We start from the raw sequence: 72,089 nt of genomic DNA on the forward strand, positions 1-72,089 counted from the left end.
ACAAACTAAAAACAAACAAAGAAGCAAAAAGCAAACATATTCACAATATTCACATATATACAATAACCAATAACATAACACCATTGCAACTCCCCGGCAACGGCGCCATTTTGACGAATGGATTTTTGACGGTTTAGAATTTCACAAATGAATTCTCGTCGAAGTATAGTTTCTAAACCAAGCAATAATCCTTTCATACAAAAAGTTGTTTGTCACTAAAACAAACCCCTAAATTTATAAACCGAAGTATTGAACCTCAGGTCGTTCTCCCTAGGAATTACAATAAAGTGTCTTGTTATTGGTTTGAGTTGTTTTGGGGTTTTGATATGAAGCATGAAAGATAAATGGCAAGAAAGTAAACTAACAACTATAAAAGGCTCTTGGCAAGGTATGAAAATTAGAAGTTCTATCCTAGTTATCCTTCTCAATTGTGATGAGAATTGTTCATTGCTACCACTTAGTTAACCCTTACTAAAGAAAGGAAAGTCAAGTGGATGAATTGACTTGAGCCACAAGTCCTAGCCAACTCACAAGGAAAGGCTAGCTTTAGTGCACTCCAAACCAATTAGCAATCTCTCCAATTATCAATCAACAAAGGAATTAGATAACTCAAGTGTCACTAATTACTCTACCTAGGCCAAGAGGAACAAAATCTACTTATATCTGGAAGAGGCATTTCAACAAACACATAAAGTGCAATAAAAGTAAACAACATGAATTGCAAGAATTAAAGAGAGATCTAACTACAAAGGCAAGAGATCAACAATAGAAAAGCAAAGAAGAACAATTATTATGAATTACCTCTTATTGAATTGAAATAATGTAGAGGGAACAATACTAGATCTACAACAAAATGTAAGAACAACATAAAGGAAATTACAACAAAAGAGTAGAAGAAGATGAATCTAACTACAAGGAATTGAGATGTAGAAGTAGAAGAAGATGAATTAAAATCTAGATCTAAGAACTAAACCTAATCATAATCCTAATTCTAGAGAGAAGTGAGAGCTTCTCTCTCTAGAAACTACTTCTAAACTAATCCTAATGAGTGTGTAATGAATTAATGAGTTGGCATCCCCTTTGCTCTTCAATCCTTGGCTTTAAATAGCCTCTTTGGCGCCAAAGTTGGTTAGGATTGGGCCCCACAACCCTTCAGAATTCGTTGGCCATGTTTTCATCAAAAATCATAAACCAACACCGACGCGTACGCGCACAGCACGCGTACGCGTCCATGGGGTAATTCGCGGGTGCGCGCAAGCGCCAGGTGCGCGTGCGCGTCCATGGGCGATTTCAACTTCTTTGACTTTTCATGATTTCTCCACTTTGCATGCTTTCCTTTTCACTCCTTTGATCCATTCCTAGCCTTTTCAATCTGAAATCACTAGCAAACATATCAAGGCATCTAGTGGAATCCAAGGGAGATTAAAACCATCAAATTAAGGATCTAAAAGCATGTTTGCACATCTAAGCACAAATTAGGAGACAATCACAAAACCATGCTATTTCAATGGATAAATGAGGGTAAAAGGTTATAAAATCCCCTAAAATCAAGCACAAGATAAACCCTCAAAAATGGGGTTTGTCAATATTCACCCAATCTAAGGTAGAACGGAGGTGGTTGTCAGGCACACGTTCATAGGTGAGAATGATGATGAGTGTCACGGATCATCACATTCATCAAGTTGAAGAACAAGTGATATCTTAGAACAAGAACAAGCGGAATTGAATAGAAGAACAATAGTAATTGCATTAATACTCGAGGTACAGCAGAGCTCCACACCTTAATCTATGGTGTGTAGAAACTCCACCGTTGAAAATACATAAGAACAAGGTCTAGGCATGGCCGAATGGCCAGCCTCCCAATGATCTAAGAACTAGATGTCCAAAGATCAAAATACAATAGTAAAAGGTCCTATATATAGAGAACTAGTAGCCTAGGGTTTACAAAGATGAGTAAATGACATAAAAATCCACTTCCGGGCCCACTTGGTGTGTGCTTGGGCTGAGCATTGAAGCATTTTCGTGTAGAGACTCTTCTTGGAGTTAAACGCCAGCTTTTATGCCAGTTTGGGCGTTTAACTCCCATCCTTGTGCCAGTTCCGGCGTTTAACGCTGGGAATTCTGAGGGTGACTTTGAACGCCGGTTTGGGCCATCAAATCTTGGGCAAAGTATGGACTATCATATATTGCTGGAAAGCCCAGGATGTCTACTTTCCAACGCCGTTGAGAGCGCGCCAATTGGGCTTCTGTAGCTCCAGAAAATCCACTTCGAGTGCAGGGAGGTCAGAATCCAACAGCATCTGCAGTCCTTTTTAGTCTCTGAATCAGATTTTTGCTCAGGTCCCTCAATTTCAGCCAGAAAATACCTGAAATCACAGAAAAACACACAAACTCATAGTAAAGTCCAGAAAAGTGAATTTTAACTAAAAACTAATGAAAATATACTAAAAACTAACTAGATCATACTAAAAACATACTAAAAGCAATGCCAAAAAGCGTACAAATTATCCGCTCATCACAACACCAAACTTAAATTGTTGCTTGTCCTCAAACAACTGAAAATCAAATAAGATAAAAAGAAGAGAATATACTATAGACTCCAAATTATCAATGAAACTTAGCTCCAATTAGATGAGCGGGACTAGTAGCTTTTTGCCTCCGAACAGTTTTGGCATCTCACTTTATCCTTTGAAATTCAGAATGATTGGCTTCTTTAGGAACTCAGAATCCAGATAGTGTCATTGATTCTCCTAGTTAAGTATGATGATTCTTGAACACAGCTACTTATTGAGTCTTGGCCGTGGCCCAAAGCACTCTGTCTTCCAGTATTACCACCGGATACATACATGCCACAGACACATAACTGGGTGAACCTTTTCAGATTGTGACTCAGCTTTGCTAGAGTCCCCAATTAGAGGTGTCCAGGGTTCTTAAGCACACTCTTTTTGCCTTGGATCACAACTTTATTTCTTTCTTTTTCTTTCTTTTTCTTTTTCTTTTTCTTTTTCTTTCTCTTTTTTTCGAATTTTTTTTTTTTGTATTCACTGCTTTTTCTTGCTTCAAGAATCATTTTAATGATTTTTCAGATCCTCAGTAACATGTCTCCTTTTTCCTCATTCTTTCAAGAGCCAACATTCATGAACCACAAATTCAAAAGACATATGCACTGTTTAAGCATACATTCAGAAAACAAAAGTATTGCCACCACATCAAAATAATTAAGCTAGTTTTAAAGATGAATTCGAAATCCTATACTTCTTGTTCTTTTGTGATAAAAACAGTTTTCGTTTAAGAAAGGTGATGGATTCATAGGACATTCATAACTTTAAGGCATAGACACTAAGACACTAATGATCATAAGACACAAACATGGACAAACATAAGCATTAATTTTCGAAAAACAGAAGAATAAAGAACAAGGAGATTAAAGAACGGGTCCACCTTAGTGATGGCGGCTTGTTCTTCCTCTTGAAGGTCTTATGGAGTGCTTGAGCTCCTCAATGTCTCTTCCTTGCCTTTGTTGCTCCTCTCTCATGATTCTTTGATCTTTTCTAATTTTATGGAGGAGGATGGAATGTTCTTGGTGCTCCACCCTTAGTTGTCCCATGTTGGAACTCAATTCTCCTAGGGAGGTGTTGATTTGCTCCCAATAGTTTTGTGGAGGAAAGTGCATCCCTTGAGGCATCTCAGGGATTTCATGATGAGAGGGGTCTCTTGTTTGCTCCATCATTTTCTTAGTGATGGGCTTGAGGTCATTCCTTCTTAGTTGACTTGGCTTCCCTTTCTCTTCCATTGAGCGCCCTCTTCACAGATGTCTATGAGGACTTGGTCCAACCTTTGATCAAAGTTGACCCTTTTTGAGTTTGAAAGGGATCTTGGGGATCACCTTCTTCAAGGCCACAACTTCATAGAAGTGGTCTTGATGCACCCTTGAGATGAATCTCTCCATCTCCCATGACTCGGAGGTGGAAGCTTTTGCCTTCCCTTTCCTCTTTCTAGAGGTTTCTCCGGCCTTGGATGCCATAAATGGTTATGGAAAAACAAAAAGCAATGCTTTTACCACACCAAACTTAAAGGTTTGCTCGTCCTCGAGCAAAAGAAGAAAGAAGAGAGTAGAAGAAGAAGAAATAGAGGAGATGGAGATGGCTTTGTGTTTCGGCCAAAGGGGAAGAAGTAGTGTTTAGGTTGTGTGAAAAAGAAGGAGTGAAGATGGGTTTATATAGGGGTGGGGGAGGGTAAGTTTGGGAGGGAAAGTGGTTTGAATTTGAAGGGTGAGGTAGGTGGGGTTTTATGAAGGATGGATGTGAGTGGTGAAGAGAAAGATGGGATTTGATAGGTGAAGGGTTTTTGGGGAAGAGGTGTTGAGGTGATTGGTGAATGGGTGAAGAAGAGAGAGAGTGGTGGGGTAGGTGGGGATCCTGTGGGGTCCACAGATCCTGAGGTGTCAAGGAAAAGTCATCCCTGCACCAAGTGGCAAGCAAAAATGCGTTTTTAGCCAATTCTGGCGTTAAACGCCGGGCTGGTGCCCATTTCTGGCGTTTAACGCCAAGAGCTTGCCCTTTTCTGGCGTTTAACGCCAGTCTGGTGCCCCTTTCTGGCGTTAAACGCCCAGAATGGTGCCAGACTGGGCGTTAAACGCCCAACAGCTAGCCTTACTGGCGTTTAAACGCCAGCACGCTCTCCTCCAGGGTGTGCTGTTTTTCTTTCTATTTTTCATTCTGTTTTTGCTTTTTGTCATTGATTTTTTGACTTCTCATGATCATCAACCTACAGAAAACATAAAATAACAAAAGAGAATAGATAAAATATAACATTGGGTTGCTTCCCAACAAGCGCTTCTTTAATGTCAGTAGCTTGACAAAGGGCTCTCATGGAGCCTCACAGATGCTCAGAGCAATGTTGGAACCTCCCAACACCAAACTTAGAGTTTGAATGTGGGGGTTCAACACCAAACTTAGAGTTTGGTTGTGGCCTCCCAACACCAAACTTAGAGTTTGACTGTGGGGGCTCTGTTTGGCTCTGTTTTGAGAGGAGCTCTTCATGCTTCCTCTCCATGATGACAGAGGGATATCCTTGAGCCTTAAATACAAAGGATTCTTCATTCACTTAAATGATCAATTCTCCTCTATCAACATCAATCACAGCCCTTGCTGTGGCTAGGAAGGGTCTACCAAGGATGATGGATTCATCCATGCACTTCCCAGTCTCTAGGACTATGAAATCAGCAGGGATGTAATGGTCTTCAACTTTTACTAGAACATCCTCTACAAGTCCATAGGCTTGTTTTCTTGAATTGTCTGCCATCTCTAGTGAGATTTTTGCAGCTTGCACCTCAAAGATCCCTAACTTCTCCATTACAGAGAGAGGCATGAGGTTTACACTTGACCCTAAGTCACACAAGGCCTTCTTGAAGGTCATGGTGCCTATGGTACAAGGTATTAAAAACTTCCCAGGATCCTGTCTCTTTTGAGGCAGTTTCTGCCTAGACAAGTCATCCAGTTCCTTGGTGAGCAAAGGGGGTTCATCTTCCCAAGTCTCATTTCCAAATAACTTATCATTTAGCTTCATGATTGCTCCAAGGTATTTAGCAACTTGGTCTTCAGTGACATACTCATCCTCTTCAGAGGAAGAATACTCATCAGAGCTCATGAATGGCAGAAGTAAATCCAATGGAACCTCTATGGTCTCATTTTGAGCCTCAGATTCCCATGGTTCCTCATTGGGGAACTCATTGGAGGCCAGTGGACGTCCATTGAGGTCTTCCTCAGTGGCGTTCACTGCCTCTTCCTCCTCTCCAAATTCGGCCATGTTGATGGCTTTGCACTCTCCTTTTGGATTTTCTTCTGTATTGCTTGGAAGAGTACTAGGAGGGAGTTCAGTAATTTTCTTGCTCAGCTGACCCACTTGTACCTCCAAATTTCTAATGGATGACCTTGTTTCAGTCATGAAACTTTGAGTGGTTTTGATTAGATCAGAGACCATGGTTGCTAAGTCAGAGGTATTCTGCTTAGAACTCTCTGTCTGTTGCTGAGAAGATGATGGAAAAGGCTTGCTATTGCTAAACCTGTTTCTTCCACCATTATTGTTGTTGAAACCTTGTTGAGGTCTCTGTTGATCCTTCCATGAGAGATTTGGATGATTTCTCCATGAAGGATTATAGGTGTTTCCATAGGGTTCTCCCATGTAATTCACCTCTTCTATTGAAGGGTTCTCAAGATCATAAGCTTCTTCTTCAGATGAAGCTTCCTTAGTACTGCTTGGTGCATTTTGCATTCCAGACAGACTTTGAGAAATCATATTGACTTGTTGAGTCAACATTTTATTCTGAGCCAGTATGGCATTCAGAGTGTCAATCTCAAGAACTCCTTTCTTCTGATTGGTCCCATTGTTCACAGGATTCCTTTCAGAAGTGTACATGAATTGGTTATTTGCAACCATTTCAATCAGCTCTTGAGCTTCTGTAGGCGTCTTCTTCAGATGAAGAGATCCTCCAGCAGAGCTATCCAAAGACATCTTGGATAGTTCAGAGAAACCATCATAGAAAATTCCAATGATGCTCCATTCAGAAAGCATATCAGTGGGACACTTTCTGATTAATTGTTTGTATCTTTCCCAAGCTTCATAGAGGGATTCTCCTTCCTTCTGTCTGAAGGTTTGGACTTCCACTCTAAGCTTACTCAATTTTTGAGGTGGAAAGAACTTTGCCAAGAAGGCATTGACTAGCTTTTCCCAAGAGTTCAGGCTTTCTTTAGGTTGAGAGTCCAACCATATTCTAGCTCTGTCTCTTACAGCAAAAGGGAATAGCATAAGTCTGTAGACCTCAGGGTTAACCCCATTAGTCTTGACAGTGTCACAGATTTGCAAGAACTCAGCTAAAAACTGATGAGGATCTTCCAATGGAAGTCTATGGAACTTGCAATTCTGTTGCATTAGAGAAACTAATTGAGGCTTAAGCTCAAAGTTGTTTGCTCCAATGGCAGGGATAGAGATGCTTCTCCCATAGAAGTCGGGAGTAGGTGCAGTAAAGTCACCCAGCACCTTCCTTGCATTGTTGGCATTGTTGTTGTTTTCGGCTGCCATGGGTTCTTCTTCTTTGAAGATTTCTGTTAGGTCCTCTACAGAGAGTTGTGCCTTGGCTTCTCTTAGCTTTCGCTTCAAGGTCCTTTCAGGTTCAGGATCAGCCTCAACAAGAATGCTTTTGTCCTTGCTCCTGCTCATAAGAAAGAGAAGAGAACAAGAAAATGTGGAATCCTCTATGTCACAGTATAGAGATTCCTTGAGGTGTCAGAGGAAAAGAAAAATAGAAGGCAGAAGTAGAATATTCGAACTTATCAAAGAAGAAGGAGTTTGAATTGTGTATTAAGGAATAGTGTTAGTCCATAAATAGAAGGATGTGAAAAGAGGGGAAGTAATTTTCGAAAATTAAGTAAACGATTTTGAAAACATTTTGAAAAACATTAATTGATTTTCGAAAATAAAAGTTGGAAAGAAATAAAGTGATTTTTGAAAAAGATTTTGAAATTAGAAATCAAAAAGATTTGATTGAAAACTATTTTGAAGAAGATGTGATTAAAAAGATATGATTGGTTTTAAAAAGATGTGATTGAGAAGATATGATTTGAAAAACATTTTAAAAAGATTTGATTTTGAAAATTAATGACTTGGCTATCAAGAAAAGATATGATTCAAACATTAAACCTTTCTCAACAGAAAAGGCAACATACTTGAAATGTTGAATCAAATCATTAATTGATAGCAAGTATTTTTGAAAAATAGAAAGAAATTGATTTTCAAAACATATGATTGAAAAGATATGATTTGAAAAAGATTTGATTTTGAAAAAGTTTGAAAACTTGAAAAAAATTTGCATTGAAAACAAAATCTTCCCTCTTGTGCTATCCTGGCGTTAAACGCCCAGAATGGTGCACATTCTGGCGTTTAACGCCCAAAACTCTACCCTTTTGGGCGTTAAACGCCCAACCAGGCACCCTGGCTGGCGTTTAAACGCCAGTCTGTCCTTCTTCACTGGGCATTTTAACGCCCAGCTTTTTCTGTATAATTCCTCTGCTATATGTTCTGAATCTTCAATTCTCTGTATTATTGACTTGAAAAGACACAATTTAAAAATATTTTTGGATTTTTAATAGTGAGGAATAATCAAAATGCAACTAAAATCAAATAATAATGCATGCAAGACACCAAACTTAGCAATTTGTATACTACTGACACTAATGAGAATGCATATGAGACACATAAACACTCAAGTCAAGAGGAATTAAAGATCAGAGTAATGAAATCATCAAGAACATCTTGAAGATCACCTAGACACATGAATGAATGCAAGAAAAACAGAAACATGCAATTGACACCAAACTTAAAATGAGACTCTAGACTCAAACAAGAAATTTTTTTTTTTGGATTTTATGATTTTGTAAAATTTTTTTGTGCTTTTTCGAAAATTAAGTGGAAAAGAAAATAAAGGTATCAAAATTCTTAATGAGAATTCCAGGAATCATGCAATGTTAGTCTAAGACTCCGGTCCAGGAATTAGACATGGCTTCATAGCCAGCCAAGCTTTCAAAGAAAGCTCCGGTCCAAAACACTAGACATGGCCAATGGCCAGCCAAGCCTTAGCAGATCACTGCTCCAATAGCAAGATTGATAGAAATCAACAAGCTCTTGTGATGATAAGTTGAAACCTCGGTCCAATGAAATTAGACATGGCTTCACAGCCAGCCAGATTTCAACAGATCATCATGAAACTCTAGAATTCATTCTTAAGAACTCTGAAGAAAAAAAATACCTAATCTAAGCAACAAGATGAACCGTCAGTTGTCCATACTCGAACAATCCCCGACAACGGCGCCAAAAACTTGGTGGACGAAATTGTGATCACTACAACTTCGCACAACTAACCAGCAAGTGTACTGGGTCGTCCAAGTAATAAACCTTACGCGAGTAAGGGTCGATCCCACAGAGATTGTTGGTATGAAGCAAGCTATGGTCACCTTGTAAATCTTAGTCAGGCAAACTCAAATGGATAAGAATGATAATATATGAATAAAACATAAAGATAAAGATAGAGATACTTATGTAATTCATTGGTGGGAATTTCAGATAAGCGCATGAAGATGCTGTGTCCCTTCCGTCTCTCTGCTTTCCTACTGTCTTCATCCAATCCTTCTTACTCCTTTCCATGGCAAGCTTATGCAAGGATTTCACCGTTGTCAGTGGCTACCTCCCATCCTCTCAGTGGAAATGTTCAACGCACCCTGTCACGGCACGGCTATCCATCTGTCGGTTCTCAATCAGGCCAGAATAGAATCCAGTGATTCTTTTGCGTCTGTCACTAACGCCCCGCCCTCAGGAGTTTGAAGCTCGTCACAGTCATTCAATCATTGAATCCTACTCAGAATACCACAGACAAGGTTAGACCTTCCAGATTCTCTTGAATGCCGCCATCAGTTCTAGCCTATACCACGAAGACTCTGATCTCACGGAATGGCTGGCTCGGTTGTCAGGCGAGCGCTCGGTTGTCAGGCGATCAACCATGCATCGTGTATCAGGAATCCAAGAGATATTCACCCAATCTAAGGTAGAACGGAGGTGGTTGTCAGGCACACGTTCATAGGTGAGAATGATGATGAGTGTCACGGATCATCACATTCATCAAGTTGAAGAACAAGTGATATCTTAGAACAAGAACAAGCGGAATTGAATAGAAGAACAATAGTAATTGCATTAATACTCGAGGTACAGCAGAGCTCCACACCTTAATCTATGGTGTGTAGAAACTCCACCGTTGAAAATACATAAGAACAAGGTCTAGGCATGGCCGAATGGCCAGCCTCCCAATGATCTAAGAACTAGATGTCCAAAGATCAAAATACAATAGTAAAAGGTCCTATATATAGAGAACTAGTAGCCTAGGGTTTACAAAGATGAGTAAATAACATAAAAATCCACTTCCGGGCCCACTTGGTGTGTGCTTGGGCTGAGCATTGAAGCATTTTCGTGTAGAGACTCTTCTTGGAGTTAAACGCCAGCTTTTATGCCAGTTTGGGCGTTTAACTCCCATCCTTGTGCCAGTTCCGGCGTTTAACGCTGGGAATTCTGAGGGTGACTTTGAACGCCGGTTTGGGCCATCAAATCTTGGGCAAAGTATGGACTATCATATATTGCTGGAAAGCCCAGGATGTCTACTTTCCAACTCCGTTGAGAGCGCGCCAATTGGGCTTTTGTAGCTCCAGAAAATCCACTTCGAGTGCAGGGAGGTCAGAATCCAACAGCATCTGCAGTCCTTTTTAGTCTCTGAATCAGATTTTTGCTCAGGTCCCTCAATTTCAGCCAGAAAATACCTGAAATCACAGAAAAACACACAAACTCATAGTAAAGTCCAGAAAAGTGAATTTTAACTAAAAACTAATGAAAATATACTAAAAACTAACTAGATCATACTAAAAACATACTAAAAGCAATGCCAAAAAGCGTACAAATTATCCGCTCATCAGAGTCTTCCAAAAACTTCATAATATCAATATCATCACATATTGCATGAACAACGTGAAGAGATGTATTCAATTCATATCCAACGGGTCTAGGATCCACTATGAAGACAATTTTCTTGTTCATCAACTGAGAAATCATGTTATCTGGAACAGTGTAATCATCCTTTGACTAAGGAAAAAAAAGAGAAGGTACATTAGCAAAATTCACATACCTGAACCGTAAATCCTAAACTGAAAAGAAAGACAATTAAATTAGAATAAAACCAAAATGATTACTTGGGAGGAATTTCTTTCTTCTATCAAAAAGTCTGAACAACTCTTTTTAAGTATTTGTGCCACCTCATCATCCTCAAGTATGAAAATATTGCTGCCATTTGAATGGGAAACAATAATTTTAATGCGATACCTAAAATAATGTAAACAAAAGAAAGATATACACTGAGAAACATGTGCAGAAGATGCAATAAAGCAAAAAGAAAACTGGTACCAACAACTCAGAGAGATAAAATAGATACCTTCTTATGGCATTAACACACTCAACTCTACACGGATAATAATAAAACACATTCCCAATATAGCAAACGGGTGCATTATACAAACAGCAGTAGTACCACCATTTCTGATGTTTCAGCACATCAATAATCTCACCGATCAAAAAACAAATTTGATCCTGTAGAGAAACAGTAATTGGTATATTATGATACATGTTTTATCATACTACACATGTTGAAACACAGTTCAGATGGTTGAAAACACAAACATAAATACTAACATTTTTTTATGCAGAAGAATATATTTTAGCACAAAGAATGTCAGCAAGCATCTCTTTAATGCTATGGAATTGTATTGGAACACCAGAGATGACTTGGTTGTCATAACTTCTAAGCTATCCATACTGAGAGAAGTCTTCAAATATTGGGCTAAAGGCCAAATCAGAACCAACATCTTTAAATTTTGGAAGGAAAACATGAATTATAAAATGCAACCAACTTTGTAAAGTATGAGGCAAAATCATGTTGGCATGTAAACAATACCATTCAAAACAACAACCAAAGAATTAGAAACTGCGGATCAACAAACTCTATCTAAAAATGATTCCGCAAAATTCATTCATATCCAACATAAAGAAAGATAACTACCCTTGATGCACTGATCAGCCTGAAGTTTGTTGAAAAAACATGCATCACTAATCACATTGATGACTTTAAAGGTACCACAATAACCCTGAGTCCTAATCCTCTTTGCTTGAACTTTGAAAACAATTTCTTTTCCAAGGAGTTTATGAAAAAACTATGGACAGTATTGGTGCTCAATTCTCTGTCATAGATATTAAAAAGTGATCACTAATTAGCGGACGAAATTAAAGTATAAAAAAATAGTTATTCATAGAGTATACAGCAATAAAATTTAAGTGGATAAACCATACATCCGTTTTATCTTCTAACAACAAAAATACATCAGAACAGGTTCTCCCTAATAGCTTAGTGGTTGCACTGTCTAACAACACAAACATTCCACAAGAAGTCCCATCTTCAACAAGTATCTTAATCTTGTAACTATAACAAAGAAAGTAAATATGAGAATCAGCTATTTGTGAGTCTAAGAAGAGGCTGATACATAAAGGCTACTTATATTATTGAATCAGAACACACGAAAGAAAAATTGCAAATCATAACCTGGATTTACCTTATCATAAAATGCTGGACCTCTCTGCTGCACAGCTGACAATGGAACACATTATCATCACCTACAATAGGATGACCGCAAACACTGGAAAAAATCCACCATTCTGGATCTTCAACAATCTCCTTAATTTTTCCAACCACAAAGAATTGTCCATCCTATTAAAAAAAGATTAATGAATTGAATGGGTAAGGCATGTCTACAATATTCAAAAATCAAATAACATGAGTACTTCTTACATAGCACAAAAAGATGTTAAAAAATTAATAGTCCGCACCTCATTATTTTCCTTAAGATTATCAATAGTTTGTATTAGTTTCCAATCAAAAGATTCATCATCAATTACACATACTAAATCCCCAACCTCATTACTATGGAGTCTACTGAAATGATGCCTTGCAATACCATATCTATGTAAAAAAATAATATTAGGATAAAAGAATTTCAGGAAGACAGTTATAGAGGAGGAGAGAAGAGAGAGAAAGAGAGAGAGAGAGAGAGAGAGAGAGAGAGAGAGAGAGAGAGAGTGTGTGTGTGTGTGTGTGTGAGACAGGGAGAGAGTGAGTTATAGAGAGGGAGGGGCAAATTTCGAGTTTAGAGAGGCAAAAGTTAAGGAGAATTGAATAAAACTAACTGATTGAGAAAATTCACAGTTTCCTGCATATCTGGGTTGATGTAAACTCGAGAAACATTGATCACATTTTGGAGACTGACTTTGTCTACAAATCACAGAAAATAATAAGAAGAAATTAATTCATAAAGAAACTATCCCTTCATATAAAAAAATTATTTAAATAAATCAAATTGAGATATGTGCAACATGGACAACTCTTCACCTCCATTGACTTTGATCTTGAAAGATTACAAAATTACAACAGGTGATCTCTGATACCTTTTCAAAGTATTCATGTCTATAAGAGCAGGACAATCGCCAACAAAATTGCAGGAGATTTTCTTCCTGTGTAATGATTATAAGAAAGGATAGACAACAATAGAATAATTCAAGAGCAATAAAAAAAATAGGCATAAGGTAATTCAAAAAAAGGATCAGAAAGAGAAAGATAATGGATACCCATCAGCAAAAACTTCAAGGATCATAACTTTTAATATCTTTCCATTACACTCAACATCCTTTTTCTTTTTCAATCCGCAAAGGACCCCAACAAAATCTATTTAGTAAAATTATAGAAGATAAGATTAAACCCTCAGATACAATACCACGAGACATTTCATTGAATTCTTATTAATTTCAATTTAAAACACCTTTATAATGGTTCATATTTGAAAAAGTGAAACTTACCTATTAAGTACTCATAATCACTGCACTTTTGAAGAATCTGGTCCATAGAAGTTAGACTTAAACCAGGGTTAGGTATCACTGTACTTGCAGTTGCAACAAAAGAGGTACTACACTTGAAAAGGATGCGAAACCGATATCTTGTAACCCTGACCAATCCACCATTAGGTATCACTTTGAAGTCGAAAATAATGAATACATCTCCTTCTTTTAACTGATGAATAAAAGTTGTGATCAAATCATCCCCAACAGTTACTTGGATCTTGTGGTGCTGAAAAAAAAAAAGAGAAAAAAACCATCTCAGCCTTTATAAATATTATATTATACCATGACACATTACATGCTAAAACTCATTAGATACACAATTTTAAAATACAAAATTTAGTTAACTAAAAAGTGATTTTTTCACAGAACACACACACACACACACACACACTCACACACACACACACACACATACACACATATTCACCTGCTTATCCATCAAGACCATATGTAAGAGTTTCTCCATATTTTCATTAACAATCCTAACATCTTCCCAAATGGTCAAGATCTTAGCCTTAATACGCCAAGCTTCCTTCCATGGAGAGATTTTCTTAAGAGGATCAATAGTAAGACTCATGTTATCATTAATTAAATAGTAAAGATAAAAGAATGTAGATGAAAAAAACAAAAAAGAAAATCTCGGCAAGAGAAAAGTGTGTGGGATTTGAGTGTTATCTCAATGGAAGGGAATGCAAAGGAAAAAAGGCAAGCAAGGAACAACTTATAGATTTTGAGAAATCTCCACAATACTCCATCACCTCATCACTACTTATAGCAGAGAAATGAGCAAGTTTGTAAGGCAAAGCTTGTAGAATACGTTTCTCTTGAACTCGCTGGATACATTGATTGATTGATTGACATATGACATTCAATGTGTCCATAGGTAATTAAATTACATATACTCATACCTCTATATAATAGTTATGTCATATCAACCTATCTATAAATCTATATACATCTATCTATCTATCTATAAAGAAGCCATATCTACTGATTGATCCTATCTTTGACTATATATTAATACTGTTCCCGATAAGTATGACTGGTGAAATAGAACACATGTCAACTTATTGGCAATCAGAAACATAGATTGCATTATTGAAATTGAAAATTGATAAAGATGAATAGATAGCCAGCGTTCAACAGTTTGATGTTCACCTCTTTGATTAAAAAGAAATCAAAGAAACACCATTCAATAAGAGGAAGTTAGATCTGGAATTAACAATAGTCAACCATAGTTAACTCAAAAACTGACAATTAGCAATCCATCTCTATTAATAACATCAAAATATGAATGAAATTAATCAAATCTTAAGCCCAATCATTAAATCAAGAAGACAACAATAAAAAACCAAGAAAATTAACTCAGATAAAGAACAGCAAAAATATTTTATCCAAACGAATCAATTAAACCTAGAAAATGATACCAAAGTAGAATTGAATTGGAGGATGTACAAATTTAACTAACAGATCCAAAGTACAACCATGAACAATTAACGAAACAAAAGCAACATGCATTGTTAATAATTATCATGAAGAAAAAAAATCAGGAACGCAGGAATTAATTTGAATAAATTAGTAACCATGACTAAAGTGAAGTCGTATTTACAGCAAAAAATTAATAAAAGTTAACCTGGAAAAATAACAACTAACGTTAAGACTGAAATTGAAGAAGCAATGAAGAGGGGGCTGGATGATAACCTAATTGACACCAGATAAGAACATCGAGAATCTGAATCCCAATCGGGACCTGTTCTTTCGGCGACAGAGAGATCGAGGGAGGGAGTTATGCCAAAGAGGGAGTGATGCAAAGGGGGAACAACCCATCATGGCCAAGAACAGCATAATATGGATAAACGAAGATGGACAGAGAGTAACCCATACACTACAGAAGGGGAGAGAAAAGAGAATGCTAGGGATGAGGTCTCCGTAGAGAAGGAGAAAGTTATGAGGAAGATAAGTTCTGATGTTTAAAGCAAGTGAGCAGTGAATAAGGTAATTAAACCAAAATAAACCAATACTAAATATTCCAACATTATTATAGTGGATAAGATTAATTCAATATTATTGTAATTAAAATGAAATAAAACTGCAACAATGAAGGTTAACTTTATATTTAGATTTCAATTTCAAATGTTATGAATTTTTAAATTAAGACAAGATATATATATTTTTTTATAACAACTAAATTTAATCCTAGGTTGAATACATTTAAAATTGGCAATGAAAACCATTTTATTAACCATGATCTATATCTTTTTGGGAGATTATCTTTTTTTTCTGGGTACTAATTAATAATTAATTAATTATTGCACCGGTTCATTTGAAATTGATAAAATAAACACATTTTTTCTTTTCATGTAACTAAAAAGAAATTCCATTAAATACATAAATATCATAATTATATCCACATTAGAATTCAAAAGATACTAACATTGTATTACAAATCAAACAACATTTTAAATTACTATCTGAACACATTAATCTAAAAAGCATGCAGATCTTCCACAGGCTCATGATCACTTCCACATTGGCTGAAAGCATCTTCAACTTCAGGTATAGAATCAACCAAAATATGAATCTGAACAAAATTAAAATCCTCTCAGTTATTCATATTTTTAGATACTAATAATTGAACAAATCATAAAAACTATGCACAAGACCTTATGCCCATTCATCTCAGCAGCAGCCTCAAATACATTAATAACAGAGGCATCATCCCAAATTTGTTGAACAATATACACAAATCGATTCATCTCATAACCCACAGGCCTCGCATCAACCATGAATACAACTTTTTTGTACAAAAGACTTGAAATGAGTTTCAATGGAACAACTTTGCAATAAGATCCCTAAAAAATATAAAATAGTTAACAAATAGCATAATAATAATTTATCTTTTCAATGTCAAAATATACAAACTAACTATATCTATATGTATATACTAATTAAAACCGCAATTGGATGATAACCTGATTCAACTCTGGGTGATTATCCAAAATGCTCGAGCATCTTGTCTTTATTATTTGCACGACCTCACGATCTTTAAAAATAAATATATTGTTGCCATTTGTATGAGACACTACAATCTTTAAGCAGAATCTTGAAAACCATGAGAAAACAAGGAAAATTTTAGTAAAGAGTGAAATAATAATTAGTTACCAAAACAAAATAAAAATAAAGAACAAAACACATTGGCACATCATCAATGCATTGAAGCTGACATAGATCACATGATAAACTATTTTTATTAGCTGACACAAGAGAACCACATAAACAAGTTGAGAACCACCACTTATGATTCTTTAAAACAGATGATATAGTTCCCAGAATAAAAATGAAATCACCCTGCCAGCAAAGAAAAAGTTATTACAGCATTTCAAATTTCAAATAATTTACAAAACTATCATTTACTAATTTCTCAGCGTATGATACAACAAGATTAACAAAAACGAATGATATAAGAGATTTTATTGCAAATGAGGAAAAAAAATATATGTTCTCAGCATCGGAATAGCAGCGATTGGGTGAAATAAGATCAGTAATAATATCTTCAATAGTTTCTGATTGAATAGAATTATCACACACTACTTGAGTCTTGTAATCTTTCCTAGTTGCATACTGCAAGTAGGTGTCATAGATTGGTGGAAAAATGGGACCATGAAGCCTTGCCTGGGATAATTACGTTAGAATAAGAATCGAATGCACTGAGTGAGAAAAAAAATTGCATGAACATGTTGTAACATAGGGTGAGATATCATACATTGATATAATCATCGGTTGGAGCTGGTTCTGGATTATTACTAAAGACATTTACAATTTTAAAGCACGGAGTAATCTGGATCAACTGCAGAAAGAATTTCGACCTTGAAAACTTTCTCCTCTCCAATAACATTATCAAACATTTGTGGAGAATATGACCGACAGACCTTGGGAGTTTAATATAAAAGAATCAATAAACTTGAACACAAAAAATAGTAAAGATTAAAATGAGGTTTGCTATGAAAGAGTTCATACTGCAAACACACTAGGATCAACAGAAAATTCTTCTTCTATGCTGAGAAATGCTTTAGAACAGATTTTTTCAAATAGTTTTGTTGCGGCATTATCAAGCAGAACAAACAACACAGCACACCCACCATGGCGAATCTATACCCGAATCCCATATCTAACACAATCAACAACCAAGAATGATAATTAAAACCAAGAAATCTGCCTAACAACACATAGAGTGGCGCATAACAAAGAACTAACAAACAATCCAAAAGATTGATAATTAATCTATTCCATAATAGAGTTACATATGAACCTTACTTGACCATAACATGTTCAACACATGAACCACAAGTATCACAAAGGTAGAGATCCTCATGCTCAACAACAGCATGACCACATACACATGAGTAGTACCACCAATCTGGTTCATCCATAACTTCCTTAATTGTCCTAATAACAAGGTAATGAGTATCTTGTAAAATTTGAAAACAATGATATAATATAGAATAATGATTAACAAACCAGATTATGAAACCCAACACACATGTTTGAGAAATTCATGTTTAAGTATTAAATGGAGAGTTTGCTAATCTAAAATAGTACCCCGTTATCTGCATGAAGATCTTGAATATTACTGATCTGTTTGGGATTGAAATAATCACCATCAACTTTAGAAACTAAGTATCCAAGGTCATTGGTCACAAGTCTTGAGAATCCATAACTGGCTACACTAAATCTACATACAAGATACAATAACTAATCTTCATAACACAAAACATATACATGAATACCAACAAAATAAGCATGGCAGGTTGTAGCTTTACAATATTTTTATCACAACTAACCTGCTTAGGAACTCAAGAGACTCAGGAATGTCGAGATTAATAAATAACTTAGAGACATTTATCACATTCTGTAGGATTACCCCACCTGCATGCAAGAATCATATTCTATTAGCCTCGAACCATATTTAAATTAAAGGTTAAAAAACAGGAAAGTAAATATTAGATTAAAAATTCACTGAATATGCCTGGAACTAACCTTCAATTGCTTTGATTTTAAAAGACTCGAGGACAATCAGCGGAGATCTTGGATATTTTTGTAAGTTATCATATTCCAACAGATCACAAGCATTTTCAAACACATTGCATTGTACCTTTTTGTTGAACAAATAAGTTTCAAAAGATTAAAAGGATCTAACTATATATTTACTGTTATAAACATAAAAGCTGGAACAAAAAAATAGAATTAATAGAAGATAAGTACTGATATAGGAGAAAGTCAGAGAAACCCCGTTCAGATTAGTCTATGGGTCTGATGCTATGATCTCTCTGGAGATCCCTCAATCCTCGCTAAGAACACACGCAATCAATCACAATGAAACTCGAAGACTCGAGCTAGATTCAATTGAAGAGATCCGAAATATAACCACTCTTCATCATCGAGTAATGCAGCAAAACATAGCTCAGCGATACAATCAAAAGGTCAATCCTCACTCATTTCAACCAAGCAAGCCAAACGACCTTCATCTCATGGAAAATGGTTAAGTATGATTTTGGTCTCTAAGGTATAGACCAAAAAATTTTTTCGTCCCCGACCTTATTCTGTATATAAAATCATCCTTTTTACTTAAAAATTAAAATTTTGGACCAAATTACCCATAAAAAATTATAAAAGAAAAAATATTAAGAGAAAGAGAGTGTTTCTGCTCTTACGAAGGGAGAGGGGAGAAGAAGAAGGGAGAAGGGAAGAAAAAGAAGAAGCTGTCCATGATCTACCTCTGTCTCTACTTCCACCACCACCTTTGTATGATTTTGATCCCTAAGGTAAGGACGATTTTAAAATTAAGTTAAACCTTAGGGACGATTTTGTATGCAAAAAAAGGTTGAGGACGAAAAATTTTTTTGGCCTATACCTTAGAAACCAAAATCGTACTTAACCCCATGGAAAACTTGCAGCCAAATGGGAAGGCCCATTCCAAGTTGGTGAAGTCTTAGGAAATGGAGCATATAAGCTCCGATCTTTAGATGGTACACTTTTATCTAACACTTGAAATATTTCATCTTTAAAGTACTATTACAATTAAAAGACAAGGACAGACTTATACTCTTTTTTCTACTCACAAAATTTTTTTCAAAGAGAGTTTTACTTGGAGAGTTTTTAATGAGGCAAGCCTACCTACACCTTTGTAACAAAGGTCATATAACAATTCATTATGGCTAGAGAAAGTCCGATCTATATCAACTACTTTTTTTCTTTTGATCTCTATCAAACCGAACTATGACTATCTACAGTCAGCTAACTCATTCAACCACATACTGAATAATCACAAAAATTTATCCACTAGTGATAACTCTTTAATTCAAATCACAATATATAAAAATGAGAGCTCAAACTCAAACATCATCAATTGTCAAACAAATCAAGCGAGATATTCTCGCTTAATACAAGTGCACTTATATCAAACTTATGAAAAATAGGGATCAAACGTTTGGTATATATAATACAATACCAACTCACGGCAATCTAAATGGTCATTGCCAAGGAATCAAATCCACTGATCAAAAGTTCATAACTTATCAAATAGTTATCAAATATTATCCCAACAAGATAAGTTTAAAAAACTATATATGTAATCCAAAAAAAGCCAAAACAAATTGGCAAATGACAAGTCTAAATTTTATCAAAATATTGATTATCAAAAGTACTTAATTTATACTACAAACATCAATCAGCCAAGTTGTCATCCTCATCCTCATCTTCGACAGCATCATCGTCATCCACTAACAATCTCTCTCAAATGACTTTGCCCGGATCTATCGCTGAGAAGTTACTATCGGGGGCTAATAGCTTCGCTTGCATAATAGCACACTCAAATCCTTTAGCAAAGGCATCTAAAATTTCGATTTACATACTGTTATCCAAATTTTCAGCTTTACAGTAACCTCAATCATTTGAGTATTCATATTAGAGAAATCATTCTCCCTCTTCTTCAGCAATTCTGCTTCTTTCTCATAACTGCTCTTAACAGATTTGAGCTCTTCTTCTTTCTCCGACAACTTCTTTTTAACCTCGGCTATAATATCATTCTTCTTATCCAAATCACTTTTTAATCCGGCCAACTCATCAGTTTTCTCCAACAACTTTTTATGCTTCACCTCCCGATTTTGACCAATGTTTGCCAGTTGAAATTTGAGCGCCTAAATAAAGAAAACTCTCTCAGCTAACTAATTTTACAATCTAATTACACACACACACATACACGTGCGCGCCCCCCCCCCCCCCCCCCCCCCGCGCGCGCACACACACACACACAAAACACATAATAAACTCGTACCTATAAGTATTGATCAATTGTAACATCTCCAAGCTCATTCACTAAGTTCACATCGGATGATGACTGCAACATCTCATCCGCAACAATCATAAAAGGAATATTTTTGTTCTATACCGAGGAACCATTACCATTCTCAGTAAAATCGTATATTTTTTCTTGATTATTTACAAAAGTGGCCAGCTCTTCCAATGGAATCTCTTTTGATTTTTTCACTAAGTCATCAAACACATCAACATCAATAAGGTCGGATTCTCTCTTTTTAAAGATGATCTTCTTCCTCCCCCGAGTCGATTAATTGACCTCCCCTTCACCGTCCCCTTTGCCAGGATTTGAAGACAATCCCTCCTTTTCTAAATTTTGTGTCTCAAGACGAGCTCTCAGGCTCGCAACCAAGGTGTTTTCCTGCTATAAAAAGAAAAACACACATTAAGATATAAATACGAGCTATTTCTAATCATATAAAGATTTTCTATCAAACCTTATCAAGATAGTTCACCACTGATATTTTGTCTTCTTCCCACGAGAGCAAATCGAAAAGAGAAATTAACTTTTCTCTACCAATAGCACCCAACAGATAGTCTATTATACACTCATTTCTCGAATTTATTTTCTCCGAACCCAAAATATGTTGTGGTTGTGAACACCCCCAGAGAGAAAACTTTTCACCAAGATATTCATCAAGATTAAACGAAAAATATTTTTTAAAATCTTTTAACGACAATTTATAAAGTTTGAAAATCGCAAACTCAAGAGAGCTATTCAAATTTACCCAAACCTCCTTCCAACCCCTTTAGCCTGAAACATAAAAAAGAACAACTCTAACGAAATTTTCACTTTCAAAAACTCCATTAATATTTCAAAATACCTAAAAAACACCCAACCATTTGGGTATAATTGGGACGGCGAACAATTCAACTGCTTCAAAACACTACACTCAAAATCTATAAAAGAAAGCTTCACCTGAAGCTCTTCTAGAACACAACTATACATATAGAAATACTCAAAATAGTTCTCTCTATGAAAGACACCCTTAGCCCTTGTGCATGGCAACAGTTCTATCCGAATCTCAGACCTTGCTATCTTTGAGGTATCTATTTCATCAACACTATCTTTATCTCTGAAGAGAGACCCATCCTCACTCACCCAATTATACGACCCATTATCATCAACCTTATGCAACTCTTTTCCCTTTTTCTCCACCATTGTTTACCATAACACAGAAAAAAAAAGAAGACAGAGGGATCAAAACTAGAAATAAAAGAGAAAAAAACTAACCTCTTTTACTCATATTTTACTCTTCACAAACGTTTTTAATAAAACTGCACTTGCTTTAATGAAAACCTTCAAGATTTCAAATAAGTAGGTTAACATTCAATAAAAATGGTTCAGTTCCAATCAATCACAATCGTTGTTTCTCTCAGAAACCAACGACAATAAACCTCATTGGAAATTGGAATGCTACCCACTCTTCATTTAATGAAAAGAATTTTTTTCTTTTTTTTTCAAAAAACATTAAAACTTCTACATTTAGTTGTTTTAGATTTCATATTTATTTTGAGAAAAATGTTGAATTGAGGACTCCATACCCTTATCAAAACGCCGAGTAATAACTCAATAAAAGTTTAACCTGTTTTTATCAAAATACCACCAGGCCAAACTTAGGGGCTGTGATAAATCGATTATATGTTATAAATTGGTTATACATTATAATTCGGCTATAAATGTTATAGATCGGTTGTCAATAACAGTCATCATAGCAAAGATCAAAATGTTTAAATATGCTATTACTCTCCATTTAAAACAAAATTACTCGAAGATATAACTATTATTCTTCACTTCAAATATTAAAAAAAAAGAAGATTGTTCAAATTATTATAATTTGTAAAATCTATTATTTACTTACTGATTTAAACGTCAGAGTACTTTTTTCAAGTACTCACTCCCATATTCTTTCATTATCGACGTATAACCCATTTCAACGAAAAATTTACAGATACTTATTAATGGACAAATTTTGCAATAGCCAACTTCTATAAAAACACATGATAACCATTCTAAAATACTACCTCTCTCATAATTATTTAAAATATCGTGAACCAAATTATTTAAAAAGTGACATCAAGAAATATATATATATATATATATATATATATATATATATATATATATATATCAGATTATTCACAAAATATATGTACCCAATTACATCCCTCGATTTCAGAATATATATTATTATTTTATAAACAAAATTAAAAAAATTCATTTTAAGTCGGCACCTATTATCCAAATCCGATTAGATTGAGTATTACTGGGCAATATCATTTTGGGTATAGCCCTAAAAATTCTATATGATAAAAATTTATATTTTTTTTTACAAACCCAATCCAGCGATCAATTTACACTTTGGTGCCACTAAGTTAAAGAATCATTGATCAACGATAAATTTTAATTAAATAATAAATATATAAAATATAATTTAACAAAAAATTTATATAATATATATAATTATTAGTATTTAAATTAAGACTATTTTTGGGTTGGTGATAATCCTAGAGGCTAGAAGTATATACAAAATTAAACTCCAAAATAGTTTCTGAGATTGGCGTCGTACATTAAAATTATTTCTAAAATTTTAATTACACTAATTACGTTTTTGAGATTGACAAAAATGTACCACGTTAGTTCTTATCTAATGTATCAAATTAGTCCCTCACTTTGCATTAAGTGATTCATTTTAGTCCCTGAAATTGAATATTGTACACCAAACTAGTCTCTTCACTAATTTTTTCTCCTTTTTTTCTATAAATTCAAAATTCTCAATATCTTTGAATCTATTAATTTCAATTCTATTTTTCACATGTTATTTAAATACAAGTGCTTTTATAAAATATTTTTTCTCTTGCGGGTATCCCTAACTACCATCTTAGAGTTGACGTGAAGATATTTCAAGCACCCCTATTATCATTTTCGACCTCTTTCGTCTAGACTGAAGAGGTCAAAAATGGTAGTGAGAGTGCTTGAAGTGCCTTTAGTCTAGCCCATTTATACACAACGAAAATATTTATTTCATAAGAACAGAAAAAAAAATGTGTAATTTAATTCTTGATTTCTTATTAAAAATATATTTTTTATGAAAAATGTGTCTAATCAATCGTATAATTCTTTTTTTTATAATAACATACTTATATATTACAAAATTTACCAATGTTAAATTATTATATAAAAAATTATATAATTAAAACTAAAATCTTAAAATTTTTTATAAAAGCACTTGTATTTAAACGATATGTGAAAAAATAGAATTGAAATTAGTGCATCCAAGATATTGAAAATTTTAAATTTTAAAAAAAATAAGAAAAAGCTGGTGAAGTGACTAGTTTGGTGCACGACATTCAATTTCAAAAACTAAAATTAGACACTTAATGCAAAATGAGGGAATAATTTGGTGCATCTACAATGATGACATAATAGATAACACGTAGACGAATATTATTGCGACATGTAGCACAAACAAACACGTGGTCAAATAGCATTGTGACACGTGGTACAACCATCAACATCAGCATGCCACGTATCACTAGTCAACACATCATCATACTATTACATGTGACCAAATCATGGAGTGACACGTGTCACTAACAACCTACGTCATCAAGCCATATCATCACATCATTAATGAAAAATGGGTCAGGGACTAACATGGCTCATTTTTGTCAATTTCAGTGATGTAATTTGTGCAATTTAAATCTCAAGGACAATTTTACTGCATAACGCCAATCTCAGGAACTATTTTAGAGTTTAACTTGGTATATACAACCCGGCCCGACTTGAATATGCAATTCAGGCCTGAAGTTTTTTTTTTTGAATTTAGGCACACCTTTAAAGTTTGAAGTATTCAAATCAGTTCAAAAAAAAGTCATACGAAAAGACAACTCAATCGGGTCCAGCCATCTGGACTAGAGCTCATCCGGCAGAGTGAGAATGCCTAGATTACAAAAACAAAAAATAATAAATCTAAAAAAAAAGACCCAATTCAGCGAGTATAATTATGGTCTAAAAATAATGAATATTATCGGATTATGATCTAAAAATAGACCCAATTCATAGTAAAAGTTAAGTCTGAATTAAGATAAAATGATTTTATTCGGCCCATATGCACTTCTACTAGAGGTTTATGGATTGTATTTCTCATGTTCTAGGTCTTGAAGTCTTTGAATTAATTCTAATGAAACCGTTTTTGCATATCAAATCTATAAAAACACTAAATGTACATTTTCATTGTTCATGTGAATCATGTTTGTTTTGAAAATTAAAGTAATTTTAATAATTATTTAAAAAAATAATAATTTGTCAATCCACGTCGTCTATTACGAAAATATTTAATATTTTCAAACATAATTGGATTACTCTAAAAAAATAAAATATCTAATTTTCAAATTGTGGTCCGAAAATGATAAAGTTTTATTGGATTTAAAACCGAATTATGATCTAAAAAATAGACTAAACTAATAGTTAAAGTCGAATCTGAATTAAGACAAATTGATTTTATTCGACCCATTTACATCCCTACTAGAGATTTATGGGTTGCATTTCTCATGTTCTAGATTTTGAAGTCTTTGAATTAATTCTAATAGAACCGTTTTTGCGGGTCAAATCCATAAAAATACTAGATGCAAATTTTTAATCATTCATATGAATCATGTCAATTTTAGAAATTAAAGTAATTTTAATAATTATTTAAATTATAAATTTTCAATCCACGGCGTCTATTACAAAAATATTTAATATTTTAGAAAATAATTGGATTAATTTATAAGTAAACAAAAGATCTAATTTTCAATTAGTATAATTGTGGTCCGAAAATAATAAAATTTTATCGGATTAAGATCTATAAAATAGACTTAATTTATAGTTAAAGTTGAGTCTGAATTAAGACAAATTGATTTCATTCGACCCATATACACTCATATTAGAGGCTTATGGGTTGTACTTCTCATGTTCTAGGTCTTGAAGTCTTTAAATTAATTATAATGAAACTGTCGGATCAAATCATAAAGCAGTAAAGGTACATTTTTATCATTCATGTGAATTATGTCTGTTTTAAAATTTAAAGTAATTTTAATAATTATTTAAATAATAAATCTCCAATCTACCCATCTATTATGAAAACATTTAATATTTTCAAAAAAAATCGGATTACTCTGTAAGAAAATAAAAGACCAATTTTCAGCTAGTATAATTATGGTTCAAAAATAATGAAGTTTTATCAGATTTAGCACCAAATTAAGATTAAAAAATAGACCTAGTTCATAGTTAAAGTTGAGTTTGAATTAAGACAAATTGATTTTATTCGACCCATATATACCTCTACTAGAGGTTTATGGACTGCACTTTTCGTATTTTAGGTCTTGAAGTCTTTGAATCAATTGTAATGAATTGGTTTTGCGGGTCAAGCCCATAAAACACTAGATGTACATTCTAATCATTCATGTGAATCATGTTTGTTTTAAAAATTAAAATAACTTTAATAATTAATTAAATAATAAATATCCAATCCACCCATTTATTACGGAAAACATTTAATATTTTAAAAATAAACACTAAATACGATAATTAATATTAAGATTGGGTGAATATTTCTCTTATATTTTTACATGAAAATAGTATTGTGATTCATTAGATGATTTAATATGTTTGATCAAATATAAATCGGGTTATAATCTAAAAAATTGACCCAAATCATAGTTAAAGTTAAGTCTAAATCAAGATAAAATAATTTTATTCGGTGCAAAAACACCTCTACTAGAGGTTTATGGATTGTACTTCTCGTGTTCTGGGTTTTAAAGTTTTTGAATTAATTTTAATAAAATCATTTTTGCAGGTCAAATTTATAAAAACACTAAATGCACATTTTCATCGTCCATGTGAATCATGTTTATTTTGGAAATTAAAGTAATTTTAATGATGATTTAATTAATAAATCGCCAATCTATATTGTCTATTACGAAAACATTTAATATTTTCAAAAATAATTGGATTACTCTAAAAAATATATCTAATTTTCAGCTAGTATAATTATGGTCCAAAAATAATAAAATTTTATTGAATTTAAGACCGGATTATGATTTAAAAATAGATCTAACTCATAGTTAAAATTGAGTTTGAATTAAGACAAATTGATTTCATTCGACCCATTTATATTCCTATTAGAGGCTTATGGATTGCATTTCTGGTGTTCTAGGTTTTGAAGTCATTGAATTAATTCTTATAGAACCATTTTTGTAAGTCAAATTCATAAAATACTAGATGCACATTTTTTATCATTCGCGTGAATCATGTCAATTTTAAAAATTAAAGTAATTTTTATAATTATTTAAATAATAGATCTCCAATCCATGCCTCTATTACGGAAATATTTAATATTTTCAAACATAATTGAATTAATTTATTAGTAAACAAAAGATCCAATTTTCAGCTAGTATAATTGTGGTTCGAAAATAATAAAGTTTTATTGGATTTAAGACTGGGTTATGATCTAAAAAATAGACCTAACTCATAGTTAAAGTTGAGTATGAATTAAGACAAATTAATTTCATTCGACCTATTTACATCCTTACTAGAAGCTTATGAGTTGCATTTCTCGTGTTCTAGGTCTTGAAGTCTTTGAATTAATTTTAATAAAACCGTTTTTGCAGGTTAAATTTATAAAATACTAGATGCATATTTTTTGTCATTCATGTGAATCATGTCAATTTTTTAAAAATTAAAATAATTTTAATAATTATCTAAATAATAAATCTCCAATCCACGCCGTCTATTACGGAAACCTTTAATATTTTCAAAAATAATTGGATTAACTTCTTAGTAAACAAAAGATCTAATTTTCACCTAGTATATTCGTGGTTTGAAAATAATGAAGTTTTATCAGATTTAAAATCGGATTAAGATCTAAAAAATAGACTTAGTTTATAGTTAAAGTTGAGTCTAAATTAAAATAAATTGATTTCATTCGACCTATATACACCTCTGTTAGAGGCTTATGGATTGTACTTCTCATGTTCTAGGTTTTGAAATCTTTGAATTAATTATAATGAAACTGTCGAGTCAAATTCATAAAACACTATATGCACATTTTCATTATTCATGTGAATCATATATGTTTTGAAAATTAAAGTTATTTTAATAATTATTTAAATAATAAATTTTTAATCCACCCGTCTGTTATGGAAATATTTAATATTTTCGAAAATAATTAGATTACTCTACAAGAAAACAAAAGACTAATTTTCAGGTAATATAATTGTGGTTCAAAAATATTGAAATTTTATCGGATTTAGAATCGAATTAGGATTAAAAAATAAACCTAGTTCATAGTTAAAGTTGAGTTTGAATTATAACTAATTGATTTTATTCGACCCATATATATTCCTAATAGAGATTTATAGACTGCACTTCTCATGTTCTAGGTATTAAAGTCTTTGAATTAATTGTAATGAACAATTTTACGGGTCAAACCCATAAAACACTAGATGTACATTCTCATCATTCATGTGAATTATGTTTGTTTTGAAAATTAAAATAACTTTAATAATTAATTAAATAATAAATATCGAATTCACGCATTTGTTACGAAAAATATTTGATATTTTTAAAAAGAAACATTAAATACGATAATTAATACTAAGATTAGTTGAATATTTCTCTGATGATATTTTTACATGTAAATGGCATTGTGATTCATTAGATAGTTTAATATGTTTGATCAAATATAAATCGAATTATGATCTATAAAATTTGACCCAAGTCATAGTTAAAGTTAGACCTGAATCAAAATAAAATGATTTTATTCGGCACATATACACCTCTACTAAAAGTTTATAGATTGTACTTCTTATGTTCTAGATCTTGAAGTTTATTAATTAATTCTAATGAAATTGTTTTTTGGGTCAAATATATAAAAACATTAAATGCACATTTTCATTATCCATGTGAATCATGTTTATTTTAGAAATTAAAGTAATTTTAATAATGATTTAAATAATAAATCGCCAATTCACGTTGTTTATTACGGAAACATTTAATATTTTCGAAAATAATTGGATTACTCTAAAAAAATAAAATATCTAATTTTCAGTTAGTATAGCTATGATCCAAAAATGATAAAATTTTATTAGATTCAAAATCGGGTTATAATCTAAAAAATAGACCTAATTCATAGTTAAAGTTGAGTCTGAATTAAGATAAATTAATTTTATTCGACCCGTTTACATCCCTACTAGAAGCTTATGGATTGCATTTCTCGTGTTTTAGATCTTGAAGTCTATGAATTAATTCTAATAGAACCGTTTTTGCGGGTCAAATTCATAAAATACTAGATGCACTTTTTATCATTTATGTGAATCATGTCAATTTTAAAAATTAAAGTAATTTTAATAATTATTTAAGTAATAAATCTTCAATCCACGCCGTTTATTACGAAAATATTTAATATTTTAGAAAATAATCAGATTAGTTTATTAGTAAACAAAAGATCCAATTTTTAGCTAGTATAATTGTAGTCCAAAAACAATGAAGTTTTATCGAATTTAAAATCGAGTTAAGATCTAAAAAATAAAATTAATTCATAGTTAAAGTTAAGTATGAATTAAGACAAATTGATTTTATTTGGTCTATATACACCCTTGTTAGCGGCTTATGGGTTGTACTTCTCATGTTCTAGGTCTTAAAATCTTTGAATTAATTATAATAGAATTGAAAGATCGAATCCATAAAACACTAAATACACATTTTCATTATTCATATGAATCATGTCTGTTTTGAAAATTAAAGTAATTTTAATAATTATTTAAATAATAAATCTCCAATCCACCCGTCTATTAAACATAAAGACCAATTTTCAGCTAGTATAATTGTGATCCAAAAATAATGATGTTTTATTAAATTTAGAACTGAATTAGGATTAAAAAATAGACCTAATTCATAGTTAAAGTTGAGTTTGAATTAAGAAAAATTGATTTTATTCGGCTCATATATGCTTCTACTAAAGGTTTATGGATTACACTTCTCGCGTTCTAGGTCTTGAAGTGTTTGAATTAATTCTAAAGAACTTATTTTGCGGGTCAAATCCATAAAACACTAGGTATACATTCTCATCATTCATGTAAATCATGTGTTGTTTTAAAAATTTAAATAATTTTAATATTTTTTTAAATAATAAATATTCATTCCATCCGTTTATTACGGAAAATATTTAATATTTTAAAAAATAAACATTGAATACGATAATTAATATTAAGATTAGGTGGATACTCTCCTAATGATATTTTTACATAAAAATAATATTGTGATTCAATAGATGATTTGATATGTTTGATCAAATATAAATCGGGTTATGATCTAAAAAATAGACTCCATTCATAGTTAAAGTTAAGTTTGAATTAAGATAAAATAATTTTATTTGGCCCATATACACCTCTACTAGAGGTTCATAGATTGTACTTCTCATGTTCTAGGTCTTGGAGTATTTGAATTAATTCTATCGAAACCGTTTTTTAAAAACACTAAATGCACATTTTTATCATTCATGTGAATCATGTTTGTTTTGGAAATTAAAGTAATTTTAATAATGGATTAAATAATAAATCATCAATCCACGTTGTCTAGTACGAAAACATTTAATATTTTCAAAAATAATTGGATTACTCTAAAAAAACAAAATATCTAATTTTCAACTAGCACAATTGTAGTTCGAAAATGATACAATTTTATTAGATTTAAAACTGAGTTATGATCTTAAAAATAGACCTAACTCATAGTTAAAGTTGAGCCTGAATTAAGATAAATTGATTTCATTCGACCCATTTACATTTCTACTAGAGGTTTATGCGTTATATTTCTCGTGTTATAGGTCTTTAAGGTTTTGAATTAATTCTAGTAAAACTGTGTTTTTACGGGTCAAATTCATAAAATACTAGATACACATTGTTCATCATGCATGTGAATCATATCAAATAATTGGATTAATTTATAGGTAAACAAAAGATCCAATTTTCAGTTAGTATAATTGTGGTTCGAAAATGATGACGTTTTATCGGATTTAGGACTCGATTAAAATCTAAAAAATAGACTTAGTTTATAGTTAAAATTGAATTTAAATTAATACAAATTAATTTTATTTGACCCATATACACCTATATTAGAGACTTATGGGTTGTACTTCTCATGTTCTAGGTCTTGAAGTCTTCAAATTAATTATAATGGAAACTTTCGAGTTAAATCCATGAAACACTAGATGCACATTTTCATCATTCATGTGAATTATGTCTGATTTAAAAATGAAAGTAATTTAATAATTATTTAAATAATAAATTTTCAATCCACCCGTTTATTATGTAAACATTTAATACTTTCGAAAATAATTGGATTACTCTACAAGAAAACAAAAGACCATTTTTCAGCTAGTATAATTATTTGTCCGAAAATAATGAAGTTTTATTGGATTTATGACCGAATTAGGATTAAAAAATAGACCTAATTCATAATTAGAGTTGGGTTTGAATAATGACAATTTGATTTATATATTCTTACTAGAAATTTATGGATTACACTTCTCGTGTTCTATATCTTAAAATCTTTGAATTAATTCTAAAAAACTGGTTTTACGGATCAAACCCATAAAATACTAGATATACATTCTCATCATTCATGTAAATCATGTTTGTTTTAAAAATTAAAGTCATTTTAATAATTATTTTTTAAATAATAAATCTTCGATTCAACCGTTTTTTACGGAAAACATTTAATATTTTCAAAAATAAACATTAAATACGATAATTAATATTAAGATTAGGTAGATACTATTCTGATGATATTTTTATATAAAAATGACATTTTAATTTATTAGATAATTTGATATATTTGATCAAATATATTTAACTAATTATCTAAAAATTTATAATATTATTTTTATGTGAAAATATTATTATATGAGTATTTTCTTTTTGATTATACATCAAATTGAATTAATTCTTTTATGCCATTTGTTGTTGTATTTATTAATTGCTCAATATATTGTATTGGTACAATCTATTGAAAAATTATATATTCGAAATACACATAAAATGTTCGCGTTTCAAAAACAATATTGCCAACGCATTTCCAATGTTTAGTTTTAGTTTAATTTTATTTTATATTCTATAAAATGTCATATAAATATTTATAAGATTATATATCATAAAAATTAATTTAAAATTTTCAGCATTTTAATGCTTGATTTCATTTTAATTTAAACTTTAAATTATTTTTAATTATTTTAATTAAATATAAAAATATAAAATTATAAAATTAATAATTATATATCATATTTAAAAGATATTACATACTAATAAAAATAAACATTAAAATATTATCTAATTAAGAATAACAACATTAAAAAAACATATTACATGAGTTAATATTCAATTTGTCTTCTAAAATTTGAGGTTGGACTCAAATTGATCTTTAATATTACAATTGATTCATTTGAATCTAAAATTTTTAATAATAATTCGTGTTAGTTTTTGAACTAATTTTTGTGAATAGTTTGTTGATTTTACACATTAACTTACTAAAATTTGGACTCTTTATTTAAATTTTATATAAATAAAGTCTATTAGACTTTTTATAAGTTTAATTAACTTTTTAATATCCTCATAAAAACGATAATAATAAATTTAATTTAAAAAAATTAAGACTTTAAAAATAATAGTTAAACTCCTAAAAATTTTATTAAGTCTTAATCGTATAAAACTTAAAAAAAAAATTTAAATCACAATAGATTAATGTATCAAATCAAGCGAGAGCGCACCAAACAAAACAACATGACCATTGGGATGTAAATAAGGTGACCTAGTTATCGGCACGTTAAAGAAAACCACACACTAGCGCCGCACAGGGATACCAGTGGTATAAGATAAAGCAGCCGAGGCCATTCTTGTCAGCACAAAATTATCCCCAGTGCCAAAGGCTAAGGTCCCCTCCGAGTCTCATTAACACTTGATAAACAAAACAAAGAAAAAGAAAAAGAAAAACCCAAAAAAACAGAGAGAGGAAGAGAGAGCGCGAGCACTTCTGAATCTGTTTCGATTTTCGTTTCTTCCAAACAGTTTTCAAACAACACAATCAACATTTGTTTCGTACTTAACCCTAACCTAACCCCTAAACTCCCTCGCTCTTTCTTGTACCATCGCGTAATTTCGCTCACATTCGGATCCATTCATTTCTTCTCCGATCCATTTCTCTGGTTATCGAACATTCTAGCCTCCATTTATTTCTGGTTTCGCCATTAGGGTTCTGTCAACCGTTCGATTGATTTCACTCAGAAATTAGGGTTTCTGCGCTCGGTTTTTTCTTCGAGTCTCTCGATTCGAGTTCGCCAATTAGGGTTTCCGCGATGCCGCGCAGCTCAAAACACAAATCTAGCAAGCACAGCTCGAGGGACGCGAGGGAGTACTCTGACTCCGAGAGGGATTCTGGCTTCAAGGATCGGAAGAGCAAGGACGACGGCGCCGCCGTCAAGCCGTCGAAGGATTCAAGCTCCGCCGAGAAGCGGAGGCTGGATTCGAGAGGTGAGGGAAAGGAAGTTCACGGCTCCGGCAACGGGGATTACTCCGACGAGTATGCTTCATCTTCGAAGCGCCGCAAGGATGGTGGAGGGGGAGAGCGGTGGAACGGAGGCGATGATGACCGCGGAGAGGGGTCGAGGAAGTCAAAGGCTGTGTCGGGAGATTCGAAAAGTAGGAGGAGGGATGGGAGTGTGGGAGCTTATGGAGAGGGCGATGAGGGAAAGAGAAGCAGTGGAAAGGGCGAAGGGAAGCACAAGGATTCGTCTTCGGGGCGGAGAGAGAGCAGGGAAGGCTGGTCGGAGAAGGAGAGGAAGTCCAGAGGAGAAGGTAGGAGCGAGGATTCGGTTGATGAGGAAGAACAGCGCGCGCCAAAGCATGGGTTTGAAAATAATGGTAAGGTAACTTGGAACTAACTGGTTTGTGTTGCTTGTGTTCTTCATTGCATTGTTACGAATGTCACGTCATTTGGACTGAAGCACATTTGTTACAATCATTTTAAGATGGATTAGCCTCATTCTCCGGAACTGTGTTTGTGCTTTCAGCTGTGTGTGTCTGTGTGTTATGCTTTTAGATAAAGGTTGAGTGATTCAATAAGTGTAGATTTATAAGCAACCCGTTGGGTATATAGCTGGCGTCTCTCAGCCTAAAAGGTTAAAAGATCGTGAGCAAAATTCAGGAATTGGATATTGCCATTTTCTCTAGCGGCTAATGACAGCATTACTTTAAACATCAAATTCCACTTTTTCTATTTCCCATACATATGTCCACAAACTTACCCTTGTCTTCCTCTACTTTTTCCACCGGTTCCAGATTTTCCTTTCTCTTGTAAAGGGTTGTGGGAAAGTGACTGTAGAACTTGTGAAGAAGATGTCCCTCACATTCTTTCTCATTTTGTGTGTTTGTGTTTTTCTGGAATCCAGGTTTCCTTCTAGTTATTTAGTTTGTATCCAAAAATATAAAAATAAATTGTTATATAGTGATTGGAATATTAATAGTGATATTATATTTCGATGGTGCTGTGCCTCAATTACACAGAGATTCTTTTGAATTTTTTTTCAGTTAAGTATTAATTCAATCCAGGGTGCTGCACATAATATTTTGGTCCCATTTTTTTCTCTTTTAGATGATTTTAATTCTTTACCATGTATCAGTTGTCAGACTGATCCATATATCATCCAAGTAATATTTCCTCTGCAAGTTTGCTTTATCTGATGTTTTGGTGGATTTGAATTGATCTTTGGTACAACTGGATCTCCAATCTTAATGGAAAACTTGGTTTCGCCTAATGAACTCAGATGATTGTGTGGTTACTTTGCCTATATGCATAAAATTAGTTGTTTGAATTATGAGTGACAGTTCTTTTGTGCATTAGTTTAAATCTGATTTGTGTTTTCACTTAAATGAACCTGTGGTTGCCCGTTTACTGCTGTGCTTGTTTTTTAATTTAAATTTTATAAGAGTGAATCTTACCTATTTAGCTTGTAAGTAGGGCAATTATTCCAGTAATGAGCATTTTGTGGTCTTTTGGTATATTTTCTTGAAGCACACTGCTCAAGACACTATTACATTTAGAGCTCCTATGGTATAGGATTGAATCTTCATCCTTGGTTTCTTTAGGGAATATTCTTGTCTGGTTTAAGAGACTCTTCAAAGCTTTATTCGAATAATGTGGTTTTAAATGTTTCTACAATCTGTATACTTGCTCTGTTTTTTCCTTGAGTTTTCATGTCGTCTTGCTTATCTCTTTTTATCACATTTACCTTCTATCAATGTGCCATAAATTAGTGGGGCTGATTTTAAAAATTCGTTTTCCTTCATTTATGGAAGTAATGAATCAAGCATAAAGTGCTCTTAAAGATGCTCACAAAATACCAACTTTTATTCCTGATATACCAAAAAAAGAAGGAAAAAATTTAGCATATTCTCTTTTGAATATTTTCATTGTGAAAATCTGTTGGCCACTCAGAAATATCTGATGAGTCTGGTTCAACTTCTTGGTGTTGGGAGTCAAAATCTTCCTTGTAATTTGTTCAAGTTATTAGACCATTGTATTCAAATAGATGTCTATTTTTTTTAATCTTTTTTGTGCTACTACCCATCTGTGTCATCAGAAAACATGATTGGTATTCAGTAAATATTTTGTTTTGAACTTGCAAGTTTAACAAAAAGAACTTACGTATTTCATACATCAGTTAAATTGAATAATATCATGTGGGGTACATCTGGCAACATCATGGACCCAATTGTTGCCCGATTGAACCTTTGGGATTAGCAATGTTATACTTTGCACCAACAAAATGATGGCAAACAAGCTTTATCCTCTGATATTTATGGTTATGGATGTGAATTCTGTGGTTATTTAAATACTTATTTTGTTCCATGTGGCTATGCCTTATTGCAGACTCAATGAAAATAGATGATCTGCAAAGCCCTGAACTGGATAACCAGCTTGAGAGGAGAATGAGGAAGAAAAGGGATGAATATGGTGATAGTGATAAGCACCAAGATGAAATTGGAGATGGTTATGACAGGCATTTGTCCTCTAGAGATGACAAAGATGGAAAGAAGAAGGATGATAGGAGAAAAGATGAGAAACATAGAGACAAGAATAGGGATGAGATGGAAAGGGAGAACAAACATCGAAATGAAAAGCAACGAGATGAGCGCCCTTCAAAAGATCATAATAGCATTAGATCTGATGAGAAACATGGTAGGGAAGAGAAGCATAATTTAGAATCACGACAAAAGAGAACCAAGCTTCCAGAGAGTGACCGGAACCATTATCGTGATCGTGATGCGGACCGTGATTCAGAATCTGTTCGTGAGCGTGAGCGTCACAGTGAACGGGAATCTGATCGCGATCGTGATTATGATCTTGACAGAGATCGTGATTATGACAGAGATCGAGATTGGGAATGGGATCGTGAACGAGACAGAGACCATGATCGTCACCGTGATCGTGATGGGTCACATGTGGATGACAGAACTGGCAGAAGCAAAGAGGGTGGGACAAAGAAAAGAACTTTGGATGATCGTGATGGTTATACTGATTCTAAATCTAGAGTTGTTAAGAGCCATTATTCTGATGCTGAGAAGAGGAGTTTGAGCAGCAGTAAAGCTGATTCTGATGTAGACAGGGGAAGATCCCAACCTCGGCAAACTCATCCTGATTCAATTGGGACTAGCAATAGACACAGATCACCTAGCACGCACATTGGCAAGGATGAACATAGGTACTGCTTCTGGCTTACTTATCTTGAATCTTTTGGTTGGAACATTTTAAGCCAATGTTCACAGTAGTGTTTTAGCTGGAATTCCCTCCCCACATATGTACTATTTTATTCCTTTTACCCCTCGAGGTTATTTGGGTAGTTCTGTCTTGAAAGCAGTGTTATATCATCAGTGCTGGTAAAGAGATGTCATACTCCAAAGAAGCTTTACTGAATAAATGTGTCCTGTGATTACATTTTCTTTAATGATTATGTTGGCGATTGGTGTTGACAGTTATCATTTTAAATATGACAAATGCTTTAAAATAATCATAACGTTGTCAAAAGGGGAACTGATCAACCTGAGTTTGTCGGTCACAGTTGAAATGTTGCTTGCACAATTTAAATTTTCTTGATGTGACCAACTTTTGTTTTTGTTTATGGAACTCTAATAAGGGGAATCAATTATTGGTTTCCATTTTCTTCATCTTTCAGAAATGCAAGTGGTGAAGATTCAAAGTATAGGGACTTAACAATGGAACAGAGAACCAAAGGCTCAAGAGAGGTTTACTCTGGGATGTCAGAGAGAGGCCCTAAATACAAATTAATGGAAAAACCCAATAAAATGGATGAAGGTTCTGTAGGAGACCTGCCAACTGAAAGGTCTTCTAGTGCCAAGGTTTCACCCATGGGACTGAGAGAAAGATCTCCTTCATCTACAAGCATTGAGCGCAGGTATCCTAATAAAAGCAATGCTAAGCGAAATCATGAAACTGATGAAAGTGGAAGGAAGAACAGTGTTGATGATGATAGACCTGGTCGGGAGTCGACTGTAGAGAAATCACTATTGGATGAGCCATCTCAAGCAGACTCATCTTTATATGGAAGGACCAGTCAAAGCAATTCGTCAATGATTCCACCTGCACCTGCCTTTAGGGCTGCGTTAGAGAGACCATATATGGGTTCATTAGATGATGATAGAGATAACTCCAATAATCGATACAGAAGAAGTAGTGAGCCTGGTTTTGGACGATTGCATGGTGGCAATTCATGGAGGGCAGTACCAAACTGGAATTCACCTGTACCGAATGGATTTGTTCCATTCCCACCTGGGCCAGCACATGGAGGTTTTCAAGCAATGATGCCACAGTTTACATCTCAGCCTCTCTTTGGTGTTAGGCCTGGAATGGAGGTTAACCATGCAGGCATTCCTTACCATATTGCTGATGCTGATAGATTTCCAGGTCACTTGCGTCCACTTGGGTGGCAGAATTTGATGGATGGAGCCGGACCTGCTCATTTGCATGGATGGGATGGTAATAATGGTGTCTTCAGAGATGATCCTCACATGTACGGTGGTTCTGATTGGGACAGGAATAGACATTCAACAAATAATCATGGATGGGAAGCTGGTTCGGAGACTTGGAAGGAACAGAATATTGACTCGAAGAAGGAGTTGCCTTCCCCAGCCTGCAAAGATGAATCAGGTCCACCCCTGATTGATAATGGTTCGACTGATCAGACTACTCAGATGTCTCATGATGAACCCAACAAGGATGAATTTGATGAGAAACCTCCTGGGACAAAGTTTTCCAGTCTCAGTTCTCCAGCAAAAGTTACTGTGAACATGGCTGGTCTTGAAAATGTGCCTGATGTTTCAACACCAACACCAAGTGACAATACCTCTCTTTTGAGCCGTTTCTACCTTTCCAAGCTTGACATTTCAGTGGAGTTGGTTCAGCCAGATTTGTATGACCAGTGTATGTCTGCTCTAAATGTTAACAAGAATGCACCGGTTGATGCAGATGCTAGTACAGAACTGTCCTTGAAGGTATAAATTCTTTTGAAAACTCATGCCGTAGTTGACCTTTTTATCTTTTGTGTGGTGGGTGGCAGGTGGTTGTGTTCTGAGGCCTGTTTGAACTGTTATCTTAGTTCTTCAAACTTTAAATATGAAATTTGAGTGGTTTTATTTATTTAGTTATTTAAAGGAGGGTGTTGGGTGTGTGCATGTGTGTGTTGGGGGGGGGGGGGGGGGGGAGGTGGTCGAGGATGTCACTTCCACAAACTGGTACAAATATATAAGTTGAAGCTGTTGTTTTTTATTACGTAAATGCAATAAATCTTCCCTGACATCATCAGTTTCCCCGATTTGACAGAATGCTTCTGGAGCACGACTGAAATATTCAGCCACTATATCAAGGCATTTTCCTTTCCCAGTAATTGATAATTCTATCTTCCAGGTATAATCTACTTGACCTGTTAAAATTCTGTGTGCCTTTATTGTCTGTTAATGAATTCATGTTTGTTTTCTCTATAGTGTTTGAACAGTGTAACTTGCTATACTATAGAAATTACTTATATTTTAGAAGTTAGCCTTGTCTTAATGAAGTTGAGCATCATAACTTATATTTTGTTAAGCCCAATAAATCCATAAATATTAAGTTCTTAGTCTTGATGGGTGAACATATTCTTGAATTTGCAGAAAGCAATAGACCTTTACAAGAAGCAGAGGGGGGTGAAACTGCCTAATGGGAATGAGGTAGATATTGCTGCCGATTCCAACCAGATGCAAGTGGATGAGTCAGTTCCTATTCCCAGTTTAGAGGATAGGCAGGTTTCTGTATCAGCTTCTGATGGAACAAAAGATATGCCGATCCCGACAGAAGAACAAGAGAAAGTAGAAATCCTTTCTTCTCCAAAGGAGCATCTGGAAGAGATCAATAATACCAGCAGTCAAATGGAGCAAGATGATGACGGTACCCACTCTTTAAACACTGGCATGTCTGGTCCATCTGCAGAGCTTGAGAACCAAGAAGCCTTAGCTGGTTCCAGTGAAAAAGAGGAAAAAATCACCTCTGATAATGCCCATTCCGGAGATGCGAATGAAAATCAAAATCACTCCATTGCATCTGAGAATGAAGCTCAGCCAACTGCCACTTTGCTTGAAGATGGTGATGATATGAATAGCGAAGTTAAATCTGTTGATGCCCATTGTGCAGATGAAAAACTGAGCTTTGATGATACAAAGGTTAATCCCTTAAATTTTGAGGATAGGTCCCCCAAAGCTTGTGATGCTTTGATGCCCGGTTCAAATGAGTCTGAGTCGCTAATTTTAAGCCGGATACATCATTCTCCTGAAAGTACACATTGAGACAATTTCTTTATCTTCTATTGCTTTTTATCCATTAGGTTTTATTTCATCCCCTTTTATGTTGCTTCTATTTTGAGCGAGAAAATAAAAGGAAATGCAATTCCTGTTCCCCTGGTATGGCGTTTTGAAGAGCCCTGCATGCATGTGTCTGCATTGCATTCTCCCTATTTAAAATTTTTCCATGAGCATTACATGTAGTATTTTTTCCGCCGAGTTTCTCTCCTCCTGCATAAATGCACTAAGATTACAGTTCTCATGGTTCATGCATTTACAGAACCTTTTTCAAATAAAATCTTAGCTGGTATAGGGAATGGAATTTTTATTTATTGATTTTTTCAATTCAAAGTGGTTTTTTAGCATGGAATATTTTCTTTTATATGTTTTTTCTTGGTTTTACATGATAAGAGGTTATACTTGACAATATTAAATGTGCTATCAATTGAATCAGAGAGAATTTATTTTTGTATTTATAGGGCTCTGGTTTTTTGCCGTCCATAATTTTTAGTCTCTTCCCAAGCTTACAAAATTACCTTGCTTCCTTTAATTATCCGAATAATACTCCTGTTTTAATGATTAATGATGAATTGACATTTATTTTCTGGTTTTTAGGTTTAGTGAGGCTCATAACCTGGGTTTCATGTTAATATATGAATTTAATTTTCATATGCTAATAGTAGCCAAGAGTTTTACACAAATAATGTATTTTTTTATATACTGTCAGTACAGAAGAGTTTTATACAAATAATTCATTGTGTATTGTTTGGAAAAATAATTAGTTTTTAAATTTATTACTTAAAGATCAAATTGATTAAAGATTTTTTACACATTTTGTATTTAAAATTTAAACTTATATTTGTCATTCTATTTTTTCTTTTAAGAATAGGGGTTTAAAGTTTTACAAGCCTATTTATAAAGAATAAAGTTTTACATTCAAGTAAAATCTTTATTTAAGTCTATCCAAATTGTTGTAACCTTTTAAATCACGCGTTTTTTCTCCTTTTTTTTCTCTTTTCCTCCTCTTCCTTCTCGTATTTTTTTTTCTTCTTTTTTCAAATTCGTGCAGGTTCTTCTTCTTCCCTTTTTCTTCTCATTCTTCTTCTTTTTCTTCTTCTTTTAAATTTGCACATGCAGGTTTTTTTCTTCTTTCTTCTCCTCTTAAAAATTATCAATTCAATTTAGAACACATGCGTTTGTTCAATTCAATTTAATTCATAATGAATCGAACATGTTATTAAGGTGAAACAATTGTACAGTACTAAATGAACGGAATATTATCCATTATATAAAATCAAATTCAAAACAGGCTTTTGCATAATGAATCGAACATGTTAAAGGTGAAACAATTGTATAGTACTAAATGAACGGAACATTATCCATTATATAAAATCAAATTCAAAACACATGTGTCTGCAATTTAGAGATTATCAATTCAATTCAATTCAGAACACCGAGTCCATTCAATTCATAATGAACCGAATATATTATTAAGGTGAAACAATTACGTTATTAAGGTGAAACAATTGTATAGTACTAAATGAACGGAATATTATCCATTATATAAAATTAAATTAAAACAGATTTCTGCATAATAAACCGAATACGTTATTAAGGTGAAATAATTGTATAGTACTAAATGAATAGAATATTATCCATTATATAAAATCAAATTCAAAACACCTGTGTGTATAATTTAGAGATTATCAATTCAATTCAATTCAAAACACCTGCGTCCATTCAATTCAATTTAGCAATTGCATTCCATTCAATTCGATTAAAAAAATAATCCATTAGCAAAATGTTGGTGTTGTTGGTAATGACGATAACAAAAGAGGAGGAGAAGAAAAAAAAGAAGAGAAGGAGGAGAAGCAGAAGAAGAGGAGGTATGCGTGAATTTGAAAGAAGAAGAAGAGGACGTATGCGTGTATTTGAAAGAAGCGTGGAGGAGGAGAAGAAGAAAAAGCGCGTGTAATGACTCTTTAAATAAGAGTAATTTTTGTTGGTGTTGGATCTATTTGAATAAACTTAGATGAAAAAAGTACTTGAATGTATAGTAATCCTGATTTATAATACTGACAAAAAAATGTCCTTAGTTTATCTTTATCTTGGGTGACTCTTGTGATGCACGGGATTATTATAAATTTTAAACTAAAACTAATTACATATGTTTGTTATAATGTAAATGAGTGAAAATATATAGATAATTAAAAAATAAGTATAAAAATAATGAAAATATTCAACATAAAAAATAACATAATAAATATAATATAAAATAGGATTTATCTATCTTGTCTTTTAAGAATATATATTAAATTTATAAATTAAAAATAAATTATTAAAAATATACAAGATTAAAATTTTTAATATATTTATTTTATATTTATTTTTTATTGATAAACTTATCATATACCCTAAGCACACATGTTATGTAAGTATATAGATTAAAAAATATTTTATCAACTAATTAATGATATAATTGTCATATAAAAGCTATTTTATATCATATGTGTCAAACTAAATGGAGTTAAGTTTCACAATTATTCATTCAAGAGGTGCAACAACAAACATTGTAGTTACAAAAGATGAGTCGTATTAATTTGGTCTTTAATTTTTTAATTGCTATAATTTGATCTTTTAAATTAAAAAAGTGTACCAATATAATTCCTCCTAAATGCCATTAGTGAGATAGTTTAAATCTTGTCATGTTAAATATATTAAAACGACGTTGTACACGTTGTGATGCTAAAAGAGCACTAAATAATATTATTTCAGGGTTTAAGCAATATTAAAAAGGAGGGGTATAACATTTTTAGTATTGTTCAAACCCTCAAACGACGTCATTTAGTGCATTCTTTAGCGCTAAAATACATATCACGTTGTTTTAATATGTCTAGCGTGATAAGGCTTGAGCTACGCCATTAACACTGTTGAGTTCCGACGACGAAAGATACACAAGAAACTACATTGGTGCATTTTTTTAAATATAAAGGATCAAATTGTGGCAATTGAGAAGTCAGGGACCAAATCAATACAACTCGCCAATTTTAGGGATCAAAGTGGGGTTTAACTCCCGCTCTAATTGTAAACCAAATAGTTTGAATGAGAGAAGAATTTGCTATTGTTTTTAAATACTTCGAAAAGAAATTATTAATCAACTCGATCACATCATGAATAATAAACGCTTTTTAACTTCGTCCTTCTTGGGGTATTGAGTGCAACGACTGTAGCACCAATCATCTTTCAACAACATTTTCGGCTTGCCTGGATTAAACAAGTGTATAGCTAGAAAGAAATACTCAAATTTTTTTTAACAAGGGAACTCAATACAATATAATGGAGTGACAAAAGAACTAAAACTTCAAACATCAACATGTAAAGAAATATAAACAAAAACTATCCCTAGTGTCATCTCTGGTATTGCGATCAACAATAAAAAGGATCCAAACTACTTAACTCTCTATGACTGGTTAAAGATTTTTGAAACACCTCTTATGCACCCCCTTCTTTGTTGTTAAAAATCCGTCCGATCCTCTCTAACAAAACGTTTTAAATAACCGCAAAGAAGCATATGAGCTACTTATTGCGCTCCTCCTTTCTATTCACAACACATTTCCAACTCTCAAAATGTTTTTTAGTGAACCCGGAACAGACCATGATCTCCCAAAGTCAGATAGCCATTGACACCACACCTGCTAAGTAAACTCACAACCAAGAAATAAGTGGTGAATATCTTCAACATCTTTTTTACACAATACACACATGTTATCACCATAACTAATAATTTCCAATCTATGCAATATTTTTTTAATATTTACTCTTCCTATCAAAGCAAACAAAATAAATAGCTCCACTCGTAGCGGAACCAAACCTTTCTATATGGTTCTGGTGAAATTGTAGCTGGTGATATCCTCCGAAAGAGTTTCTGACTGCATCAGCTGCACAAAATAGTTAGTTGAAAAAATACCTTCCTTGTCAAACTTTCAAACAACTCTGTCTTGCTTATCATATGCTAGCTTTACAGGCCTTAAAGTCTCATGCAATTGATCCACTAATTCTAACTCCCATTGGTATATATCTCGTCTCCACTGGAAGTTCAAAATCCACTCTAATCCATCCCAAAATTCACAATCTCCTATGACATATCCTCTTTGGTTTGAAATAGAAAAAAGTCTCAGAAAATTCATCTTTAACGAACCACTTTATAACCATATATCTTCCCAAAATCGAGTTCTCCTTCTATCACCCACCTCCATAGACAACCCAACAATCATCTTATCTCTGACATTACTATCCTTGAACTTCAACTGACAGATATCCTTCCATGGACCCCTCTAATAGGTAATGTCTGAACTGATAACATATCATTTGAGTTCAAGTTATAGCAGGAGGATACAACTTTCTTGCATAATAGACACTCCTCTTTTGAAAAATGCCAGCACCACTTGAAAAGGAGTGCAGTGTTTCTAACCACGGCATCACCTACCCCCAACCCACCCACCTTTTTAAGGGCCTGAATCACTTCCCACTTAACTAGTGCCAAACTATTTCTATCTTCCTCCTTGCTCCATAGAAATTTTCTCTGCAATGAGATCAACTTTTCTACCAATGCCTTCGGTATCTTATACAAGCTCAAATAGTACACCGACAAGCTATTCAACACAGATTTAATAAGGACTAACTTACCCACATTATTGAGCACTTTTGCCTTCCACAAGCTGAACTTCTCCTCAACCTTATCAATTATCGATTTCCGAGTCTTGACCAGCCTTGGGTTCGCTCCTAAAGAAATGTCAAGATATCTTACTGGAAGGTTAGTCTCCTTACATCCCAATAAGTTGCATATGTTGTGAGTCCACTGCTATTCACAATTGATTGGGATTAAACTTAATTTATCAAAGTTAATAATTAACCCCGACATCACCTCAAAACACCTTAGCAACCTGGCATAATTTCTGATTGTCTCTTCATCGGGTGGACAGAACAATATAATGTCATCTGCAAATTGGATATGTGAGAACTCTATATTGTCCTTACAAACCAGCCGCGGCAAAATATGTCTGTTCCTGACTGACTCCGCTACCATCCTATGCAAAACATCAACAACCAAAACAAAACAAAAAAAGGAGACAGTGGATCACCTTATCTCAAACCCCTCTCTATCTTAAAAGGTTTAGATGGTGAGCCATTTATCAGGATCAACATAGACGCTATACCAACACACTCCTTAACCTATTCCCTCCATCTCCAACCAAAGCTCATCTTTTGTAGCACAATATTCACAAAACTCCATTTTACCCGATCATAAGCCTTCTGAAAGTCTAAATGATTGTCGCTTTCTTTTTTTGTTTCGCATTCAATAAGTGCCCCCATCATGTATTTTCCGACCCTTCACAAATGCGTTTTGAGTCTCCCCTACTATACCTGGCATCACTGATCTCATCCTTCTAACCATCACTTTGGAAATTACTTTGTACACGCAACTTACCATGCTGATCGACCGGAGGTCCTTGATCTCCTTGGTTCCCGTGTACTTAGGTGCAAGGGTCACCCAAGTAATATTGGAGTCAGAAGGCAACCTTGATGACCGAAAAAAATCTAGTACAGCTGTCGTGAACTCTGGACCAATCTCATCTCAACACTTCTTAATGAAATTTATATTATACCCATCACTTCCTGAAACCTTGGATGATTTACAATTCCAAACGCAAAACCTCCTCTCTAATCTCCTCCATTGTTGGTATTCTCTCCAATACTACAGACTCTTCTTCATCAATCCGATTCACCAGTCGGTTCTTAAATCCCACAACCGGTAATCTCTCCTGATGATATAAATCTTTATAAAACTCTCTTATAACAATCTTGATCCGAGCTTGATTTCTTATCAATCTTTTGTTAATTACCAAAGCATCAATTCTTTTATTTTCATTGAATTTTTATTATTTTGAAAATGTGAGAATTACACAGTTAAATAGATGGATCTCTCCCTCGTTTAAAGATTTAACTGTCATGTAATAAATTTTATTAGAATTCATTTATCTAACACGTATATTAAAAAATTAATTCAACAAAAAAATAATATATTTGACGAGAATATCATAATATTTTTCAAAAACTTTTAGAAATTAAAAATTTGCCAAGAAAACATCCAATGTGAAATTCCGTATAAATTTACTCCAAAATAGACCTTCTCGAAGTATTTATTATCTCAAGTCTTTCTTTTCCTAATGAGTTTAAAACCGTAAATAATATATACGGGGTCCAAAAGCTCCACAGATAAGCATATAATTCTAGAATTTGAAAGAAATATTATTTTTGGGTGGGCACTTAATTTACCATTTGAATCCCTAGATACTTTATGCGTATGGAAGGACATTAATGAACAAATAATTTTTTATGGTTTAGCACCTTAAATTAATAGAGATAAGTATGGTGCCCATTCAATACTACTCCAACCACTACCCCATTTTGTTCATGTGGAGTACCATGACGAGATCTTTCACCGAATCTACAACAAACTAAGAGATATTTAATAGCACCAAAGAGAAGTAGAGAACACACTGTTACAACCTTCTGGTCAGACTAACGATCAAAACTTAGGAAAGTGTAACCCAATCCGCTAGAAAATGATCCTTGTTTACCCCCATTCTACTCTCTGCTAGTGAACAATTTGATTCAGCTACAAACATTGGCCTATTAACTTGACAAAAAATACAGTTGTTTTGGCTTCTCAGAGCCAGCACCAAAGGAATGTCAAAGCTTCTTTCTCTTCATATGAGTCCCTGGCGCTGTAAATCAGTGTACGTCTTCTTATTATAGATGTTCCCTTCCTTGTCTTCGTACTCTTCTTCCAAATCTGGGCGCCACTTGTTCACTCCTTGTCTTTGCTGTATCTTCTTCCAAAGTTCCTTTGCTTCCTGTATCACACAATGTTACCAGTGAGGGGGAAATTAAGGAGAACTGCAGACTCCCAGAGAATAGATTTCATGGTGAAAGTAAGCTAAATTCGATTTGAAGTCGAGCATTATAAAAAGACCAAGGGGTGGCAGCACTAAAACACTAGTACACTACCATTAACTGGACATTTTAATGCCATGCTACATGACGACAAGGGAAATACAAAAAGTCAAATAAAATAAAATAAGAGGAATACCTCAATTGATGTGATCTCATTGAAATTTTTGGTATTTGGTATACCAAGGCATCGCATGCCATGCTGATGGCGCCACTCTTTAAAATGACGTTCAAAAGCCCGACGCCCCCAGTAACTGTAGTTCCCACATATCTCACACTTAAATTCCTGCAGGATGCATATCATATTATTTATACTGGAAGTATCTTGTGATGGCATATAGATTATAACAATAACTGACTAACTGACTTCTATAAGCTCTCTCTTTTAAAAGCGAAACATTTTCTACCTGCAACTACTTGAGATGTCTAGTGAGGAACATACGAGTTTCAGTTTCCAAGTGAAAGACAAATGAATGATACCTGACCAAGACCATGCAACTTATACAACCAGTAAGGTATGGGCTTCCCATCCCATCCCATTGGCAACTTTAGGGGATTATATATCTGCTGCTCCTCATCTTCACTTTCAGTGTCCTCTTGTGTCTCTTCCTGGCAAGTATCAAAAGTAAATGCAATCATATATGAGCTATACATTGTACAAATCACCTGAAATTTTTTTTTTTAAGCGTATAGTTGGATGGAACAAGTAATAAAATTAAATGGCAGTAAACAGACGAAAAATATGAAATTATCTTCTGCGTAATGTAATATATCTCTTTTAACTTTTGGAGGTTATTGAATAGCTTTCACTCACCTCCTCACGTTCTGCTTCAATTTCTTCATACGTCAGCGCTTGCTTCTTTACGACATTGTCTTTTGTTCGGGCAATAGTCTGCAGAAAGGTTAATAAAGTTATATGAGTAGATAGAACAGAAGTTAACATTTTATACCAAGGGTCAATATATATGCCCAAACCACTGAAGCTAAGACATCAAAGGAATAATTAAAGGAAATAAGCAACAGATACAAACCTCTTCTAACAAATCACACAGCTTCTTCATTTTGGCCTCCATTAATGCAATTTCTTTTGAATTTGCATCTTCTTGTGGAACTGGAGCAACCCCTTTTTTCTCTGAAGCACGTGCTCCCTTAGCAAAATGCTTCTTGTCCAGTTTTTCAAGAGGTGTGTGCTGCATAATGAACAAAAACGAAAGAAAATTTATGTCAGTCAGTCAACCAAAATTGTACAGACAGTTTATTAGAATGCAAAACAAATTCAATAAAAATTCCAGGAGCAAAAGCATCAACCAAATTTGGAGATGAAGCATACAGGATTTGAATATAAAAGCCACTGGAAGTGTATCCTTCTACTTCATAAAGGAGTACAAATTACCTTTGTGAGGAAGAGTCTCTCTGCACGTTGCTGAATGGTGCCACCAGTCTTAAGTCCTAATGCTGCAAGTGCCTACCACATCAAGGAGCAGGGAAGAAAAAAGGACACATGATGAGAACACTAGAAATAACTGAAACCAAAGAGTGCCAATGAAAGATACTCAACATTGCTAGTCATTAAGTTAATTATATTTTAATACTATGGTAGAAACTGGACAGGAAATTTGATTAGATATATCGAAAGATAGATGGATAGATCATAGACAGTATTTAGTCTTATAGTACCTCCTTTAACCTTTCAGGACCCACTTCCATCAGCTCTTCAACTGTACTGTAATAATCAAGATCAAGTGCAGCATGCTGAGCAGGTGCGTGTCCATTGTCCTGATTTTCATTCTCCCATCCGTGTACCTTTCCAGCAGCCCAATTTTCTTCAAATTCAGTTGTTACCTGCCACAACTATGTTAGATCTCAATCCCAGAAAGAAAAAACTCACAATAAAACAAAATCATATAAGTATTGAAGTTAATTGTTAGAAAATTTCTTGCAAGCCAATAATAATGCAATTTAAACTCAGCATTACTTCAGATAATACAGTAAGGAACAGGCTTGAGACATGAAGCAGGAACTACAGAAGAAGGCAATTGTAAGCTGTATTTGAGAATAGAAAGAAAGCATAAAGTACTAAAATCATAGAATCCCTTTGAAAATTAATTTCAAGATCATATTTCCACCAGTCATGTATGGGATTTCAGCACTATTTCACTAATTCAAAATTTGAATTCAGGTTTAAGTATCTTACATGAAAAAGTTGATTGATCCATTCTCATATAGTAAAAAAGTATATTAATAGAAGGATATAAAAATAGAATAGATTGACACAAGAAATACAAAAAATAATCGGAATACATTTTCACAATTAAAAAAAAATAACACTAGATTTCAATAAAGTGAAAATTCAGATCATGTAAAGTGGAGATTTCTTAAGTATGGACTCCAAAAATCTTGGAAATACATAGAGCCTTACTTTTTGGAGACCTAAAAAAAACTTAAATGAAATTGCTTTAAAAAGAAAGTTGAGCTAAAAATTATGTAGAATTAAACAACCTTCGAGAAAATTCGATCAACATCTTGCAGGGGCTCTGTCCGCTGGAAAAAATACAAAAGATACTCCAAAAGATTCTCCATATATTCTCTGTACTGCCTGTTGAAATTGAAAGGCAAAAGCTCAGACAGATATGCAAATTCCATTAAAATGACTAGGATGCATGCAGATGTCAAATGATAAAAACAATTGAAACAATCACCTTGTCATTTTCTTCTTGCGTGGAATCTTGTCTGCCTCTGGGAAAATATCAAGATACGCAGAATACTCAATTGGCTCTCCAAATTTTGAATTGATATATTGATGGTACAGCTCATGCATATCTAAGTATCGGCCAAAAGCTTCCTGGAACAAAATATTCACGGAATCAATAACCAGATCAGGTCGAAATGTGACATTATCTCAACTAACACTAGAGTACATAATATTTCATTTTGCATACTCATTGCCTCCAACTAAAAGGTACCCTGCAGAGGGATCATGCTTTCCATACACATGCAGACTACCAAAAGGCTCAATCAACTGTGTGTGTGTGTGTATGTGTGTGTGGGAATAGCATATTCATCTGCGCGCCATGTCGCCAACCCAGGTTTAATCTCACTTAAAGCAAACATCGTTCTTAATATTTTTCATGTTATTCAGTGCACTCATTGATTATCACAAAAACATATCTATTCTCTAAACAAAATTTGCAACTGTGCATTGGTCTCCCCTTTCAATCACTGCAATAATAGTCAGGGTTAAAGAGAGAGAGACAGGAAAGATGACAGACCTCTCCACTAAACTCAATTTGAGGTTCTTCTTTAAGGAGTGCTTCATAATCATCATTAGCATCAACAACCCGGGCAACCGGGTGCTTCCTGTGATACTCTCGTATCTGCACACGCGCACACATCACCATATAAACCAATTTACTAAAACATACATAAGCATGAACGAACAATTACGATCAACAGAATAATAAAATAGTGAAATCAGCTTCAGCATGTTCAATTATCCAGTAACTTCTTAAAAAAAAAACGAGCCAACTTAAACCTCTCCATATAAAATAAATAAATAAATCCTAAGAAAAGAAAATAAAAAAGGAATAACCTCTTTGAGACGATCATAGAACGCACTAAATACATTGTTGACTCCAGTAGCAGCTTGACCTCCGAGTGCAGCAATCTCGTCCTTCCTGGCATTGTCATTATCCTCATATATCTCAATCTGGAAAATAAAATAAATTAAAAAAAAAAACGAATCAAATCAAAATTCCAGCTTCAAAGAAAAGGATAAAGAGAACAATTAGGGTTTGAGAGAAGAACTTACAAGCTTGTGTGTGGTGGAAGTAATGGTGTCAATCATGTTCCGAACGCGGTGGCTCTGAAACAAGCGGTCTTTATTGGAAGTTGGCTCATTCTGAAGGTCCTTCACTATCACCCTTTCCAACCGTTCCACTTCCTCGTGCGAGGCACGTGTCACTTCCAGAAGCGTCGACGACATCTTTCTTCACACTCACTCTTCAGCTCCACCACCACCTGCTCTCACAAATCAACAAGAAACAAACACCGCACAAAAGGGGAAATGAAAAACCCTCGTACGGCGTCGTGCCTTCTGCCACCGCCAACCTTTTTTTTTTTCTTTAGCAGATCTAGTTGATTAATTTATGGGCCTCACGTGTCTAGCCCAATCGGCTTTCTGTTTTCAAATTAACAGACATAAAATGACCAGACATTATAACTAGCCCAATATGAAATTTTTCATAATCTAGGTCATAAAAAAAAAAAAAAGAGCGCGAGAGAGAGAAGGGGTAGGTGTGCTTTACCTACCTCACTACCATCTTCAATTGAAGGTAGCTTTTGATTAAGGTAAAGACTTACCTACATTTATTATTTTCATTAGAAGTTATTAGTTGAAAATCACTAGTTAATTTAATATATTTGGCTAAATTATTATCTAATAATATGAATTTCCACTTTGCATTCAACTTAATGACCAAAAATCAAAACTTAATCTTGGTCAAAGTAAGAAACGTGCAAAATTCCAAATTGATGATATGTTTTCCTCCTCCACCTTTTTTTTTCTTCTGGGAAAATGACATATGCTTTTTGAGTGTCCCAACAACCATGTGTTATGTATGTGTATGTGTGAAGGTGCAACTGTGAATCAAAGCACGCTTTTTAGTGTTGTGTGCTTTATTGGCAGAGCATCTATTTCCTGCTGGTTCCTATCTACCATTACCAAAGTGAGAAGTCACACTTGTCTATCATCTTTCAATGCCACCTTTCTTTGAAACAAAGAATCAATGTCCCTTCAAGTGTAACTTTGGCTTGGTGACAATGTATATTTTCGACATAATATCTAAAAATTTATAATGTTAATAAAAATAATATTAAAAAATATGGATGACAGAATAAATTCTTAAAATATTAAAAATGTGATAAAATAACTAAATATTATATATATTCTCAAGAAGGATTTTATATATCAGATTTTGATACATTTTTTTTCAAATATTCTTAGAAAATTGAAACCTTTTCAAATTTAAAATTTAGTATTTTAGTTTAAGATTTTTTTTGGTTTTTTTGTCAATGACAAATTTAAAGAATAATAATAAAAAAATATATATCTAGAAACCTAATTTGTTTTAATTTTTATATATACTTTCTAAATAATTATCTTGTTTCTACAAAAAAAAATCATACCTAATATACAAATCATTTGTTAAATAAAAAAACTATTTGTCACTTATAAATACATTAAGAAATTATTTAGTTCATTATCACCCAACACAATTGAGAAACGTTATAATATATTTCTATTTTATGAGAATATTTCATTTTCAACCTCAACAAGGAATAATTAAATTTTATCAAATCATGGGAATACTATATTATCTATTTCCATGAGAATAACTAATACCTATAAATATTTGTTAAAAAAAATGGCATAAAATAAAACATAGTAGCATATCATTTTCAAGTGACTATGTCTAAGACTCAGTCTAATATTTGTTTTCAATTTTAATTTATATCAAGTCTCAAAAATCTAAATTATTTGCCAACCCAAAAAAACATTCTGTAAAAATGTTATGAATGATTCTTTGATTGAGCATGTGAGTTACCTTACCTATCATATGGAAGTGCAGATAGATAGACCTCTTATCAAAATATCATATGTCACATAACTACTTATGTGTCTATTCCCCTATTGAATCTTCCACAGTAAAGTAGGAAATGAGTGTTATGGCCCAACGTAAAAGTAGGTGCGCTTATAAACATTTCAATATCATGACCACGCCCCACCCCCAAAAAAAAAAAATCAATATCAATACCAAACAAAAAGTAATAAATAAACACTTCAATATGTGGCTGATTTTTTTATATGGAAGAGATATTGGTGTTTTTTTGGGAAATGAGATTATTTGGTGTAATTACAGATAGGTGGATTTTGTAGATAAAAAATCAACACGTGGGGGCGTGGTGCAACACGTGGGGGCGTGGTAGACACGTGGCAGTATTCTGGCCAACACGTGGGGTGCGTGGTGGACACGTGGCAGCGTATTGTGCAACACGTGGGGGGCATGTTGGACGAGTTCCACAATACTGTAATACACTTCAAATATCAATATTCAACCAAAACACCATCTCCCTTTCCATATTAAAATAATTTCTGTCAATATGTTGCTCCCTCATTATTATTATTATTATTATAAAAGTGTTTTACATAAAGTCATAAACATTCAATCATATATTACTATAGTAAAATAACTCATTTTCAAATTAATTATTCAAAAGCCATTTAAATATATTATTCAGATTGAATGATTATATAAGATTCTTTATACTCACAATATAAAAAAAAATTATTATTATTATTATTATTAGAAACAAATTAAAGTTCGTTTTGACTAATCAACCGCTACGGACAACAAAGAATATAACAATTTAAAGGTGTACTATTTATTTGTCAACCAGGTTGGTAAAATAGTTCACCCGTGATAATTATGATCGATCTTGAATTTTACCTCATATATTTTCATTATTTTGATATTATTATGTCAATGAGACTATAAGTAATTTTTTTGCTTGATTTGGATTTCTTTTTAACCTTTGATTAAATTGAGTATGGCAACGTTGTTAAAAAAAATGAATGTTATAAAAAACTATAGGTATAATTTACAGAAAAAAAGCTCTCATAACATATATATTATTTTATTATTTTTATTATTATTCTTCGATCTCTTTATCAACATATAGGAGAATGATCTAGAAAGAAAAAACAATTAAATCATTTAAATTTTTTTAATAAATAAACATTTCTTAACAAAATAAAATCTCTAAATTGGAATACTATTTTCAAACTGAAATAATATATATTACAAAATTTTATTTTTACTATATATACTGAATTAATTAGTTTTTTTTCTGTCACAATAATAATCTTAATTTCAAGTTCCTACAAAGCTAGTTGAAAAGTTTCTCAGCTAACGAATGCTAGTAAATTTGGTCAACATATTTCGAAGCACAAGCATGCACTGAGATAAACAACCTACCAACCAAATAACCCAGAATAAATAAATAAATAAATAAATAATAACCACCACCTACCACTTCATTTAAGTTGTAGGCATGTATGATATATACATGCTTCCAATGTTTGCAATTTGCAAAGTGTATTTTCTTTTTCTTTTTTCTTTTTCTTTTATAATAGTAAATCAAAGACAACATATTGAATTTAGGATCTCATATGTTTAAGTAAGATATTATGTTTGTTAATTAAATAATTACAGAATATAGTCCAATTGAAAGCTTTTCCAAATGACCTCTGAACAAGAAACAAAGAATCTTAAAAAAATATATTATAATTTAGTCTTCTATTAATTTTTTGAGTTATTGGTTAGTTTATTAGATTCTATTATATATTTTTAACTTTTTTTTCTTTGGTTTTCTTTTATTAAATGTAGTCACTAATCACGTTCATTTGTCGTCTATTACTTTTTTTTGATAAAATATAGTTATGAGAATGCAAAAAATATTTTTATTATAATTATATAAAATCAATATTTAATATATTATCAACTAATAAAAATAAAGTGTCAATTTTTCATAAATTTATTTTTTCACCAAAATAAAAGCACTATTCTCTCTTCTAAATTTATTTTAAAAAAATATCTTTATTATAATTATATTACAATATTACAATTATATTACAAATAACATTTAATGAATAATGCATAATTATAGTAATTTAGAAAAATAAAATAAAGTTCAGTAATTTATGTTTTGACTGTACACGTATGTAGAATAACTTTTAAGAGATGATTGTAAAACTGTATACTAACATTGATATAATATTATTTCAGGTATATATTTTGCAGGTATCAAAGAAAAGTGTTGAGTTATTTTTAAGTGGGTTTAAATTATTTATTGTTTATTAAAGAATTTTATATATTAGAATTCTCTAATAATTTATTATTTATTTTGAGTTGATTTTGATATGTTCTTACTTGACAATAAAACAATATATAAAAATTTATTTATGGGTCTAAGTATTACTACGTTATTTATTGTCACATTGAGTATATATGTTTGATTTATTGAAAAAAATAAATTACTAAAACTAATTAATAACTATTTTAGAGTTAATATATTTAATACTAAATTAAGAAAAAAACAAACAATACATAATATGTTACATTTTATTAATCAAATTATTATAATTTAAATTAATCTTAACAAAAAATTTAAAATTATAATTTCAATCTTATCACGTGTATGGCATGAGTTATCACACTTATAAATTTGTAATGTATATTTTTGGAACATTTAACTATTAAATTGCAACGAATCATTATTACCAGAAAAAAATTGGCTTGACAGTTGACGCAAACAATATTAGGATCCTTTTTAATTTAAAAAAATGTGTTAGTACTTAGTACCTTTTTAGTAAATTATAAACTAAAATAAATTCATCAGGACATGATTTGTTGTCAAGGAATCAAAATCTCTGCTTTTGAGCTTTAAAGAATCTTGGGATAACATAGAGCCTTCCCCAGCACCCCTCACTTATATTTGCATGCTAATAATATATATATATATATATATATATATATATATATATATATATATATATATATATATATATATATATATATATAGATAGACTTATATTTTAAAAAATGAATACATTTAATTTTGCTGCATATTTTGGTTTCATTTATAACCGTATTATTTTCATGCAATATTAATTAACCATAACATAAAATACAATATACTACATCTATATATCCTGATCCATCTAATCTTATTCCAAAAATAATTTGTTTCATGATAATAAGAGTTGAATTATAAATTAATTATTTTTAGTTTGTTTCAGGTAATCTTTAATAATTATTTTTAATCTTAAATTTAAATTTTAAAAATATAAATCTTAAATCCTAATTTTAGATCCTAATAAACTCTCCAGAAAACGAGAGTTAAAATAAAAATTTTATAAATTAAAAAATATTAACTAATATATTTTATTAATCAAAAATTAATTTTCTATAATTATTTTTTATTGTGATTTAATCAATCAAATTACAAAATTAATTATTTTTAATTAATATCAACCAATTTTTTTAGCACCATAACTTTACCATTTACTTAGTCGTTGCTCACTACTACTACCAACTACAATTGCATCACTATTGTTGGTCGGCTATATTAAACTTTAAATCATAAATTTTATACCGTAAATTCTAAATCTTCTAGGATACGAGGAGTGAAGGATTAAAAAATAATTTTATAATAAAAAAATTGTCTATTAATTAAAAATTAATTTCCTATACTTATTAATATTAATTTAAATATAAAATAAAATTAAAAATTAATCACCTAATATTTATCTTTATTCTAATATAAGTTTCTGCATTATCTTTTCTCGTTGTCAACATTATCCTATGCTCTGTCTGGTTTTACGATGGAGGCTTAGCTTTTCTATCTCTATAATATATACTGCTTTGTATGTGTAACACCTATATATTAAGACAAAATTATATTCATGAATTATTATTAGAAAATTTCTTAAAATACGTGAAGCAATACGAAGCAAATTAAATTTTAAATCAGATCAAAGTAATTTATGTAATTCAATATATATGTTTGCATGTGTCTTTTGGAGTTGGGGAAAGAGTACAAAATGAAGGTCATAAGATAAGTTAGCTCCTCAACTTATCAAACAGACAAATGTATTAATAACAATATTTTCATACAAAAGAAATTTGAAAATTCGTGTCTCCAATTCAGTGAGCCCCATATATGCAGTAATAAGAATAAGAATAAAAATTAAAAACTACATAATAGCAGATACATCATAATTAGTAATATACATAATATTTAAATATTAAATAATATTGTTTTAATAATATAAATAAAAGCATGATTAGATAATAAGTTTTGGAATTAAAATGGCAATTGTTGCCAGCCAATGGTGGTGAATATATTTAAATAAAAATATATATCATCACTAATCACTATACATCACTCTCACCTAGAAAGGTGAAGCTCCATATATTAACATGGTCGATTACTTCAATGTCACTGCTATGTCATCCATGGATTCTAGCATTTATCAACAACTCAAAACAATTGGCAACTTTAACATTATTCAACTTTTATTATATGGTATTATAATAAAATAATACTCAACGAAAACACATAGATGAATGCAACTGCTTCGAGAGGCCGCATAATATGATGCCTCATGTGTATGTTATTTGATTAACCCTCTTCCTTTAATTTATTTTATTTCATTTTATTTTATGTTTCATTGAATTGGAAGTTTTTAATTAATAGTAAACAATTATGCATAATTGAAAAAAAAACTATGCATGAAGTGACGACCGACACAAATATGGGGCTTTACTTAATATTTCTCTTTTGTAGAAAATAACCTTGTTCTATTTTTAATGTTGTTTCTTCTCATAGAGCTTTTGACCTAACCATAAAACCAGCCAACCAGCTGCGGTATCATGGGTTTAATTTTTGCTAGGTTTAGTTAACAACTATATTTTTTAGGTTTAATTATTTTATTAGTCTGTGTAGTTTCACTAAATTTACAATTACGTTTTTATATATTTTTTTAATTAAATATATATACTATTTTTAACTTTATAATTAGATTATTTTTAGTGTACAAAACGATAGAGTTAACTTAATATTTTCTGCAAATTAAAAGTATTCACAATTAAAAACTTAATTAGATCTTTGACTACATATATTTTTTTGAAAAAATATTACGTTAATTTTAATAATTTTGACATAAAAAAGATCCAATTACAAAATTAAAAATAACGTAAGAATACAATTGAAAAGAAAAATAGTTTAAAGACCTAATAATAAATTTGGTGAAATTATAAAAATTAACAAAATAATTAAATCTATTTTTTAAAAATATATGTTAGAGTTATTATTAGTAACATTTTTAAAATTTTTATTTTTTATAAAAATATTAAAATTAAAATTAAGTGGTACTAATTCAATTTTAAAGATTAGTTCAAAAAGTGAGTATTATTTCATATTTATAAATTATTTTGAGATTATATTTTTAAAAGATGTGAAGTTTATATATACATTATTTTCATATTCAAAAATAATTGTCGAATATTTATATGTAAGTGATTTGCTAATAATATTGAATTAGATAAGGTGTTATATATTATTATATTATAAAGTTACTTTTTTTCTGAAAATCTAAATTTAAAGAAGAATAAGGTGGATGGATATATTTTTAATAAAAAATATTATTGATAACCTTAACATATAATAAAACCCATATTTGTTTTCTTTTTCTATCAATAATGTATTGTATATATGCATTGCATCATACATGAGTAGAAATTAGTAGGGCCATCAATAATTGTAGGAAGTGTTTACAAGCGATAGCAAGAAAAAAAATAAAGAACAAGTGTAGGGCCAAGAATCTGGACAAAGATATTCACACATGTATACGATCTATTTCACAAATCAAGTTAAATTATTGATAAAAATATAGGATTTTGTCAAGTGAATAACTGGAAAACATGGCTCAGTAGATCTAATTTAATTAAAAATTACTTAATTAAGACGGAGTTGTACTCTTAATAATTGATATAATTAAGAATTTAATATTTTTCAATAATTATTTATTAAGTAATTAAAATATGAAGTTTACTCCATATTATTAGCAAGTGACTCCAATAATTAAGTAACAACCGAAGATATTTTAGCGAGTCTATTAATTAATGCTTAGGTTTTTTTTATTACATGAGTGGTTGAACATAGTTTTAAAACAGAAATATTTAATGATAAAAAATATTAACTAAAAATAGTTTAAATTTATTTTATTTATTAATTATTATTAAAATTAATAAATATTAAATAAAATAAATTAAAATATTTAAATTAATTTTTTATTATTTTTCTAACATACATTATCAGTTTTAAAAATAATAGAGCAAAAGATCTCAAATTAAATGACATTACTCTTAATTAATGTCAAGAAAGTACTGATAATTAATTATTATCCGAGAGAATCTTCTCCATATATATATATATATATATATATATATATATATATATTCTTCAATCACTAATAATACATTGTATTATCTTACCAAAATATCTTTAATTTGATTTGTTTTTGAAAAATTCAAGTCCCCACTGATTAATTAAATAATAAATGAATACAGATTTTAATGATTGTGTGTTAATATTGAAAAAAATACCCTTGTTTTTGGTAAAATAATAAATGGTATATATAAAATCTTTTTAAAATAAAAATTGTTGACTATTTATCCTCTTTCTAAAATAGTAAAATCATTAAATTTTACATTTTTTACCTATAAACATATTGACAATATATTTAATAATGGTGTCACGTAAAAATTAGAGAAAGAGCATTTTTATAAGACTAATTTATTGTAAATTTCACATTTTTTACATATAAAATCCTTTTTAAGACTATCTTCCTTATTTTTGCTATAAAAAATCTATTAGAACTCAAGAGAAAAATTAAAGAAATAATTTGTGTATTAAATGTGTCAAATATAATATAATGTACTACCTATTTATATACGATGAACAAATAAAAAATAATAAAACAACATCAAAGAATATCAATATATATACACGTATATTCTAATATAAAATATATCCTAACATAATTAAGGTTGAATCTTTGAAATGTAAATATATTTGTAAGGGAAAGTACGAGGAGCCAATGAAATATTTATACAATGCGTACAATGGAGGTTTATGGAGTATTAGAGATATAATTATTAGTGTTACATTTTTCAATCAGTTGAAGCTTTTGGGATGAGTGGTATCATGACATGTTATTAAAGCACTAGATCCGAAAGGTCAAGAGTTCGATGTGAACTCAAAAATTAAATTAATTTTTCGAGAAGATGTTTATTATCCCTTATACTCGGATGGTTATTCCTAGCGAGATCCTATTTGTAATGATCTCATTTTTAATAAGACAAACCAAATTAATTTTCTTTTAAATGATATAATCATCAAAATCTGTATACATTTATTGTTATAATTAATTATTAGGGATTAGTGTTTTTTTAAAAATGGACAAAATCAGAGATATTTTAGTAAGATACTTTAAAGAATTTATTTATTATGTGTCTTAAAAGTATAGATTAAAATTACAAATTGAAATTTTTTTATTAAAAATATAAAAAATTTAAGTTTTCAATATATTTATTTTGTATTTATTAAAGAAAAAAAATTTAAAACTTTTTGCTAATGGTAAACTTATCATGTGTTTTCAAAACACATATTAACTAAATTTTAATATAAATTATGTATTATTAGTAATCGAAAAATGTGTAATTAATTTTATCCTATATATATAAAAGAAAAGTACATTTCAATTTAAAGCAAATTAATTATTCAAATTTATATATATGTTTTTTATTGTATTTGTTAATTTTAATAGAATAAAATTAATTTATCATAAATTAAAATTTTATTTAAAAATTTGTTATTAATTAATAAATTATTATATATATAAAATAAAATTTTAAATATTTATTTAAATAGATAAATGAGTAAACTACTCTTTCAATTTAAATAGGTTAGATTTAAATATTATTGATGATTGATGATGTGTATGTAAAACATTGTAAACGCTCTAAAGTGCAAGTGTTCTGTTCTTTTTTTAATTCTAAAGTACTCTTCTGTTATTTATGCTGAAATGATAAAATATCTTTGAGAGAATCGACGCTGTTAAATACATATTCAAACAATGAAAAGGAAAAGACAAAATAAATGGCTGAGATCGATTCTTTTTCTGTTGGGATTGAAGATGATATATTGCATGTTATTAAATCTAAGTATTACCAACAACCGCATGCCACCAAATATACAAAGGAGTCAAATGAATAAAAAAATTATTCTATGACAACTCGTGATTCAAGATTCTATTGAGATGTGAGAAACTAAAAGCAAATAATTTTTTCATCCAATAAACTTCTATTTTTATTTATGAAAGATAAAAGATTTAACTAATGACAACACCAATCATAATATATTAAGATTAGCAAAACAATATTATATATATATTAATTTTACCAGTTTTTAATATATATGTTATATTTTAATGTATATTAACTAATAATTTTTTTTAGCAAAGATAAGAGACTCGAACCTGCAAACTCTTAATTAAGTATGGAGAGATTATACTATTTAAGTAGGGGTGGCAAACGGGCCTAAATCCGTCGGGCCGGCCCGTGTAATCCACCAAAAAAGGCAGGCTGGACTAAAAAATTGGGGCCAAATAGTAAAAGCCCGCCTAACCCGCATCGCTTAAACGGCGGGCTTTGGCGGAGCGGGGTGGGCTTTCCCGCTAGACTTAGTATTTTTTTAGCAAGGGATATTTTTACAAGTTTTTTGCCAAAACCCAACTTCCTCCAACCCAACTTACAAGAGAATAAAGATGAAAATTGAGTGTTTTGGATTATATTTATTTTGTTTTAGAGATAATATTTATAATTATGTTTTGGATTATGTTTATTTTGTTTTGGGAACAATATTTATAATTATGTTTTGGATGAAAACTTGGTTTATAATTATATTTATTAGATATTTATAATTATGTAAATATAAAAATTATAATTTATTTATACTTTTAGAAATTATAATAGTTAAAAGTAAAAAATAAGAGAGATTTTTTTATGCCTTTATATATATTATTTAATAATTAAAAAAAAGATATTTGGCGGATTTAGCCCGCCGACCTGCCAGCCTGCCGTTAGGCGGAACGGGCTAAGATTCTGGAACCGTCTCATTAATAATTAATATTTGATTATTTAGTATTGATATATGATTTTTTTAATAAGTTAATTTAAATTTGTTATATATAGTTAATCTTTTCACGTCAAAATTTTTTAAATAAATATTTTATTATCATAAACGGTAATTTATTCTTTTTTAATGATATTTGGACTTAGAGGATTTAATTTATTCTTTTTTCTAATTGCTCGCATTATATTTTTATTAGCATAACCACCAAAAACTGTATAATTTTTTTTAGTTTCTCACTGCCAACATAATACTAAATGTTCAAGGTAGTTAAATTTTATATCCTAATTTAAATTGATAAATAATTTTTTTATTTAACTAAAAGTCCAATATCTCATGCTATTTTTTCCATAAATCATAAACAACTATATCAAAAAGGAATTCAACTCTTGTAATGATATTGATATATTCTTAAAAAATTTTTACATAGTATGTAAAATAAAATAAAATAAAATTAGATTACACAATCAAATTAAATTCTTTACAAAATCAATACAATAGATGTATTGAAATTAACCTATCAATATATTTATCCAATAGAAGAGGAAAAAAATCATATAATCTTTCTCGATTAATCTGTCACAAATCTAAATTTAATTTAAGAATATATTATTAATCAATATATTATTGCAATTTAAAATATACAACTGTCTCTTTTTTTTGTATTATCTACAGTTTTGTAGGTTAAAGACTAATATATCGTAAATCTGTATGCAATAAGTAAAATTTAAACTCTTATATTTATTTAAGCGATTGAGTAAGTTAACTATTCAACTCACTAAAGTTAGTTGACATATCATATTTTTAGCACTATTTCAAAATTTATTCACCAACTAATATAAAGGAATCCTCAAAGCAGAGCTTAGCTCTGTTACCAGACCTTAGCTTTGAATCTATACCTTCGCTACGGAGCACAAGACGTGCGGGTTGTTTCTTCCAATAACAAATAATAAATAATTTTTTCCACTTTAACTTCTGAATTTTGGGTGTTATTATTGTAATTTATTAAAAATAGAACCTATAATTTTGAACTACAAGGCTCTGTAATGAAAACAAAAAAATTAAAATATGAATGTTAAAATTTGTCTTTATATCTTATTTAATAAAAATAAAGATATAAATATACAAAATATTAGAAAATATTAGGATATTAAAAGTTTAAATATTTATAAATTATTATACAAATTAAAAGGACATCAATAAAATGGTTGAAAAAGAATAAAAAACAACAACAACAATGCGAACTAAGGAAGGATACAAAGTTATTAAAATAATATATATTATATTAATTATGTTGAATAATAATTAACCGTTAGTAGTTAAGTAATTAAAAATATAAGTAATTATTATTATACCTAATGTACTCTTGTACTCCTTTACAAATATATATATATATATATATATATATATATATATATATAATAAATTATATTAGGTATAATAATTATATATATAGTTATAAATAAATAACTTCTATTTTATATCAAGACACAATTGAATATACATAATATATTTTTTTATTTTCTCTCCTATATTCTAAGATGGTATCTAGACCACAAAAAAAATTATTTTTACTTAATATTTTTCTTATGATTCACATAGAATCACGTTTACCTTCTTTCTTTTTTCAGTAAATAGTAATTATAAAGAAACTTGTGATTTTGAGATAGATTTTTTATTTACATTATTCTTGTCTTTTTTTAGATCTTTATATTTTTATACTTTTTGTTTGTGTTTTTGGTCCAGTGTGTTAATATTAATTCAATTAGACACCTCTTAATTTAGCCAAAATGTAGTTATCCCAAATATATTTTTAATCGGTTGTCAAGATATGTTATAAATTTTTAACCAATTATTCACATTTTTTTAATTTAAAATGTTCATCAACCCTAAAAATTATCCCCTAATTGAATTTGTTAAAATAACATAGCCCGTAATTAAGCATATTTATCCAATTATTCATTTTTAGAATATTATTCTTTAATCATATAATAATTACATAGTTATTGTATCAATGCATATTAAACTTTTGGAAAACAAATTTTCTAGAATATTAATGTTTCAATAATTTTGATAATTAATTTTAATTAATATATATTATATATTTTTTATAATTAAAATAAATGATTATAATTATTAAAATATCGATAATCCATGAATATTTGAAAATTTTTGTTTTTACTTTTACCCTACCAATCAAACACCCTTTAAAAAAAGAGGTCACACTACGGTAAAGATGTAAGGTACATAGATTCTTTCTAAAATTTTTATCTATGGACACGTGTTTTTACTCTCTCTCTTGTAACAATCAGCTTGTGACCATGACTGTAAAAAGGCTGGCTTGGCTAAAAGCACATTTGAGCAGAGTGATTATATATAAAATTTGATAACCTTATTTACTTTTTATCCGAGACTTTTAAGAGTTTTGTTTAAGATTTTATTTTTTTTCCTAATAACAATTTTATAGTAATATAAATTTCTAATGGAAATTTATCAAACAAAATATTTTTAACAAAGACTACATATTTTTTTAAATACACTAGTGTATATTCTCGTACACTATACGGGATAATTAATAAAAATGTATAAATTTTTTTATAAAAAGAGATTAAACAAAAAATATATAATAAGTATTATTATAAATATTTTACAAAATTATAATTAAAATTAAAGTTTAATTATTTTTAATATTAAAAATAATTAGTATTTGTCTTAACTGATTTGAATTGATTGAGTGATCATCTCACTCGTCTACCTAATTAAATATTAGAGTTTTGAATCCCGTCTTGTGTATGTAACAATTCATTGGCTAGCGGCAGACCCTTGATAAATGAAGCTTCAAACCGTGGATGATTAGTTCTCGACCTGCCGAGTTAGAAAATACAGTGAAAAAAAAAGTATTTATCTTGAAAGTAGAACAATTCTATTGATGATAACAATACTTATGAAGATTTGCCTTTGTTAAAATTTAACTGTGACAGTTTTATTTATTAGTATCATATTCATTCAGGAAGTCAAACAATATGATCAACGTTATTATCGGTTAAAATTTTATATTTTATTACTTGATTTTCAAGCTTCTAAACTTATAAACTTATGTCATTATAAAAGTTATTAGATTGATTAATATTTTTTGATAATATTACCAAAATACCGTAGTTGAGTATATTAATTTGTGTAAAAAGAAACTGTAATAACTTTTGTTATTCAATATATAATTTATTCGATTGAAAAATGAATTATTATTCCTAGATTGAAATATATTTTTTCTCCATTTTTATATCATTTTATTTAATAATAATTGTCATTAAAAAAAATAAATAACTACACTATTTTATAATATAATGTACAAAATAATTTTTTATTTTAAAATTAATTCTAGTTAGTAAAAAAAATTCAAAATATTTTCTTACACGAATTTGAATTTAAATTTGAATTTATAATTGATTAAAAACTTATCTTTTTTAAAATTTTAAAAACAAAAACAAAATTAATTAGCTGCAAAATATTCAGTATTTAATAATTTTAATAATTTAAATTTTAATTACCAAAAATTGAGTTAGAAATTAATTATAACTTAATAATCGATGATATATATATATATATATATATTAATTAGTACACAAATAATAATATCTAATATATCATTTAATTTTTTTAACAGAGTTAATGTATAATTTATTAAGGATTGATTTAGTGTCTAAATTTTTTTATAAACTTTTTAGTATATGAAAATAGTGATCTTATTTTTTTTAATTTGATTATAAAATCTATTGTAGGTATACCTAACTTTTATATATACTAAATATAATCATATTTAATAGTATAGTATTTATTACAGTAATGACTCAAAATATTAAGTAAAGTGAGTAAGATCAACCTTGGTCTATTGTTAGGATCCTAAATTCGAATTAGGTTCATTGTCTTAAAATCCAATGCAGATAAAGTTCACGTGTCCTATCTCAAATCGGCTCAAATTGAATTTTCGTTGTTAGTTAGATATAGTAATAGATACTCATGTGGGCATGGCCGCGGACCTCTTTTTCCGTCCTTCACTCCCGTTTAAAAAAAAAAAAATCCCCCGTTCGCTCTCCATCTTCATCGCAAGTCCTCCTATTTAATTATTCCCTTAGCGAATGCAGATACCCACGATTATTTATGGATATTCTTTGAAATTTTTTGAAAAAAATAACAAAAAATATAATATAATAATAATAAAATAATTAATTCAATATAATTCAACACAACTCATAATATATTCTATTATAAAAAATAACATTTAAAAAAATATAAAAATATCTTCCAACATAATAACATAATATAATATTTTAGAGTGAGGCTAAACGATATAATGACGAACTTAAGAGACAGAGAAAGTGAGTTAGAGGAAGAGTAGATACAAAATCAAGACTAAGGATGAGTCTAGAAAAAAAATTTTTAAATTAGAGACAGAAATTAGGATTACCAAATTTAAGAAATATATATATATATATATATATATATATATATATATATATATATATAAGGATAAATCAGTAATTTACATTCATGTGGATTTAACGGGTCCATTGACACAAGAGAGAGAAAGAAAGAGAGAAAAGAGAAAAGAGAAAGAATGAGTAAAAAACACATTATAATTTCGTATAAATAGATAACATTGAAAAAAATAAACTAATTAAATTAATTCATGTATTTCGTTATCATATTTATTATTTACTAAAATAATTTGATATTTATTCCAATCAAATCAAATCAAATCAAATAATTAATATAATTAATCAAATTAATTAATCTACTTAATATACTAAAATTGGGTTTTTCCCCAGTTACTAAAGATGACGTGTCGATCTCTCATGCCTCCGTTTTCCCTCCAAAACGAATAATTTTTTTTCTATTCTAAATTATTTTATTGTAATTATATTATATAATTAATACTAAATGAATAATATATAATTATACTAATTTAGCAACATATCTTCAGTATAATTATATCAAATCAATATTTAATGCACTGTTAAATTACTTATCAATTATCAATTAAAAATATTTTTAATAATTTTAATGATAATAATAATATCAATAATAGTAATAATAATAATAAAAAATCTTTGTTACCCGATTTACGTATATCAAATAATTTTTTTAAATTATTTTATAAAAAATATATTTAATATAATTATATTGTAATTAATATTTAATGAATAATATATAATTATACTAATTTAGAAACATATCTTCATTATAATTGTATCAAATCAAAATTTAATGCATTATTAAAAAATTACCTTAATAATAGGTAATTTACATATGTATTTTGTTTTACTAAAGTCTATATATAGTGTTTTCCTGTGATACATGAATCTAAATTTGAGAGTCAATTCATAATTTTATATTTAGTGTTTTTTTTACCACTTCATAGAATAAGAATGTATTCTTTGTTTTTTATTGAAGTTGATCCTTTTAAGGTACAATTTATAATTTTTTATAATATTTTTCATATACTCATTCTATTATATTATTCTTTTGATAATTTTTTATTTGTTGTTACTTTAAGTTATTCTTATCGTCTAATGTTCCAGTTCGATTGTCTTTTACCACAATCATTTATAATGCATCACATCCATGAAATACTTCATCGAGTTGTTTTCACTGATTCGGGTTCCAATTACATGGATATAAGCGTTCAAAGAAGAGGCAATAGTCTCTACTTTACCGAATGATGGTTGGATCTACTCACCTATTATGACCAACACAATGGAATGTGGTTAAAGTTAGATTTCTTAGGAGTAGCTCGATTTTTAATTGAGAAATTGCATCCACAGAACTTTATAGAGCAAGTTCAAGTTCCATCCCCTCCATGCTTTTTACGTCTGCCCGAAAATTTTCGAAGCGGAGCACATAATGAAATTGAATTCCCTCGGTTTCAGTTCAGTTTTTCTAAATTCGTGACAAATTCAGATATGCAATTTCAACTATTGGTAATATATTTAAATTTTCTTAGTTTAAGTTGTTCATTATTAGAATAATTTTTTAACATATTTTAATTTTTTTTTCAGAAATTACTAGCTTTCTTTTGCATGCATACAAAGCCATTGAGGGAAATAAGAGTTAGTTTGGTTTCTCGGTGTGACAATTCTATACCTTGCCGCATTGCATGGATAACGGATGATGAAGCTTATCTAACAAGAGGATGGTCTGATTTTGCACGAATTCTAAATATTGAAACTTACGATATTATTTCAGTTGGTTGTCGTTACAAGAATAACTCTATACTATACGTGACTAAGGACTAGAATAGGTTCAATATTGTTTAGGTAATTTGGTTTTACTATTAGTATTTGATTAAATTATAATTATAGAATTTTAAATTATTGCCTCAATTTATATATTACGATTATTTTTTGTGAATTTGCTATTTTTAAATAATTTAATAAAATAAAGTAGTGTCAGATATTATTAAGTTTATTTTTATCCTTTATTTCTTTATTTGTATTTTCATTATATTTGACAAAAAATGAACTTACACATATATTAAATCGTTGACCTAAAGACAATTTATTTACCAATAAAAACATATTTTATTTATAATTGGAATAAAATTTATTTGCCAATAATTGGTGGATAAAATTAAAATTACACCCGTGTCATATAATTATAATTAATTAATTGGTATAAAATGAAATTATACCCATGCCATGAGTAATAATCTAAATAATTATATCTTAACAAAATATAATTTGAAATAATTTATAAACAATTATCTTAACAAAAATAATTATTAATAATAGTATTATTAACTGGGTAAATAATATAATTTCAAATTATTATTTGAAATATAAATAATATATATTGAGTAAATCAATGATTTTACACCTTAATAATTTGATAATTATTACTCAATTAACCAGTTAATTGAATTAGTAATAACAATTTTCAATTTCAAATTTTGTATATTAAGTAGTTATTAAAAAATGGGTAATAACGATTTACACGAGAAAATCATTGATAAATTTAATTAACCATATAGAAGATAATATACTAACAGTTTTAGTATATTATTTATGGCAAGCGAAATTATTTCTTCAGATTTTCTATTAAAATTGAAATTAGTAATAGTTTAAAAAAAGGTTTATTAATAAAATTATTAATAGTCACATTTTTATACACAGAATATATGTTTTCTATATATTATTTAGAAAATATAATGAAACATGAATAATGAATGAGTATGTTATTTCTTTGACTAGCTAATTAATGCAAAATCGAGTATCATTTTTTATTCGATTGAGATCATATTCTATTTGGTGAAAGTTTCAATCACCTTAATTAAATCCTGTGTTTGTGCCTTAACTTATACAGGTAGTAATATGTTACATATTATATCTAAGTAGTTATTTCCCATAGCGGAGATGTAAAAAATCATATTAAGGTTTATTGCCAAATAATTAGTGGATGAATAATAGTAGATTATATTATTTTGGGAAAGTACTTTCATTATAATTATATCAAATTAATATTTAATTATAATAAAATATGTTAATTATAATTATATCATAGAATTATAATAATTACGATATTTATGTTATATATTTTAATCATTTATGTACGTAAATAATTAGAAATCAAAATATAACTTATAATTACCCGTGCCATGCAAGATTAAATAAGATATATAATAACATAGATGATTTATTACTTATACTGATTAAATACAATAAATACATATTAATTTAGTTAAAAAAAATTACTATTTCCTATGTTTTTCTATTTATTTTTTTAATTCGTTTAAATCCAATCAATTATAATAAATTAGTTATATCAACTAATTAGTTCAATCAATTATTTTCTAATTTATTTTTTGAATTCAATAAATCAAATAAAATTAATTATACTAATTATTTGTATTGACTAATTGATTTGATTAATTCTTAAAAATATTTTTATTTAATTTATTTTATTTATTTAAATATAACTAATTAGTTATTTAATTTTATTAGGATAAATATCAAATTCTATTTCTAATATAAAAATACAAAATTTTATTCATTTCATTTTTATTTTACCACTATAAAAGATCATATATGCTAGAAGAAAATATCATTCATTTATCAATTACTCTTTCATTAGGTAGCTTTTACAACAATTTTTTTTCTTTCTATGAGGCGCCGTCACAAGAAGACAACTATCATGAACACAAATTAACACACACTCTTCAACTCCCGTGCTCATCATTTAGAGCAATATATGATATGTTATCCATTAAGCATTTATAGACCATAGTGTTATCATGTTTGCATAAATAAATAAAAAATCCATAATTAAGCTTAAGTCATTTATCTATTTGTGTGATATATTGTAGTGTGAAATTACTTTTAATTTGTGTTGAGTAATGATATTATGATTTAATTTAAGCTTTTATTTTAAAATTGTGTTATGATTTTATCTCATCTTTTTTTCTTAGATATTAAGTTGATGTATTTTTATTTATTATTATTGAAGCAGATGTGATATAAAATTTGTAAAAAAAAAAAACTTACATTCAATTTATTTTATTATAGTCTTCTATTCTTCTATTTTTTATTCTTTTATTCATTTTATTTTCTTTTTAAATATCATATAATTTATTATAATTTATACCAATTAATTAATTATAATTCATTATTTGTTACTTATACGTTTATTTTTCTAAAATCTAAATCTGAATAATTATATTTTTATTTTTTTATGAACAAAATATTATTAATAATGAATAATAATTAACCATTCGTACTTTTAATTAAAGTGTTTGGATGATTTTTATATTTATTAATATTAATTATTGATTTTTTTCATAAATAAATTATATTATAATTTTATGTTAGTTCATAATTGATTAATGATTAATGTTTATAAAGCTATGTTACTATTTTATAAATATTTTATTTAAATATAATTTTTTTAACATAAAAATGTATTATTTTAATAATATCATAATTTTATATTTTTTAATTATTCTAAATAAATATTTTATCAAATACTAATTAAAGCTATTCACTAATATATTTTCTAACTATTATATAAAATTAAAATCGTATTAATGAATTTAATATTAAAGTTAATTTAACTTTTTATTATTTAGAGTGTTTTTCGATTAATAATTTTATACTCTTTACTTTTTTTAGTTTCATTTTGAATTTTAATTTAGTACTTAAAGGTAGTGAAATTTTATTGATACTGAAATAAAGTTACAAAAGGGTCCATAAGGTAGAATAAGTAAAATAATGTGATACCCACATTGCAACATTCAAATGAAACAACTTAGGATCTAAAATATTTATCTTTCTCTTTCTCGCCGTCTATTATATTATCTATCCTATCATATAAAAATCGAATTTTTACCTTTAATGATAGAATCAACGTAGCATGCTTCTGTATTATTTTGTTTAACTCATTAAAGTCAATTCATTATGATGAATTAATTATATCAACTAATTGATTTGAATAGATATTTAAGTATCACACAATTTAAAATTATGTATATTAATTATTTGATTTAATTTTTATGATATATAAATTTAAGGAATAAATTAAAATAAGATAATTTATTACTTATTTAAATTAAATACAACAAATATAAATTAATTTAGTTAAAAATTTACTATTTTATAATCTTCTATACATAAAAATGACAAAATAAAATTATAAAAATAATCTTTTTATCACTTTTGCTATTTTAATTTTATTTTCTTTGTTTTTTATGTATAATTTTATTTTATATTAACTTTGTTTATTCTATAATAAAATATACTCATATTAATTCTATCATATAATAATATATTTTTTTCTATATTAATCAAAGAATTTCAATAGTTATCAACTACATCTAATAGAATGACTAAGAAGTGAGAACTACGAGAAGTTAAACCCAGGTTCAAAATGCTAAAACAAAGAAAAAAAACAGTGGATATATGATTAGAGAAAAATGTATAATAATGACAAAATATACTAAAACTGGAATTTTTCTCCAACTACTAAAAGTGAGGTATTAATTCCTCATGAATTTAATTTTTCTCTAAAATGAAATCACTATTTTCTTTTCTAAATTTATTTTAAAAAAATATATTTATTATAATTATATTACAATTAACATTTAACGAATAATGTATGGTTATACTAATTTAGAGAAATATTTTTATTATAATTATATAAAATCAATATTTAGTACATTATCAACTAATAAAAGTGAGGTGTCAATTTCTCATGAATTTATTTTCCCTCCAAAATGAAAGTATTATTCTCTCTTCTAAATTTATTTTAGAAAAATATCTTTATTATAATTATATTACAATATTACAATTAGCATTTAATGAATAATGCATAATTATAATAACTTAGAAAAATAAAATAAAGTCCAGTAATTTATCTTCCGAGTCGCACACGTGTATAGAATAACTTTT

General features: G+C 30.3%; 2 protein-coding genes and 1 non-coding gene across 4 annotated transcripts; 2 read left to right on the forward strand and 1 right to left on the reverse strand.

Annotated features, from left to right (window-relative positions):
* Positions 1–6,567: 6,567 nt before the first annotated feature.
* Positions 6,568–6,675, forward strand: LOC112708581 (small nucleolar RNA R71). Its single transcript, XR_003156433.1, has one exon. It is a non-coding gene; the product is annotated as a small nucleolar RNA R71 (small nucleolar RNA).
* Positions 6,676–32,763: 26,088 nt separating this feature from the next.
* On the forward strand, positions 32,764–39,941 carry LOC112705920 (uncharacterized). 2 transcript variants are annotated; one of them, XM_025756947.3, is made up of 5 exons: positions 32,764–33,861; positions 35,870–36,701; positions 37,173–38,508; positions 38,837–38,920; positions 39,163–39,941. In XM_025756947.3, exons 1-5 carry the CDS (start codon positions 33,297–33,299, stop codon positions 39,829–39,831), a joined length of 3,486 nt encoding a protein of 1,161 aa, XP_025612732.1. In that variant the 5' UTR covers positions 32,764–33,296; the 3' UTR covers positions 39,832–39,941. The 2 variants fall into 2 exon arrangements, with proteins under 2 accessions (XP_025612732.1, XP_025612733.1); XM_025756948.3 differs by having other exon boundaries at positions 32,895–33,866.
* Positions 39,942–46,200: 6,259 nt separating this feature from the next.
* On the reverse strand, positions 46,201–51,157 carry LOC112705921 (splicing factor SF3a60 homolog). Its single transcript, XM_025756949.2, has 12 exons — positions 50,648–51,157; positions 50,429–50,545; positions 50,109–50,213; positions 49,539–49,681; positions 49,339–49,435; positions 48,517–48,681; positions 48,233–48,304; positions 47,871–48,029; positions 47,654–47,731; positions 47,320–47,448; positions 46,979–47,125; positions 46,201–46,742 (listed from the first exon to the last, which is right to left on the reverse strand). The coding sequence occupies exons 1-12, from the start codon at positions 50,819–50,821 to the stop codon at positions 46,596–46,598; spliced, it is 1,533 nt and encodes a 510-aa protein (XP_025612734.1). The 5' UTR covers positions 50,822–51,157; the 3' UTR covers positions 46,201–46,595.
* Positions 51,158–72,089: the final 20,932 nt, after the last annotated feature.

This window comes from Arachis hypogaea, chromosome 8 (assembly GCF_003086295.3).
Source record: "Arachis hypogaea cultivar Tifrunner chromosome 8, arahy.Tifrunner.gnm2.J5K5, whole genome shotgun sequence".
NCBI lineage: Eukaryota > Viridiplantae > Streptophyta > Magnoliopsida > Fabales > Fabaceae > Arachis > Arachis hypogaea.

Coding starts and splice junctions, on each gene's coding strand:
- LOC112705921 (XM_025756949.2), bottom strand. CDS start 50,821: ATGTCGTCGACGCTTCTGGAAGTGACACGTGCCTCGCACGAGGAAGTG. Junction 48,682..49,338: donor TTGATCGAATTTTCTCGAAG/GTTGTTTAATTC, acceptor TAGTTGTGGCAG/GTAACAACTGAATTTGAAGA. Junction 47,449..47,653: donor TTGAAGCAGAACGTGAGGAG/GTGAGTGAAAGC, acceptor GATACTTGCCAG/GAAGAGACACAAGAGGACAC.
- LOC112705920 (XM_025756947.3), top strand. CDS start 33,297: ATGCCGCGCAGCTCAAAACACAAATCTAGCAAGCACAGCTCGAGGGAC. Junction 36,702..37,172: donor ATTGGCAAGGATGAACATAG/GTACTGCTTCTG, acceptor TTCATCTTTCAG/AAATGCAAGTGGTGAAGATT. Junction 38,509..38,836: donor GTACAGAACTGTCCTTGAAG/GTATAAATTCTT, acceptor CCGATTTGACAG/AATGCTTCTGGAGCACGACT.